The 72,089-nt window shown below is 40.8% G+C and overlaps 3 protein-coding genes and 1 pseudogene across 3 annotated transcripts; 2 read left to right on the top strand and 2 right to left on the bottom strand.

Moving 5' to 3' along the window:
- The first annotated feature begins 29,723 nt into the window (after positions 1-29,723).
- On the top strand, positions 29,724-31,855 carry LOC121970571 (nuclear pore complex protein NUP35-like). The gene is made up of 3 exons (XM_042521364.1): positions 29,724-30,374; positions 30,991-31,102; positions 31,375-31,855. Exons 1-3 carry the CDS (start codon positions 29,803-29,805, stop codon positions 31,681-31,683), a joined length of 993 nt encoding a protein of 330 aa, XP_042377298.1. The 5' UTR covers positions 29,724-29,802; the 3' UTR covers positions 31,684-31,855.
- A 760-nt stretch (positions 31,856-32,615) lies between these two features.
- On the top strand, positions 32,616-33,135 carry LOC121970570 (vegetative cell wall protein gp1-like). The gene is made up of 2 exons (XM_042521363.1): positions 32,616-32,747; positions 32,836-33,135. The coding sequence occupies exons 1-2, from the start codon at positions 32,627-32,629 to the stop codon at positions 33,114-33,116; spliced, it is 402 nt and encodes a 133-aa protein (XP_042377297.1). The 5' UTR covers positions 32,616-32,626; the 3' UTR covers positions 33,117-33,135.
- Positions 33,015-57,316, bottom strand: LOC121972614 (annotated as a pseudogene).
- A 306-nt stretch (positions 57,317-57,622) lies between these two features.
- On the bottom strand, positions 57,623-59,070 carry LOC121970569 (sphinganine C4-monooxygenase 1-like). The gene is made up of 2 exons (XM_042521362.1): positions 58,735-59,070; positions 57,623-58,339 (listed from the first exon to the last, which is right to left on the bottom strand). The coding sequence occupies exons 1-2, from the start codon at positions 58,966-58,968 to the stop codon at positions 57,776-57,778; spliced, it is 798 nt and encodes a 265-aa protein (XP_042377296.1). The 5' UTR covers positions 58,969-59,070; the 3' UTR covers positions 57,623-57,775.
- Between the last annotated feature and the right edge of the window lie 13,019 nt (positions 59,071-72,089).

Below are 72,089 nucleotides of genomic sequence, written 5' to 3'. Positions count from 1 at the left end.
TCATGCAAGTTCAACATTTGATAAGGATTCATCACAAGTATCTAGTTTTTATTCATGGTTACTGTATGGAAGGGAAGTTTATGGCACTTGTCTAGGAGTACATGGCCAATGGAAACTTAAAAGATCACATCATAGGTTCGAACTATGTACATTGTTCTCCAGTATTCTTAGTCCATCTCACTGACATCCATCTAACGAGTGTTCCTATATTCACTCTCAATAGGTAAAACTGTTAGCGACGTTACATCGAATTGGAAAAAACGCCTACAAATTGCCATTGAATCCGCGCGAGGTTTGATACGTGCATTTACATATTTTCTTACAGATTCATATTTTTAGATGTTCGTAGTTCTCTTCATTCAAATGTAGGATTAGAGTACTTGCATCATGGCTGCACACCGCCGTTGGTGCATAGAGATGTGAAGTCTGCAAACATCCTCTTGAAAGAAAAAAACTTGATTATAAATGGGAATTTAGTTCTACATTGGGAGTTTCAAGGTATTTTAGTTGGTTTATATTGATTCTTATGTATTGATGATGTGAACAAATACATGGGGAGAGACTCGCTCTCTCACATGTAGGTGCACGTGCGCATGGGAGTGCAAATCAAGTCATCTCAACAAATAAGTATGACCACGACATCGAAAATGGTTGGCACCCAAGGATGTGTTGATCCGAAGTATTGTTCTACCTTAGAATATAGCAAGAAGAGTGATGTATTTAACTTCGAGGTGGTCATCCAGGAGCTCATCACTGGTCAACCTCCAGTTCTGAAAGGTGTGCCAGATGAAATGGTTTTTATAGTTGAACGAGTGGAAGAAAAGCTCAAGAGAGGGAACATTGAGGCTATAATAGATTCAAGGCTACAAAACATTTACGATATCAATTCCATTTAGCCAACTGTCGAGCTAGCACTTCAATGCACAACTTGTTAGAGTGTATACTAAAAGCCTAGATTTTTGTAAATATTTATTTTGAAATAAAAAATCACATTGGGCAAATGTCTACATTTATATGCTAAGTTGTAGTAATTCAAATAATTTATATTGTAGATAACATAGTGTGTGGTGTCACATACAGAAGATCATGTTATCAATTCTTATAAATTATAAACAGTAGCTCACGACTAAGATGGAAATGAACAAACCATTGGAATAGTTGTAGTGTAATTTTGTATTAGTTTATCTTAACTATAAAATTACACTAGTACACTCTGAGTGTATTGAGCAGAACCATTTAAGGTAAGTTCTTTTTATACTGACTGCATAAAAGAACAAGACCTTTGTTATTATGGAAATGTGTACTCTTAATCATGATATAATAACAAGCACATATACTCAATATTCATTTCTTTAATTTATCAAACGATGCGATTTAGTTCAATAAATCAATAGGCCCGATAAGTTGGGAAATGATATTATTTATATGGTGTGTTGTTGATTATAGAATGAAACTGTGTCCTAGTAATCTAGGTTGATAATGTCACCAAGAAGAGCTCATAAGGATTGTCATGTAAACTCTGCAGGTGGACTTAGTCTAACATGACGATAATGTTGAGTGGTACTACTCTTGGAGCTAGATATTAATTAAGTTAGTTGTCAGTAACTCATTTAATTAGTGGGCATTCGATATCTTAAACACAGGGAGATTAACACACTCATGATAAGAAGGAGTCCATATAGTAATATGGGATTGGTGCGGTAGTTCAATAATAACTCTTTAGTGGAATGAGATATTATTGATGAACTCGAGTTGCGTGTTCGGGGCGAACACGAGAAACTCAAGTTCATCAGGAGACCAAAACCAATTCCTTCTCCCGGTCCCTGTCGTAGCCTCTTATTTATAAAGTGTTATACCCACCCATACCCACCTTCTTACCCACCTTAAGGTGGCAGACCAAGCCTATCTTGGAGCCCAAGCTAGGGTCGGCTAAACCAAGTTGAGATGGTTTAAAGAGGTGGTCGGCCCTAGCTTGAACCCAAGCTTGGCGTGGCCGGCCACAATAAATTAAAAGGATTTTATTTTTTAATATCTTTCTTATGTGGAAGCCATGGTTTTAAAAGAGAATTTAAAATTTAAATCTTTCCTTTTATAGCTTTCTACAAAAGATTAAGAGAAAGGTTTGATATCTTTCTTTATTTGTAGTTAAAAGGAAGGTTTTAATTTTTGATAAAACTTTCCTTTTTTGTAACCATCCTCATGATTTTAAAAGAGAGTTTTAAAATTATAAATCTTTCCTTTTATAGCTTTCTACAAAAAATTACGAGAAAAATTTGATATCTTTCCTTATTTGTAATTAAAAGGAAGATTTTAATTTTAGAGAAAACTTTTCTTTTTGTAAATCATCTACATGTTTTAATAGAGAGATTTTAATTTATAAAAGTTTCCTTTTATAACCAAAGGGAATTTTTTTAAAAGAGAAATTTTTATTTTAAAAATTTCCGGAAACAAATTAGAAAGTTTTAATTTTTGTTTAAAACTTTCCTTGTGTGGAGGATGTTGAGGTGGTCGACCAAATAGAAACAAGAAAGGAAATTTTTATTAAATTTTCCTTTCATTGGCAAAGAGGATAAGGAAGGTTTTATTTAAATTTTCCTTATTTGCCAAGACCAAGGAATATAAAAGAGAGGGTAGAGATGCCTCACCTCATAACAATCTATCTTCTATTCCTCTCTCTTTTCTTCCTTGGTGTGGCCAGCCCTCTTCCTTCCCTTCTCTTCTTCTTGTGTCCGAACCTCATCTTCACTTGGAGTTCTTGTGGTGGCTGGATCTTGCTTGGAGAAGAAGGAGAGAAAGGAGGCTTTGTTTCTAGCATCCCTTGGAGCTTGGTGATGGTGGCCGAATCTCATCTTCTCTTGAAGTTTTTGTGGTGGCCGAAATTTGCTTGGAGAAGAAGAAAGCTTGGGTGGGTTCTCGTCTCGGTAGATCATCGCTCACATGATGTCCGAGATAAGAGAGGAATACGGTAGAAGATCGTGAGGTCTATAAGCTATAAAAGGTATAACTAGTTATTAGTTTCCGCATCATAACTAGTTCATCCTTTTATTTAGATCTTGAAATACCAAACACAAGAGGCTAATGAATCTATGTTATCGAATTTATGTTTTCAATTTTATGTTTCTTTTGTTTTTCAAATTTGTGATTCGAGTGTTCTTTTTGATTAAACCTAGGGTTACTATAAGGAAATTAAATATTAAATTTCGTTGAAATGCTTTGTCTAGGAAGTGGTGGATGCTCCCATACCCAAGAAGGTCTAGTGCCTCGCCATGTTTAACCTAGAAGCCAATCTTTGAAATTAATATTTAATTGAATTTGTAACATGGGTGGATTTGGATCAATAATGTTTGCGATCCAAGTCTAAACCACTAAGAACAAATAAGTTGAATTTAGAATCAATAATGTTAAGTTCCGTTTGTGATTCCAAATTTAATTTCTAACCATTGGAGAGCTTCTCTTCAAGGCAATTCTTGGCCATGGGATCCATACCAAGACGCTCAAGATTATGTTCTGGCCGGAGAAATGTTGGACCCCGTGGTAGTTTTGATGTGATCAACCAAGTTGGTTAGGTCCTTCTGTGTTTGATCCCTGTGTCTGAGTGTGTAGGAGCTTAGGAACACAGGAAGTCGAGCGGAAGACGCAGCTAGCGAGAAGGACGGCACAGGAAGGGAGCAGACGGGCTCGGTGCGCCCGAAGGACGAGAGAGCTGTGGAAGAGTACTCCGGTGGGCGTGAAGAGCGTGTGCGGCATTCGAGGGATGTTAAGCCGGGACGGAAGGCTGCTCGAGGAAGGCCGGAAATTGGGTTCGGGTGATCCCTATTTCGGTTGACCACAATCACCCAAAAGATCGGAGCATCGGAAGTCGCAACAAGCTGGAAACGAAGTCAAAGGAGCTGAGTTGCCAGCTTTGAGGCGCCTCCAACCTGACTGGAGACGCCTCCAGCTTGAAGGCGCCTTCAACCAGGTTGGAGGCGCCTTCAACCAGTCAAAGTGACCGTTCTACGCGCGGATAAAGTTTTATCCGCTGACTCCCATGGAGGCGCCTTGGACCCTCGTTGGAGGCGCCTTGGAGCCTCGGGATAGGATTTCCAGGACCTATATAAAGGCCCCTGGAGCTAGGAATTCTACAACAACTCAAGCATTCAATCTGTAGTGTTTCCTAGCAATAGTTCTGAGCTTTTGAAAATGTAAAAGGCTTCTCCGCCTTCAGCAAAGGAGAGTTTCTTTTAGTGCGCTTCTACTGCCCTGGATTAACAACCTCCTTGGTTGTAACCAGGTTAATTCTTCTGTGTCTTTCTTTTACTATTTTATTATTTTGTTAACTATTGCACTAACTGAGTTGAAAGTACGAGGAGGGTATAGTTTAATTTTTGTTTTCAGCAATTCACCCCCCTCTCGCCGGCACTCCGCTGCACCAACAAGTGGTATCAGAGCAAGACCGCTCAGAAGGACTAACCGCCGACTGACGCACAACGATCAAAACAATGGCTGGCGCGAACATCCATCCCCCGAAGTTCGACGGAGACTTCGCCACATGGAAGCGCAAAATGGAGGTATTTTTTAAAACGGATTTTGATATTCTTATTACAATGAAATATGGTTTTGCAGCGCCGGAAGACAAAGAAGAAAACACATGGAGCAAGAAGGAGCAAGCCGATTTCATCACCAACGGAAAGGCAAAGTTCCACCTGCTCAGTGTGTTGCCACCACAAGAAGTAAATCGGATCGGAAGCTACGACTCAGCGAAAGATCTCTGGGAAAAATTCCTGGAGCTACACGAAGGTACTTCCGAAGCGAAGCTAGCGAAGCTAGCGAAGCGTGACATCCTCCGGAACCAGTTAACGAACCTCCGGATGAACCAAGGCGAGAAGGTAGCGCAACTCCAAGCGAGAATCAAGGAGCTGATAACGCAACTAACGAACCTTGGAGAAGAGGTAACCAACCGGGATTCCATCCGATACGCGCTTAATGCCTTCCCGAGAACTCCAGAGTGGGCCTCCTTAGTAGATGCGTATTACATCTCTAAGGATCTCGAGGTAAGTACTTTAGAACAATTATTTTCCACTTTTGAACTTCACGAATCTTGAGTTTCAGAACCCAACGGAGCAGAGAAAACAAGTCAGAACATTGCCTTAAAGGCAAAGATGAACAGTTCTGACTCCGAAGCCTCAGTCGACGAATCCGAAGTGGCACTACTGGTAAGACGCTTCAATAAGTTTTTTAGTACTAACAAATTTAAATCGCAGAGGCATCATCGAAAGAAGAGGATGGTTCGCTGTTACAACTGCAACGAAGAGTGGCACATCAAAGATGACTACACAAAACTAAAGAGAAAGGAGAAAGAAAGGGAAAAGCCAAAATACAAGAAGCCAGAAACCTCCAAACACAAGAACCTAAAGGCAACATGGGATGATTCGTCATCCTCCGAATCGGAAGTCGAAGAATTCTCGGGACTAGCATTGATGGCCAACCATCAGCAAGAAGAAACGTCCAGCTCAGAAATGAGCATCGACGAAGGGGGAGGAATGTCGGAAGAAAGCAGCAGTGAAGGGGGAGCGTCACCTGATCAGGTAAGTAAGGTACGCAATCTAACCCCATCTCAGTCATTTCGATTTATTAAATCGCTTTCTAAAGATTTATTTGAATTAGAAAAAGAAAATAAAGAATTAAAAATAAAATTAGAAAAAGCATGTCCACTTGAAATGTACGATAGTATGAAATCAGAAAATAAAAATTTAAAATTAGAAATTGAAAAATTGAAAAATGATGCATGCTTAAAGAAATTTCCAAATTCAAAAATTAAAGTTTATGGAAAATTGAACTGGTACATTAGAAATCATCAGGGTCAACTTAGAAGAATATCCAAAAATTATGTACCCCCTAAGTATCTGAATAACCCTGTAGGTAGGAACCTCTATTAGGTTCCAAAATCTGTGCTTAATTAATTTTTCAAAAATTAAACATTGAAATTCTTTATGGAAGCTTTGACTAAGGAAGTGGTTGTTGCTCCAATAACCAAGAAGGCCTAGTGCCTCGCCACGACCTGGAAGCTAAAATATTGAAAGAAAATGTTTAATTAACTTTCTGAAAAAGCATTAAACAAAAATTAAATAATGCTTTGAAAGTTTATCAAATATTTGTTAAAATTCCTTAAATTTTTTTTTAAAAAAAATTTAACTTAATTTTTTTTGGTTAGAAATTTTCTTCTAGAAAATTCTAAAAAAAATCATTCACTTGACTTAAAAATTTTTTTTTTGGAACATTTGAACATTTACTTAGGATTTTTTATTTTTAACTTAGCAATTTTTATTCAAAAATTCATTTTTTAACTTAGAAAATTTTCAAAAACTTCAATCTTACTTGAAAATTCTTAACACCCCATTTTTGCGGTGATCAAAGGGGGAGAGAAAAGTACAAGTTTAGGGGGAGTTAGAAAAAATTTAAAATTTAAAATTCTTTTTCTATTTTTTGTTGCAATTTTACTAATTGCAAAAATTATACTTAACTTGTTAGTTTAGTAATTTTTTCTTTAAAATTACTGTTTATGTCTATTTTTAACCCTAACTTGAACTTGGGTTGATGCACATCAAAAAGGGGGAGATTGTTGGACTCCGTGGTAGTTTTGATGTGATCAACCAAGTTGGTTAGGTCCTGCTGTGTTTGATCCCTGTGTTTGAGTGTGCAGGAGCTTATGAACACAGGAAGTCGAGAGGAAGACGCAGCTAGCGAGAAGGACGGCACAGGAAGGGAGCCGACGGGCTCAGTGCGTCCGAAGGACGAGAGAGCTGTGGAAGAGTACTCCGGTGGGCGTGAAGAGCGTGCGCGGCGTTCGAGGGATGTTAAGCCGGGACGGAAGGTTGCTCGAGGAAGGCAGGAAATTGGGTTCGGGTGAGCCCTATTTCGGTTGGCCACAATCACCCAAAAGATCGGAGCATCGGAAGTCGCAACAAGCTGGAAACGAAGTCAAAGGAGCTGAGTTGCCAGCTTGGAGGCGCCTCCAACCTGACTGGAGGCGCCTCCAGCTTGAAGGCGCCTTCAACCAGGTTGAAGGCGCCTTCAACCAGGTTGGAGGCGCCTTCAACCAGTCAAAGTGACCGTTCTGCGCGCGGATAAAGTTTTATCCGCTGACTCCCATGGAGGCGCGTTGGACCCTCGTTGGAGGCGCCTTGGAGCCTCGGGATAGGATTTCCAGGACCTATATAAAGGCCCCTGGAGCTAGGAATTCTACAACAACTCAAGCATTCAATCTGTAGTGTTTCCTATCAATAGTTCTGGGCTTTTGAAAGTGTAAAAGGCTTCTCCGCCTTCAGCAAAGGAGAGTTTTTTTTAGTGCGCTTCTACTGCCCTGGATTAACAACCTCCTTGGTTGTAACCAGGTTAATTCTTCTGTGTCTTTCTTTTACTGTTTTATTATTTTGTTAACTATTGCACTAACTGAGTTGAAAGTACGAGGAGGGTATAGTTTAATTTTTGTTTTCAGCAATTCACCCCCCTCTTGTCGGCACTCCGCTGCACCAACAAGAAACATTTACAGAAAAAATATACTGGCCAATTAAATGTGGCACAGTACATTTTCCTTTTCCATAGAACACAATAGATTGTTAGGAATGGTTCAGGACTTGTACAAAATTTTTGTACAAGGAAACCGGTACGATATTCCCAGTAGCAACCAACACAGCTGACGTTCCCAGTGAGAGGCCAACCATGAGTGAGATCATAGCTGAGCTGAAGGAGAGCTTGAGATAGACCTGACCATGGTTCGAAACCGTCAGTTCAACGGTTCTAGGCAGTTCGACCCTTAACCTTAACCGCCGAAGACGGTTACTGTTCACGATTCGGAACTGTCGGTTCACAGTTCGGTTCACGGTTCACCATGATTCAATATTATGATATTAAAAATATTATAAATTTAAAATTAAAATTTATTGTAAAAAAAGGGTTTGCGCTTATTTAAATTGCCTACGTATCCCCTTAGGCCTTAGGGTATAGGGGAATCAAAGCTCACGTAGTTCTTTGCATTTTTATCCTTTACATGCCACTCACTTCCGTTTCCCATTCCTATTGTATTTGTTCCTTCAGTATCAAAATCTTCAACTTCGTCATCTGAAAGTGACATTTCTTAGATTTTTTGTCTCTGCTTTGATCCAATCGTCTAGTAATGCTTGGGCTTCCAATGAGTTGGGAGACAAAGTTGATCGTCATTCATCTAATATGTTACCATCAGCACTGGACGTCTGCTCACTGGACAAGTTAAAATTTCTTTGGCGATCACGGAGAAGACGGGAAAGTTTTGAGCCTTCTGTGATCACCACTTTAAGATATTGAAATTTTCACTATCTGCTTCATTAAATTCAAAAGAAGTTGTAAAATAATTCTCAAGTTCCTATGTGGAACTTGAGGATTCTCGTGGACGTTTTGTCCGTTCTTTTAATAAAAGTTGTGCTTTTGTAAGTTTTAAATTACTACTAGTAGTTTATTGTATTTTATAAATATTAATTTGTGTTCCGTATTTTACATAATATTAATTATAAATATCATATAAATAAATTCTAACATTATATATAATATTAACTGGGAAGAATATTTAATTGAAATTAAAGCATCATAATATAAAGTTAACATTTATTGTAAAACTTTTAATTTAAATCTAGGATCTAAAGCAAATGCAATTAAATAAATTTCAGGAATAAAATAAAAATATTTTTCCATTTAGTTTTCATACTTAAAATGTAAAGAGATAAAAATTCATTATTAATATGTTCATTTAAAACTAATACTATATTAGAAAAATTTTCTAAAACTAATTGAGCGGGATAATAAACACCGAAAAGTTGTTAGGTTGCATCATTAAATACTTTTAAAATTTCACAAATATCACTACAAATATTTTATTGTTGTGAAAACAAATATATATTAGTATTAGTATTTTGTGCAAAAAATAAACATAATAATTCTTTATATTGAAATGAATCTTGTAATAATTAGTATGTTGAATTCCAATGTGTTAGTATATCACGTGAAAATTTTTTAGGTTTCATTGCATTAGTTTTACAAAACCTATCCCATTGTTTTATTATATATGGATGAGACTATAAATAAGAAATTATAATTCTAACTGGTTTAATATAACTTTTGAACACATAAATATAAAATATGGCATACACAACAAATGTGAAAAAATAAACCGCCAATAATAGGTTGACAAACAAATTTTAGATCATCTATACAAGCGGTATTGGAACTAGCATTATTTAATGATATTGAAAATATTTTATGAGTTAAGCCATATTCTTCTAAAATTAAACATAATAATTGTACAATATTATGAGCATTATGTAATTCATCAAAAACTTTATAAGTTAACAATCTTTTTTCGAGATTCCAAGAGTTATCGATCCAATGGCAAGTCACACCCATATACGAATGTGTTTGCCAATGATCACTTCAAATATCGGAACATAAAGAGACTTTATTATCTAATTTACTAAATTCATTAATTAAATTCTTTTTTCCTTATTTTACTAATTTTTTAATTGTACGAGCTAGTAAGTGTAGTCCTAGGAACACGTTTAACACATGGATTAAGATATTCCTTACAAAAATCTTTAAATGTGTATTTAGATCCAAAACTAAAAGAAAGATGTTCTACGGAAATAAATTTAGCTAATGATTCTCTTAATTTATTATCCGAATATAAAAATAAATCAGAATCAGTACTACTGCTAGTTGAAGAAAATCTTGATAATTGTGTTTGAGAACGGTCGAGTCCATATTCTGCCGGGTGCTTTGTTTCTATATATCGTTTCAACGACCCATAGCCGCCGCCGACTTGAAATTTGTAGGAAGCATTGCAGTGCTTACATTTTGCACGCATTTCTCCCGAGGGAAGAGTGACATTCTTAAAATATTTACTGAAAATAGAAAACTTTAGAGGAGAAAGTTCCTGAACCTTAGAAGTAACTGCATCGGTACTTCCTTGTGTTTCGGGTGTAGGATTTGGAAGATACTCGATCTCATCATCGGTGGATTGAATTTTGGGGTCCTCCTCCCGCGGATTCATTATTTCCTTTCCCTTCCAAACTCGGGATGATGCACCTCCGCGGCCTTCTTCCATTGTAATTGAAAATTAGAAACGAAAGCGTGTAGAGAATACGAAATTAAGATTAAGAGTAGAGAAGATGTGTGTGAAAATGATGAAATGAACTCTCTATTTATAGAGTTTTGATAGTAACGGACACTAAATCATAGTCATTGATCAAAAAACGATCAAATGATCTTAACCGTTAAAAAAATACTCAAAAAAACCACCCACCCTCCCTCAACGGCTAGGAACCGGCGGTTCAAACCCTTTAAAAAAAAACAAAACAAATTAGTTGAACCGACGGTTAATCAGCGGTCCACCGATTTTGCACCAAAGGAACCAGAACCGGCCCGACAACTTGCCGGGCCGATTCCTGTACCAGGTTATGGGCCGGGTCCGGGCCAGACCCGGCCCGGAGTCGGGTCTAGCTTGAGACTGCAGATGTATCATGAAAGGACCATTAATTTTGAGAGATAATGATAGCCGCCTCCAGACCACAACTAATGAAATAGGCAAAAGTCCTGTTCTCGAAATAGAAGAATTTTCATCTCCGTCGGCAAGATAAGACTTCTCTAAGTCATCGTCCTTGGTTAAGATCAAGAACTTTTATGGATTAAGAATATGGTTTAGTTGGAGAGTTCTATATTTGTAAGTTATCAGTCTTTTCAGTAGGTTGTAATTTCCCAATGAACTTTGATTACTCGAACAAGGTTTGTTAGGAATGTCCAGAAGCACTTTAATACCATGTAGACTTCTCCAAACTACGTAGTTTGTTTACACATGTGTGTCCAGTAGTGTGAAGTTTGAAACAAATTTGCTAATGAAATTGTCTTGAAAACAGTATATATCACTTTGGATTATATATAATTATGTATCATATCGTTAGCAGCTTGTGATGAGTTGTTGAGGGATCCATATATATAGCCGATTAAGGCAGCTGGATTGTTGTTGTTGTATCATTAGCAGCTTGTGATCCGAGTCGTTATGCAAAAAGTTTGCAATTACTAATTGTGACAGGAATATTGCAAGACTTGAATTAAATAGTAATTTATTAAAATATGTTTAATGCATCATTGCAGGGATAGCTCAGTTGGGAGAGCATCAGACTGAAGATCTGAAGGTCAGAATATAATTTCTTCATTTTTTTTCCCTAGTAGTACCAGAGTTTCGTTCTATTTCTTACATGCTACTCCGCCCTCCGTCAATAGCTTTAGATTCTTATAACAAATTGATGTTGGTGGACCGGTGCATTAAGAATAGAGAGGTGGCTCTTACCTGCTGCTTTTCATTTGTTCTTTCCTTTTGATATATTGCCTGCTGCTTTTCATTGCTCTAATTATATAAAACAATGTACGCACGACATTGTGATTTTAATTTACTTCTTTCTTAATTTTAAGGTACTAGTAATGTGTGTTTTTACTGCCTTTACACTTGCAGCTTCAGTTGCAATTATGCCAAATCCCATTTCTGTTTTCCATGATTTAATTTAGATAGTTGCTTACTTTATTTCTGGATTGAAATTGAGGAAATGCAGGTCAAAATTAGGGAGACAAAAAAAAAAAAAAAAATGGATTGCCTTCGAGTAAGGCATCCGCATTAATTAGGTTTGCAGAATCAAACAAAAAGCTCAAATACTTGGAAAGAATCCCCTAAACGACCATGAACAAATTAAGCCTTTAGAACAATTGAAAATAATAAATAGAGAAAACTTACTTCGATTCCAGGCATCGTCCTTAGTTTGTTGCCACTTTCCATTAAGATTGTTTCCTCAATCCTCATACAGTCAAATTCCTACAAAATGGAATGAAAAGTTGCGCACTTTGTACGTAATTTCCTCTACGGCTAATTAACCTTGAAATGGCATACCGTGATACTCACAATACAGCTCTTGCATGTGAAAGTTGTTGTTGTTCAGCAAGTAGAACCGTTGACATTGAATTTAATGGTGACTTTGTCTTGACTTATCTTGTGACAAATTATCAAAATTACAATTATCAAATTGCTACTATCTATAGCTGTTAACTCCAATTGACCAATACACTAAGTAGATGTTTCCAATGCTTTCCTTCATGAATACCTTAAAGAAACTGTTTATATGAAGCAACCTCCTGGATTCATCCACCTGCAACTTTTAACACATGTGTGTCAACTTCAGAAGTCTATATATGATTTTCGACAAGCACCTCGTGCATGGTTTCATCGTCTATCTATCTGGCTTCATACTCAGGGATTTTCTAGCTCAAAAATAAACTCTTCCCTATTCTATAAATGTAATGCGAAATTTTCAATATTTGTTCTGATTTATGTGGATGATATATTAATAACTGGTAGTGATCAAAATGACATTACTACTTTACTACATCTTCTCCGTCAAGAGTTTCCTATTCGAAATCTTGACAATGCTCGTTTTTTCCTTGGCATAGAGTTTCTCTCACATTCTGAAGGTTGTCTTCTCTCTCAGAGCAAATATATTACTGGACTCCTACAATGAGCTAAAATGGATGGTGCACGTCCTATCTCCACATCAAGTATCGAGGGTGATTTCACCGCACCTTCATCCTCCTCTTCAATGTCTAACCCTCAGATCTACCGTAGCATTGTTGGTGCCCTAAAATATGACAATTACACGACCCAATATTGCTTTCGCTGTAAATCGTGTCTGTCAATTTATGCATGCTCCTACTAAACATTATTGGGAAGGTGTTAAGAGAATTCTTCGATATCTCAAAGACACTATTCTACATGGTCTTCTTTTATATCATCAGTCTTCACGAGAGTTGATTGCCTATAGTGATGCAAATTGGGCTAGATCTCCCGAAGATAGACGTTCTACTAGTGGATATGCTATATTTCTTGGATGAAATCTTATTTCATGACTTTCAAATAAGCAACCTATAGTCTCTCGCTCAAATACTGAAGTTGGATATAAAGCTATTGCTAACGCAACGTCAGAAATTATTTGGCTACAATCTCTTCTTTCGAATTTACACTTTTTCTCAACTGTTACGCCTAAAATCTGGTGTGATAATATTGAAGCAACTTATCTTGTGGCAAATCCTATTTTCATGCTCGTACCAAGCATGTAGAGATTGATTTTTATTTTGTTCACGAGCGTATAGAAACTCTACAACTTTCGGTTTCTTACATCTCTACCGAAGATCAAATTGTTGATATATTTACCAAGTCAATATCTAGATAACGTTTCATCAAGTTAACAGTACTCAAACTCAATATTCAGGCACTCCTGTTGATTTTGTCAGGGGTAATGACAATAATGGAAATAATCACTAATTAATTTCAATCAATTGAGATTTATTATATTTGACATCACAATCAAGATTGACAATCAAATAGGAAAAATAATATTTTCAAGTCTATTAAATTACTATGTTTATAATTATTATGATTGCATACCTTATTTAATCTTTTCATTATTGTTTTGGACAACTTATATAAATAAACCTATTGGCTTTAGTAATAAGACGATAAAAAAAATATTTTATGTTATTTCTTTCCTTTATCTATCGTTTTTCACCAGTAATCAGTTGATACAATTACTACGATTATGGGACAATATCAACTCAAGAAAAATTGGATTGGCGATCCTTGTGCTCCCAAAGAATATGCTTGGGATGGTTTGAGCTGTAGCTACAATTCCAACTCAACGAATATTGAGAAAGTGTAAGTTTTCAGCATAAAGATTAATAGAGTTAAAAGTTGCAGAAAACATGTTAAAAAGTGTTGTTGATAGGAGAGCACTAATAGTAGTAAAATTGTACCAAAATAACAAGCATGTAGTAAATAGGTAAATAAAAGAGAGGTCGAGAAAATGTATCTCCGATTGAAGTGCGAGGGACAAAACCACAGAACCAAACCAGAGACTGACAAAAACCAACCAAACCGCCTACAAGCATGAGGCCCACGAGTTGGGGATTTGCATGACCACGTGTGTCGCGCCCGGTTTATGGATTTCCAGTTTGAACCCCCCGAAAATCACCTAATTTAGGCTCGGCCTGCACATGCATATAGGTCCCCTTAACATTGCTAAGAAAGGACGGAAGGGCTCCATATATAAGGCCTTCCAACCTTCTTAGCTTAGTAATGTGGGACTAAATGCATACACTTATGCATTACCAAAAAATAAAAGGAATAGTTTTGAATTAAAACCACAAAACTCAACAAAAAGTTCTTAAACATTCATCTAGCGAACTAACATATCTTGCAATAACCTGTCGTCTAATGCACTGATTGGTGTCATTTCCGATCATTTTGGCATGTTCACACAAATCAAATATTTGTGAGTGCTATCTTTATTCAAGTGGTTGGGTTAAGTTATCCACTGTTTCAGAGATAACTCCACTTATTTACAATCTAGCAATGCTTACAAAAGTAATTTGTGTTTAAGGGACTTGTCATACAACAACCTCACCGGAAAAATTCCTGAAATTTTAGGAACTTTGTCATCGCTCTGGGTATTGTGAGTATCAACAACCAATACGTACACATGTTTTCATGTTTGGCTAAAGAAGAACTGACAGCCAAACTTCGGTGTCAATCTTTAGGAATTTGACAGGCAACAACCTTAGTGGACCAGTTCCTAATTCTTTGCTTCAAAAGTCACAGAATGAATCCCTGATACTGATGTATGTATTCTCTAATGTGCTTTAATTTTGATGCTTTAAAGTGTTGGAGCAATCCCAATGGTTCGCGGGACCGTGTGTTTTGGTGTTTGGGCAAAGGGTTTAAGTTAGGATTACCTTCGTTATTTGATATGTGTACTTGAGTTGTACAGGACTGCAGGTGACACATGTGACTCAGGTTGACGGCTTCAGGTCCGATGAAGGATGGAGCATCCGAGGGACCGTGGACAAGGCAGCGAGGACAAGGGCCGAGGGAAGCGACTTCGAGGCATATGCAAAGGATGGCATTGGGGACAAGCCGCGGGCTTGGATGCATCCGAGGGACGAGAGCCAAAGGAAGTAGGCTTGAAGGCAAGAGGTCAAAGCTGCAAAAAAAGCGTCAAATGAGTCATGAGGGTGAGGGTACGAGTGCATGAGAGATTGTACTCGGAGTAAAATCCTAGTTTCAGGATTTTACTGTAGTGGTACTGTAGCAATTACTGTAGCAGTCGACTGGTGATGGATCAATCGACTGATGCACTGTAGCATAGCCGTTGAGAGAGCCGTTGGGCTGGCACCAGTCGACTGGTGGAAGGATCAGTCGACTGGTAACGGGCAAATCAGGTTCTGATTTGTTCCAAGCTCTATAAGAAGGCGCTTGGTATGGCCGGCCAAGGTGACGAAATTAGACTTGGTTAAAGCCTAATTAGTAGTCACCAAAGTGCTCAAGGTTCTCTTGTGTCCAAGTGTTCTTGGTTGGAGTTGTGGTGAGGTTTCTCCACCCACAAGGAGGTTGAGCTAGCCGGAGTTTGCCGGGGACTAATCCAGCGACGGATTGAGGGATCGTCCACCTTACGGACACACCATGGAGTAGGAGCAAGTTATCTCCGAACCACGTAAACGAACGTGTTAGCGGTTTGCATTTCCATTCTTGTATTTAGTGTTTAGCTTTCCATTTGTGTTTGTTTGTATTCCGCTGCGCTAACATCATAGGAAGCAAGGATTTGGGGGTGTCGTCTATCCAACCCCCCTTCAAGCCGGCCACCGATCCTCCAACAAGTGGTATCAGAGCGAGGTCGCTCTCCGTCAGACTAATCGCCGAGGAAGCAAAGATGACCGGCTTGATAGATCCGCCAAAGTTCGAAGGAGAAAGCTTATGGGACATCACCTTTTGGATGGTGAAGATGAAGAACTTCTTCGAGATGGATTGGGACACAATGATGGTGGTGGAAGAGCCATTTCAAGTCCCTAAAGACAAGAACGGGAAGAAGCTCCGACCACGACATTGGACGGAGGAGCAAACCACACGATCGGAGGTAAATTCAAAGGTAATATCAATATTGATTGAAATTTTGCCTTCTAACGTGATAAGTCGTGTAGGTAAATATGAGAATGCCCATGAATTATGGAGCAAAGTGAAGAAATTTCCATGGGAGGAATTTTCACCTACACAAGAAGAAGAAGAAAAATCCGAAGAAAGTGTTGAAGTGGTCCAAGAGGAGAAGAAAGACCAATCGGATGTGGAGCCCAAGGAGTTGAGCTTAGTAGCTCAAGAAGAGGAGGTAGAGCAAACGGAAGTTGAGTCACGCTCAACATCCGAGGAGGAGAAGGAAGATGAAGCATCCTCAACATCCTCAAGGGTTGAAGAAGAATCCAAGACGGATGAAGAAGAAGTCTTGGAGGTCAACCTAGTGAGCACCTCCATCGAAGCTAAGTTAAAGGACCACATTGTATGCTTCAGGTGCAATAAGAAGGGACACTACAAGTGTAGGTGTCCATTGGATAAGAAGAAGGTATCTCCTAAACTCAATCAAGTTATATTGAATACTAACATGGATTGTAGGAATAAAGAAGCCCAAAAGAAGGAGAAGAAATGGCACATAGTGTGCTTCACGTGTGGTGAGCGGGGTCATTACCAGACCAAATGCCCAAAGAAGAAAGAAATCAAGAAGTTGGCGCATTTAAAGAAATGGGAGAAGAAGAGAAGCAAGAGTCAAGGGGGAGCTTCAAGGGTAAGGGAGGTATACCCTAACTTGAAGGTTAATTCAAATTTAACCTCCTCCATGCATGCTAGGAAAAATAATGTTAATCATTATATGCCCATGCAAAATTTTGGATTTAAATATCATGATAGGAATAGGGTAAATATCGATCATAACCCTAGGAGACCTATGCATGATAAACCTAGGAAAGTTAAATTCTCATTACCTAAGGAGAAGAAGGTAATAGAGAACCAAGGCATTAATCCCAAGAAGGGGAGACATATGCCTAGAAAGGGTAGGTCTAGGAATGTCCAAGGTGGACATGTTGACTCTAGGTTTAGGAATCTAGAAAGGGAGAATCAAGCTTTGAAGGCAAAGCTTGATGGTTTAGAGAAATTCCTTAAGAGATTCACTATTGGATCTAAGGGATTAAGTATGGTGTTGGGTAGCCAAAAACCCAACAATGATAGATCGGGTTTGGGATACCGATCTAATCCCTCCAAGGCCAAAAGGAGACCATGTGCTAGGGTGGCACATGATAAGGGCAAGGGAGAGTCATCTAAAGCCAATGAGAAGAAATATGCTAAGGTTGCATATGATTATAGCAAGGATGATGTGTCCAAGGTGCACCACTGTGGTTTAGCCATAATGGAGAAAGCATCTAAGAAGATGGCTAAGGTTAAGAGCTCTAGGGGGAGCTCAAAGAGTCAATTTGGGACCCATGGCCAATGGATCTCAGGTGAGTTTTACTTGGGAGTCTAGAGTAGTCATGGAATGTGCCAAATGATTTGGAGACGGATTTGAGTCTCAAACCTAGGGATTTGGCACACATGGTTTGTGTTTCATGCAAGAAATATGACATTTGGGTTCATATAGCATGATAAATAGTTTTGGATGTATAGATGTCATATAAACCAATGCTAGGGATGCATTGTGGGTTGGTATGGGCAAATACATCAAGAAGAAACCAAAACTAGGACTTTAGGTCAAGGTTCAATTGAACTATTTAACTAGTTTTGAATTTTATTTCAATCTTGGGATTGGTGATAAATATATTTTTATATATATTTTTCCCAAGTAGACAAGGTTAAAATAGACCTCTCCACAAAATTTGAGATTTTTTGGAGGTCTGTAGAATTTCTGGTGCATTTCTGAAGTTGATAAGAAAAGGTTGATTTTTTCAGAAATAGGGTGCCAGTCGACTGGTGCAGATACTAGTCGACTGGTAACAGTATTTTTGAGCACAGAATGTCTCTGTAAGCTCATTTTTATGAGGGCAGTCGACTGGTGCCAAGACCAGTCGACTGGTAACAGTAGATTTCGACTACAGAATGTTTCTGTAAGGTTCTGTCGAAGGGGGCAGTCGACTGGCACTTAGGGCAGTCGACTGATACCAGCCTAAACGTGTTTTTCAACGTTGTTCTTGACCGTGTCAACTCGTTTAAATGTATGAGATCCATGGGAGATAAATACATGAGTTTAGGGTCAATTTGGATGACATGTTTTCAACAATTGGGATATTGTTGGAGCTCTTTTTGATGTATGGCAAAGGGGGAGAATTTTAGGTTTAAGTGGAAAACCTATACACCTTTGCAAGAAATCCTAGCTCGAGGGGGAGCATAGGTGAAGGGGGAGCGATTGTTTAGGCAAAGGGGGAGAAGTTTACCTTTGCGGGAAATCCTAGCTCAAGGGAGAGCTTAGGTGAAGGGGGAGCCTAGGGATTTAGGTTCCATTATTTATGCATGAGTTGATTTGCATATTTATTTGCATATGTATTACATTTATGTTTCCCTAACTTAAACAGGTTGCCAAACATCAAAAAGGGGGAGATTGTTGGAGCAATCTAGGTGCCCTAAGTTTTGATGTTTGGGCAAAGGTTTAAGTTAAGTTTATTGTTGTATTTGATATGCATTGTGAGTGTGCAGGATACATGTACAACAAGGAAAGTCCAAGGGTGAGTCTTGGCGGTGTAAGTCCAATCATGTAGTCTTGGCAACGTAAGTCCAAGTGTGATCTTGGCAAAGGAGGAAAGTCCAAGGATGAGTCTTGGCGGTGTAAGTCCAAGTGTGTAGTCTGGGCAATGTAAGTCCATTCGGCAGTTGCCAAGTGTGTAGCCTTGGCAATGTAAGTCCATTCGGCGGAGTAAGTCCAAGTGTGTAGCCTTGGCATCGTAAGTCCATTGTTTTTAGCATGATTATTTGCTATATGTTTTCCCTAACTTAAATGTATTGCCAAACACCAAAAAGGGGGAGATTGTTGGAGCAATCCCAATGGTCCGCGGGACCATGTGTTTTGGTGTTTGGGCAAAGGGTTTAAGTTAGGATTACCCTCGTTATTTGATATGTGTACTTGAGTTGTGCAGGACTGCAGGTGACACATGTGACTCAGGTTGACGGCTTCGGGTCCGGTGAAGGATGGAGCATCCGAGGGACCGTGGACAAGGCAGCGAGGACAAGGGCCGAGGGAAGCGACTTCGAGGCATATGCAAAGGATGGCATTGGGGACAAGCCGCGGGCTTGGATGCATCCGAGGGACGAGAGTCAAAGGAAGTAGGCTTGAAGGCAAGAGGTCAAAGCTGCAAAGAAAGCGTCAAATGAGTCATAAGGGTGAGGGTACGAGTACATGAGAGATTGTACTCGGAGTAAAATCCTAGCTTTAGGATTTTACTGTAGCGGTACCGTAGCAGTTACTGTAGCGTACTGTAGCAGTTACTGTAGCACACTGTAGCAGTCGACTGGTGATAGATCAGTCGACTGATGCACTGTAGCATAGCCGTTGAGAGAGCCGTTGGGCTAGCACCAGTCGACTGGTAACGGGCAAATCAGGTTCTGATTTGTTCCAAGCTCTATAAGAAGGAGCTTAGTATGGCCGGCCAAGGTGACGAAATTAGACTTGGTTAAAGCCTAATTAGTAGTCACCAAAGTGCTCAAGGTTCTCTTGTGTCCAAGTGTTCTTGGTTGGAGTTGTGGTGAGGTTTCTCCACCCACAAGGAGGTTGAGCTAGCCGGAGTTTGCCGGGGACTAATCCACCGACGGATTGAGGGATCGTCCACCTTACGGACACGCCGTGGAGTAGGAGCAAGTTATCTCCAAACCACGTAAACGAACGTGTTAGCGGTTTGCATTTCCATTCTTGTATTTAGTGTTTAGCTTTCCATTTGTGTTTGTTTGTATTCCGCTACGCTAACATCATAGGAAGCAAGGATTTGGGGGTGCCGTCTATCCAACCCCCCTTTGCCTAACATCCAAAAAGGAACTTCTCTTTCTAATTTCTAATTTAGTGACTACTTTGATCATTCTCAATTTCTAATTATTTGAACTTCTCTTTTTTTGGTTCTATAAACCACTAGTCTTGAAGGCAATCCAAATCTAACTTGTACTAACGGAACTTCATGTAAACTGACTACGGATATTGGAAAGGCAAAGAAAATTCCAATTCTTGTTATTGTGATTACTATTTGTGTAGTTCTGGTTGCAGTGTTCTTGTTCGTATCCTTTTTTGTCTGTCGAAGAAAGGAAAAATCAACAGGTAATACTTCTTTAATTTGCAGAAATCATTGACTTGTATTTGCTAAATTTCAGCCTGCAAAATCTAAAATTCATCTCGTTGCCATGTTTAAATTGAAATGAACTTCAAGGTGGTCCTTTAAAACCGAAGACGCGACCATTCACATACGATTGAAGAAAATAGCCAATAACTTTGAAACTCTTATTGGCAAGGGTGGGTTTGACCATGTGTACCGTGGTTCCTTTAAAGATGGTATTCCAGCTGCAGTCAAGACATGATCCCAATCATCAAAACAGGGAACTAAACAATTTTTGGCTGAAGTCAGTACCTGATTCAATCTTATTTAACATAAAACTAAACAAATGACACTTCCTTGCTTTTTGACTTCAACTTTACTGGAAATCCCTAGAGATTGTAATTTAGTATTCTGGTCTTTCATGCAGGTTCAACATTTGATAAGGATTCATCACAATTATCTAGTTTTTATTCATGGTTTCTGTATGGAAGGGAAGTTTATGGCACTTGTCTATGAGTACATGGCCAATGGAAACTTAAAAGATCACATCATAGGTTCGAACTATGTACACTGGTCTCTAGTATCTCTTAGTCCATCTCACTGAACATCCATTTAACGAGTTTTAATTCCTATAATCACCTCAACAGGTAAAACTGTTAGCGACGTTACATCAAATTGGAAAAAACGCCTACAAATTGCCATTGAATCCGCACGAGGTTTGATACGCCTACATATTTTCTTACAGATTCATATTTTTAGATGTTCCTAGTTCTCTTCGTTCGAATGTAGGATTAGAGTACTTGCATCATGGCTGCACACCACCGCTTGTGCAGAGATGTGAAGTCTGCAAACATCCTCTTGAATGAAAGACTAGAAGCCAAGATTGCAGATTTCTGACTGTCCAAGGCCATCCAAAACCATACTAGTAATGTTGCAACTGTAAATTCCCAACTATACGGGGCATCCAAAATGGTGTTACTAAGGGTTGGATATACGTGAATGGAGAAGAAGTGGAAAAGGAAAGGAACTTTAGTATGAATGGAACTTTAGTCTCATATTGAGAGTTTCAAGGTATTAACTAGTTTATATTGATTCACATACATTAATATATGATGCATGTGAATAAATACATGGAGGGAGACTCTCTCTCAGATATGGGTCAGGTTGTCCTCCAAGAGCTCATTGAGGCCATAACAGATTCAAGGCTACAAAACATTTACGATATCAATTCCATTTGGCAAACTGCCACAGCTGACTGACATTCCCAGTGAGAGGCCAACCATGAGTGAGATCATAGCTGAGCTGAAGGAGAGCTTGAGATGGCAGATGTATCATGAAAGGACCATTAATTTTGAGAGATAATGATAACCAACAGACCACAACTAATAATCCTGAGAAGGCATAAGAATTTTCATCTCCTTCGGCAAGATAAGACTTCTCCAAGTCATTGTCCTTGATTAAGATCAAGAACTTTTATGGATTAAGAATATGGTTTAGTTGGATAGTTCTATATATGTAAGTTATCAGTCTTTTCAGTAGGTTGTAATTTCCCAATGAACTTTGATTACTTGAACAAGGTTTGTTAGCAATGTCCAGAAGCACTTTGTTGTTCATACTGGAGGTATACCATGTAGACTTCTAGCTCCAAACTACGTAGTTTGTTTACACGTGTGTAAGTAGTGTGAAGTTTGAAACCTATTTGCTAATGAAATTGTCTTGAAAACAGTTTATATCACTTTGGATTATATATAATTATATGTATCATATCGTTAGCATCTTGTGATGAGTTGTTGAGGGATCCATATAGCCAATTAAGGCAGCTGGATTGTTGTTGTTGTTGTATCATTAGCAGCTTGTGATCCGAGTCGTTATGCAAAAAGTTTGCAATTACTAATTGTGACAGAGTCGATGCATGGCACTATTACAATTTGGGAGAGATCTTAAATTGTTAGTATTATCTTTTCTTTTATAATACAACCTACGTAAATTAAAAGGAGGTGAACACGGAATATCAGGAATATTGCAACACTTGACTTAAATATTAAATGGTTAAATTAAATTTTGCTTAAAGTATCATAGCAGGGATAGTTCAGTTGGGAGAACGTTAGACTGAAGATCTGAAGGTCATGTATTCGATCCACGTTCACTGCATATTTTTCTACATTTTTTTCCTAGTGGTACAGGAGTTTCCTTCTATTTCTTACATGCTACTCCGCCCTCCGTCAATAGCTTTGGGAATAAACAATCAAACCTATAACAAGGGTTGTTCCTACAAATCAAATTGATGTTGTTGCACCGGTGCATTAAGAATAGAGAGTTGCTCTAATTATATAAAAGAATGTACACATTGTGATTTTAATTTACTTCTTTCTTAATTTTAAGGTACAAGTAATGTGTGTCTTTACTGCCTTACACTTGCAGCTTCAGTTGCAATTACGCCAAATCCCATTTCTGTTTTCCATGATTTAATTTAGATAGTTGCTTACTTTATTTCTGGATTGAAATTGAGGAAATGCAGGTCAAAATTAGGGAGACAAAAAAAAAAATGGATTGCCTTCGAGTAAGGCATCCGCATTAATTAGGTTTGCAGAATCAAACAAAAGCTCAAATACTTGGAAAGAATCCCCTAAACGACCATGAACAAATTAAGCCTTTAGAACAATTGAAAATAATAAATAGAGAAAACTTACTTCGATTCCAGGGATCGTCCTTAGTTTGTTGCCACTTTCCATTAAGGTTGTTTCCTCAATCCTCATCCAGTCAAATTCCTACAAAATGGAATGAAAAGTTGGGCACTTTGTAATTTCTTCTACAGCTAATTAACCATGAAATGGCATACGGTGATACTCACATTACAGCAGCTTTTGCATGTGAAAGTTGTAGTTGTTCAGCAAGTAGAACCGTTGACATTGAAGTTAGTGCTGACTTTGTCTTGACTTCATGTTGCATCTCGGTTATTTTAGAAACTTGTACAATTAATTTAGCGATGAATCCGCAGGGTCAAATTAGGGCGGTTAAGTTAGTGAATCTTTTTTTTTTTTTTAAGAGCGGCTGGAATAGAATTTAGCCACTCTAAATACGAGCACACGAGATAATTAAAGATGATGCTAAACCAATCTGAACAGTGAACTAAACGTTGATTAGGCTTAAATGGCTCGAATTAGTATTTTCAAACCATTATCTTTCACATTAATATTGACATTGTAAAACCAGCTACAGGAAGTAAGAACACTAGCTAGCTCTATTTAGTTAATATAGTTATCAATATAATAATAACTATTATTAAATATTTTATCCGCATGTATATATACGCATGGATAATTTATATCTGTCATTGGATCTTCGTTCGCATGATGTCAGAGCTCCATCCTCGGCCCACAGCTGATGGCCCTCGCGATATTGTTCTTGGGCATGGCCATGTCAGCAGTCGTCGTCGTCCGTCTCTGGGAGCACTTCTTTGCGATATCCCTCATGGAGATCGCGAGAGAGAGCTTGGGATTCATCCTCACCGTCCTGTTGAACTTGCTGCACAGAGACATGTGCGACGCCAGAGCTTCTGCTTTGGTGATCATCAATGGCGGCGGCGACGACGACGACGTAGGATGAGCCTCTCGCTTCATCTGCAGCTCCAAGTTGATGGCCTCCGAGCAGAGGCCGCAGACCCAGTTGCCGTGGAACGCGTCCCGGATGCGGCGGATGTAGGTCGGAGTGCACTCCTCCGACATCCCGCAGCACTCGCACCGCACGCTCTCCACTCCCTGCGTAACTACTTGAATATCCCTTGTCACCTTCTGATCGCTGCCGGTCTTCTCACCGGCGGCCCTTTCGCCGTCGTCGGAGGCGATGACGAGGTTGGTGGCACGCATCTCGAACATCGTCACGTCGGCGGAGACAGTTTGTAGCAGCAGCTGGTTAGTCTGCATGCGTATGATCATGATCAGAACTAATTAATATTACAATTCGTGAAAGAATGAAGTGATCAGTTAATTAACTCCAAGAATAAATAGTTATTTTAATTTGACCTTTTTTTTTTTTGTATCATGTGATTACACTTGCTAATGACATTTATTAAAAAAATTTAATCAAAAAATAAAAAAACATATTAGATTTTTTGTAATGATACTTTTCTCAAATATCATTATTTATAATTCAATTATCTTTTTCTTCAAATTTATTAAACCTAATTTTTTTTCTCTATATTTTCCCCTCCTATCTTAAATCCTCCTCTTTATAAGAAAATCTCTCTTTGTTGTTTGACTGAACGAGGTAAATCCTAACCCACCCTTCCTTCCTTTTTCTCGTCACAGCATCTACAATAATTAAAAATATTTCTTCTATTATTCAAATATTTTAATTTTTTAATTAAATATGTCATCAATCAAATATTTATCGATATCACCTTACATCTAATTTTACATTTAAATGAAATTAATATATATTTTTAATATATTAATTTTTCATTTTTTTGTAATTTTTTAGTCCCAACAAGTCAAAAAAATAGTTAATTAAATTTTTTAAAAAAATCATAACCTACCTTTTAGTGCAGTAAGGATCCTCTAGTCCTTAAATTATGGACCAAAGGATGTTCCATTGCATAAGGATCCTTGATTTAGATAGACTCTACCTTTAAATGAGTGGGATCCATCCAAATCAAGGATCTAAAAAATAAATCATCCTCTAGTCTGTAATTTGTGGACCAAAGGATCCGTCCTCCTTTTAGTGGACCCCAAAAAAAGAAATCATCCGATAATTTCTAATCATCCCAAGAATATCTCTTTTAATGAAAGGTATTTAAGAATAAAATATTTAAAGAAATATCCCTTCTAAATATCTCAAAAGAGAGGCCGAAATAATGGATGTTTCTCAGCCGAAGGTACTGTCATTGCAAGATGGATGACAATTATATATTAACCATTTTATTTGTATTTTAATTTTTTTATTTCTACTTTAAATGAATTTAGTACAAAAGGCGATTCAAATTTAGTACATGAATGAACTAGTATGGCATGTGTAAATTTTAAATTTAGATTTTAAATACATATTAATGATATATAGTTGATAATGTCTTTAGTATAAAAGATATTAACCAATGTCACTATAAATTACTTGAAGCATTTTAAATTGAACTTATAAATTACTATTGTGATAATTTGTATTGCTTATAATTACTAATACAAATGGGTTTCAGTGACATTTAAATTTATCATTATAATAATAAAACATACAAAAATACCATTGAAATATGAATCTTTCTTGACATTTTAATATTCCTAAATTAAGGTACCTCTAAGTTGATATTGATATCAGTGATATTACAAAATGCGAAAACTTAATTAACATCACTAAAAGTATATTATATTCTTGTATCTTCTTAAAGAGTTTTATTCTAGTAGCCTAACCCATACGAGAAAACCGACTCTTCATAATTAAGTACAAGATTCAATAGCTCTTGATCGAGAGGATTTTCGTAGCCTCGTAGGGTTTTATCCCTTATAATCTATATATGATAGCTAAAGGAGATTGTTTCTTTTTCTCTTCATCTTTCTTTTCACTATATATATGATTATCTGCAAGCACTGAGATCATTATATATATTAATTCAAGTAAGGAAGATGCATAGAATTCGTTACCTTGCTGAGCATGAGACTTGATTCCTTCTCGTCAGTGTACGAAGCCATGGAGTGTACAAGCTTCCCTGTTTATCTGATCTCCTCCCTTCCTCTCTCCCTCAATTTATAGATCACCATTCATGCATGCATGGATGCATGCTAAAAGGCAATGCAGATGGAGTGGATCAATAAATGCTCGCGAGAGTGAAGAACCTCCCCAGTTGTTGGGGTCTCATGCACGTTCTGTAATTAGAGCTGTCAATTTAGATTGAGTCCATTTCGTCAAATAATTTAAACGAGTTAGGTTAAAATTTTATCAATCCAAACTTACCACGGACCGCCTAGGCACGCGACCCGCGAGAGTTGGCCCGCGGCCCGCACAAGTTGCCACGCGGGTTGCCCCGCGACCCATGTGGGTCGGCCCACGATGGGTTTGGATTGACCTGTGGATTGAGAAACACATGTAAGCTAAGTGTTTTGCCAATTTATTATCTTTCTTATCATTTTGAAATAAAAATAATATTTTTCATCCCACATAACTACTCGTTTGCGTTCATTTATATTTAAAATATGGATACATTTGGTTGATAAAATATTTTTGAAGTAAAACATTGAAAATATAAAACATTTTAAATTTTTTTTAAAAAAAAATTGATAAGCCTGCGGGTTGATCCATCAAACTCTCAATTCGCCTTAGATTGGGTTAAATTGAAAATTTTTCAATCCGCTAAATTGACGGTTCGGCCCGCTCCGATCCGTCAAATGGTTGGATCGTCACGGACCGATCCGTCCCGCTATGAGTTGGTCCATTTGATAGCTCTATCCGTAATGGCAAAAAGTGGCAGTGTGCAGATTAAACTCCCCTTTCCGCCTTTCGTGATCAAAAGAAAAGATAGGAGAGCTTGCAGTAGTTAGCCCACTAAATTAATTGCAGCAACTGGAGGCACAGACACAGTTGAAAGGCGTCTGAAGTAGTCCAGAGTAAGTGTACTAAGAGATTATATATATATCAGAAACCCTGATTCAGTAATCATACATCACCCTCTATGCAGATATTTTCCTTAATGTGGCTGCCGCCCATGGTTTGGCCACCAGTCTCTTGTCTGGGATTACGAACAAAAACTATATGGACGGATCCTATTCATTAATTGTTTCAGTTACGGTGATCAATATTGAATATATATGTAAATCGAAAAAATATTGAATATATATGTAAATGGAAAAAAAAAGTAAAAAAGGAAAAAAAAATTATTATGAATAAGACTTTAGTCTTATATTAAAAATTTTCAGGTATATTAATTAGTTTATATTAATTTACATATATTGACGATGTAAATATTGAAAAATAATTTATGGTCGGAGATATACGAGGTATTAACTAAATTTAAATATTCGAATTAAATTCAACTTACAGTTGAGATGACCTAAGCTAATAATCTCAGGCTGTCAATAGGGGTTGATTTCTGCCAAATGATGAAGGCAGTCTACACAGTGTTAACAGAGCGGGCTGAGCGGTCGGGCGAGCAGGTCGACCGAGCAGAAAGTTTGTGCAAGAAGATTAGTCCGGGGGGGGGGGGGTAGAGTAACTGATCAAGATATAGAGCCGAGCGGTTGAGCAGACTGGTCGAGCGAGAGGTCGGCCGGGTCGAACGGACAATAACCTATCGGGCGAGCTGACAGGCTGAGGAGCAAAGAGACTAGTCGGGGCAACAGGTGTCGATCGGGCGAAGATTCCGAGCGGGCATATAGACCGAGTAAATGGGCGACAAGGCTTTGACACCGAGCGGAACCAATTGAACAGAGTGAGCAACGAATCGAGGCCTGCGAGAGTCACAGTGTCCTTGAAACAGATTCGCCCCACCTCCGGCTGTGCCGAGACTTACTAGGGTCGTCTGTTTTCCAGGATACAATGGCTAACCATGATTCCCACAAAGCATTGGTGGTCACAGCGAATTGAGTGACACCCGATTGCTATCACGGGCACTCTGCCGAGCAGGAGTTGCACGACAAAGGAGGAGGGGAATAAAAGTGGAGAGATGCTGCTTGTGTTGCCGTGTGTGTTCTGCCTATGATCTACTTGTCGAGCAGCTCGTGTTGCCCCGATCGGTCCGGCATTCGACGCGCGCAGGTCATCCCCGCACACGAGTCAACATGGTTCAGTGCAATCCACGCGTGAGAGAGAGTCTCTCCCCATGTATTTTTTCACATCCTCAATGCATGTAAATAAATATAAACCAACCAACATGCCATGAAACTCCTAATGTGGGGCTAAAGTCTCATTCACAATAGAACTTCTATCCTCTTCAACTTTTTCTCCATTCACACATATTCAACAGTGAACAAATACATAAAGAGGGACTCTCTCACACACGTGGGTACCTAGGGGTATAAATCCAGGGCCCGAATGCACTAAATCAAGTTGACTCGTGTGCGAGTAAGACCTGTGCGCGCTGAATGTTGGATTGGTTGGGGTAAAATTTACCGAAGTGGAATAACCATATTTGCTGCTCAAGAAGGTAACAGAAGTATTAAACATGGTTAATGGCGATTTTGTCACCTCCCGGATAGTAATGGTCGCTAGCTATCATTAATGCTTCGATTTTGAATGGTTATTATTCGATGTTCAATGCAGGTAGAGGATGGTGCTCCTATATAAAAGGAGAACATGGTCTTTGAGCAGAACACACACAAAAAAGCTAAAGCTCTACACCTACGTTCCCCCTCCTCTTCTGTCGTACATTTCTTGTTCGGCGGAGTATCCGTGATAACAGTCGGGTACCTCTTGATTAATTAGTTCATCGTTACCACTAATACTTGGTGTGCGTCATTGTTAATCGTTGTATCTTGGAAAACAGACGACCCAAGAAACCTCAAAGCACAATTGGAAGTAGGGTGGATATATTTCAAGGAAACTGTGTTCATCGCAGGCCTCAGTCCGCTTCGCTCGCTCAGACGCTTTTCCCGCTCGGCTGCTTCGTTAGCTTGGTCCACTTCGTCGTATCGAACGCTTTACCCGCTCGAGCCGCTTTGTCGCTCCGGCTGCTCTGCCTTTAAGCCGCCCTGCCTTCTACTGTTAAGCTGCTTTACTCGGTCAGCCACTCGGCCTGATCAGCCTACTTGACTGCACTATCCAATCGGTCGCACAACCCGCCCGACCACACTACCCAATTAGTCGCTCGTCTTGATCAGCTATTCTGCTCTACTGCTCTGCCCAGTTAGGTACTCTGTCCACTGAGCTACTCTGCCTCGCTCGACCTAATCTGCTGTTTTGCCCGCTCGATCGATCAGCACGCTCGGCCTATTTGCACGCTCTGCTCGCTCGCCCGATCTACCCACTCGGCCGCTCTACCCACTCGACCACTATACAGTCTACACAACACATGATAGAAACCAACCTCGACTAGCAGTCTGAGATTATTAACTCAGATCATCTTAACAAATAAATTAAATTTAACTTAGTATAATTTAAATTTAATTAATTTATTAAAATCTTTAACAGATTATCCAACAATCAGCTGCAGCCGCAGTTAGTTGCCAATCAATTTTCATTAGTTTCCTTTTGCTAATAAATTTAAGTACCAACCCTGAGAAGCTCGTGTTGATTGATCATTGATTGGAATATTATCAATTAAAACCTGTCAAGTGAGTCTTGTGATCATCTCTGTGATCAATATTGATTCTGCATATCTTATCCCATCGCTAACTTTTCACTTTGTTAGTTTACCCTTTTCCTGTTGCTTTTTTCACAACTATCTCAGGCGCACAGTGTAGCCGAAGGAGAAGATTTATGCTCATATGGGCCAAGAAAGCCTAGCCATTAGTGACGAGGCCCAAAAGCCTGTTTCGGCCCATCTGTTTCTTTGAACAGTAGTTCGTTTTTCAAAATCCACCTGTCATCGAAGGAATTTCCATTGCCACCGCTCTTTCCCCCCGTTGATTTAGGGTTTGAAGTTTCGCCAGAGGAAAGGGGGTCGGCGACCCATCAGCGACGATGAGCTCCCCCGTGCCGCGGAGCTCCACGAAGCCGACGCGGTTGTCTCCGTTCTTTCGAGACCTCGCCTCGCCCATCTCTCCCCACCGCCGATCCGCCGGCCAATTCTCCGCGCCCCGCCACGGCGCTGCCGTTGACTCCGACCTCCCTCCTCCGCCCTTCTTCACGCTCGACGATCGTGCGGATTTCTCGCCCGAGGCCGACCTCCCGCCGCCCTCTCTGGTGTCCCCCATCGGCGCCAGGAGCTGGGGCCAGAAGGGATCGCTCTCGCCTTCCCCTTCCTATTCATCCTCTTCCCGCTTCCTTCCGACCCGAGCCGCGGAGGCGAATGGCGCTGGTCCTTCCGACCGGCGTGGGAAGAGCCCTGAAGGCTCGAGTTGGGCGATTTCGCCTGCCGAAAATGGTGGGGAACGAGATCCGGACCGCAGCTCGCCTGTAGATGGGGTGGTTGAGCCGGGAGCGTTGATTGTGCTTCCGCCGCCGCCGAGTAGGGATTTACCGAGGCCTGAGCTGCAAGGACCTGTGGTGCTGAATGGTGGCCTGGAGACGGACACATGGGTTACTGTTTTTGGGTATGAAATCAATTTCTCTCTTTGCAAGCTCTGGATTTTACTTCTGTTGAAGCTATTTTCCTTGCTATTTCATCATATGGCTAATTATGTCTTGTGCCCTACTTATCTTCAATTGCTTTACCTATAATAACCTCAGATGATTATGGCATCCATTGTAAAATTTATAAAATGTAGTTACTCTTTACTTTTATCCAGTGAATTTCCATGATTTTGATGAATCATATGTTTGTTCATTCTCCTTTGCCTTGTACCTTGTTGAAGAAGATCCACATAAATAATTTATTGTGGAATAGCAGCTTGGTGTTATCTTTACTGGTTTTAAGAGGGATCCTGAATACCTGAATGGTGACCTTTTGAGTTACAACCAATTTTAAGCCTTCATATCCTAGAGTTTTTGGGAAAGCTTTTGAGACGGTGTCAATATATTCCTTTGTCACCCGGCTGGCTTATCCATAGATAGTTTGGTTTGTTCAGATGAAAGAACTGTTTTGATCATATACAAACATTATTAATGCCTTGCTATTTTCTTCTTCATGAGAACTACTTAAGAATACTTTGCATTGTGGCTTTCAATTGCACAGCTATATTTGAGTATTGCATCATTCCTTCTTTCTAGGTTTTCTCCTGCAGATACTAACTTGGTTCTTCGGGAGTTTGAAAAATGTGGCCCCATATTAAAACATGTACCTGGGCCCAGGAATTCCAACTGGATACACATTCTCTATCAGGTAATCTATTTTTCTCATTCACGTCTTTCAACTTAAAATTGTTGGTGTTCTTTTTTGGTTCTTATTTCCTAACATTGAGAATAACACACCATTCAGAATTATAGTTTTGACAATCTGTTGTATGGTTATATCTATGAAGGATCCATTCATTTTGTTTATTTTGCAGAAAGCAACTTACATGGGTTTTAAATCCATCCATGGGTTGTAATTTCTTATTTTATCCCATGCCAAATGATATATTTATATTCTTGTTTCGTCCTTGTGTCCTGCAGAAACCCTATCATGCACAAATAGCTCTCAAGAAAAATGGAACTCAGCTAAACAATCTGTTGGTAGTTGGAGTGAAACCTGTAGACCCAATGCATCGCCATCATCTAAAGGAATCGGCACACCAAATCAATCAAGGAGGCTTCATGGTTTCATTGCCCTCCAAGGTTGGCACTTTGAGTCGATCATCAAATCATGCAGATAAGTCTTCGAATTACAGTTCTGATCAGAGGCACCACCATTCAAATGGAATAATTGCAACTCCAGCAAATTCTCTTGTATCCAAGGTTATGGACTTGGTGTTCGGAATGTGAGTGGGAGTTGTAATAATGCTCTTGCATGAAAAGATAGTGAGTTATTGAGGCTTGGTTTTGTTATGGTAATGGAGTTTCTTGCAACAATTTATGTAGTTTTTCTTGCGAGTATCTTGTGTTGTATTAACATTGTACTCAGAATCACTGACCACCCATTTGAGTTTAGCTTTTATCTTTGCAATAGCTCTTTTAAAAATGTCTCTGCGGTGAAAAAAAAAACAGAAAAAGGAAATAAAATGACAAAATTTTTGTAGTCGGACTTTGTTTCCATTTACTTCATTGGAAAAGCTGGAGCGAAGGAAAAGGCAATTAAGTTCTTGTTAGGATTCTGTTACGCGTTGACCGTAAGCAGGTTAGTCTCGCCATCTCGATGCCTGATTGGCCATTTTGAAAATATAGAGAAACAAAGAGGTCGTACCTGTCGCTTTCTTCTTTAATTTCGCTCTTAGTTTTCCCATGCAGCACGAGAAGACGAGAACCATGCCAATTTTCAATTCAATTCTGAGCCAATTGCATTAATATTGTATTAATTACCAGTCGGCTACAACTATTTCAAATAGGTGTTCAAATTAAATTTTTGGCCGGAGCTGTCTCCATTAAAGTCATCGCTTGACACACTCTCCAAATCTACACATTTTGATGAGCATCTACCTACTCACATGCACACGCAAAAACAAAACTAGTTAATCTTCATATTTAAAACAAGCTCCAATACTGCCTCCGCCTTCCTACGTGTTGACATCTTCCTCCATCTTCGCATGCAATCTTTAAGTCTTTTCAATGCCCTTCAACTAATCCTCTGCACACCTTCTCGTCCTGCATTAACAATAATGACTCACTGCATCTCCATTCACTATTCCGTTCATGTATATATATTTACACACAGACAGTCACTCACTTCGTCTGCGGCCACAATTCCCTTCTCTCTCGTGGAAGAGTCGTCATGGAGCTCCTTCTCATGGTTTTCGCACTGTTGGTATTGGCTTCTCCAGCTATCGTTGCTCCGGCCATGAGCAGAGCAGTTGAAGGTGGCGTCGTCGACGAGAAGAGCTACTACTCCCCACGTAATTCATCATGACTTCGTCGATCGGTTTCTGTTTTGTTTGGGGATCGTAATTTTATGTTGTTGCATTCATTCGTTCCTGCGTGCAGCTTCGCGGAGGACTCCGTGCGAGGCTCCGCCGTCTCACGGCAGCGGTGGACATGGCGCAGCGCCATCACGCAGGCCACCGTCGGTGCCTCCGCAGGGGGGTGGAGGATGCTATTGCTCACCGCCAGTGACCACCGCTCCTCCTCCTCCACTAGTTGGGCCGGTAATACCAAGTCCGCTCGTGCCTCTCGCGCCACCGACTCCGACGTTGCCTGTGATCCCGGCGCCGCCACAGCCTCTGGCCCCCGTCGACCCTAACATCTTTCCCTTCACTTGCGAGTAAGATCACAATTTACAATTTGTCTGCAAAACATATATAATATTAACAATATTGGATTAGATTCTATTGGTTGGATTCATGTCAGGTTTGATTTTGATAACCATGCATGCAGCTACTGGGGCACGCACCCAGCGGTCATATGGGGCTTGGTGGGCTACTGGGGCACAATCGGCGCCCTCTTCGGCCTCCCGGCTGCTGCCGCTTATGGCACCGACCTTAGCCTCCCAGCGGCCTTGTCCAACCCTCGCGCTGACGGCATCGGAGCGCTCTACCGCGAAGGAACTGCGTCGATGCTGAACTCTTTAGCCAGCCGCAGCTTCCCCTTCAGCCCGGAGCAAGTGAAGGCGTCATTCAACGCGGCTGTCGTCTCCGACGAGGCTGCGGCGGCGCAGGCACGCGTCTTCAAGAAGGCCAACGAAGGACATCACAAGCACTATTAGCTGTTAATTACGTGTGTTAATCCCTGAATTAATGATTAGGATCGGACTACATCTGGCTTAATTAGTAGTTGTAATCCTCGTTTAGTTTGTCGATTTTCTTAAATTAGTGCATGCATGCTGTTTGTAGCTAGTATTAACCAGTTCATGTGGATAATTAAGAACAACTTTTCTGAAAAAAAATCTTAATTTACTATGTTATAAGAACATCTTTTGTGTCAACAGAATAAATTATATAGAACAAACATTAACATCAAATGTAAATAATAATACTTACACCTTCAAACAACTCTAGAAAGACGTATCTTGTTGTGAGGCGAATGGCAGGGCAGTTCTCCCTTGGCAAGAACAGCAAAGGCCCTTTCTAATTTACTAGTTCACTTGGCCTTCCTGCCAAAGGAAAACTACACTGTGATTCTTAAACCTCACATGAAACTAATCCTTCTTTTTCTTCCCCTTCTTCATGTTGTTGCTCATGGAGGTTCACTGCCATTACTGCAAGTCTCGCACCTTCCTGTTATATCAGCAGGCGAGGTGAGAAGGAGTACCCATGGATTTGGATATGCCACAGGATATAGAACAATTCTTTGGACCTCCTTTTCAACCTCCCTTTCTCTTTTATTTTCTGTCATGGATCTCATTCTCTTAACCCCACTTTCTTCCATAAGAAACCACCTTCATTTCTAGCTTCAACACACCTGTCAATGTCTTTATGACATGAAACCATCAATCTCGGTGTCGAGTCAAGAATGCATTGTGATCAGAGTTGTCGTAAAATGTTGTCAATCTTGTCTGAAAGTGGAGAAGATAACGTACTGGATAGGTGGCTCTGCTATTGACCTTGCGAAGACTCATAGTTGGCAAAAAATGACTTCGAGCAGTTCTGCGTGACAAAAAGAACGTCAGCATTCGAGCCAGGGGAGAATCTCTGGCGCAAATACTCCGACGCTCAAGTCAGTGATCGATTGAGTAGAAAACAATGAACGGTTGATGCATAATGTAGCATATGCATAGCGTTTGTGTACCTACATCTGTAAATAGAGACCCCTTTTATAGTGTTACTGTTTCCTCTATGCATGAATCTTGATGCATTGCTAAAAAATGACAATTATAATAATGCTCTGACATCTTTTCCAAAATGAATCCACAATCTTTGTATTTTGTAGGGTAGAAACTTCTAGTGCACATCTGGTATAAAGAATATTCTCTTGATTCTCTAACAGTTGTCGTACAAAACGACAAAGTGGAATGTTACGTCGTTGGGTTGAGGGGCCCGTAGTATACTTAGTCGACAAACTGACCGAGTCCCTTTTATAGTCTGATCGGATGTCGCATGCAGAAGCGGCCAAGTCGGATTTAAGGAATGTTATCCGGGACTCGGATTCCCTCGGCCTCTCTGTTTGACCAAAGAGTTCAATTGGACCAAGTGTCTAGCTTGCTCGATCGGACAATCAAATCACCTGATCGAAATAGTTGACTTTGTTATCCTGAGTGACATACTCATGAGGTTCAATATTGAGGATGCATGGAATCATGTTGGGACCGAAAAGTAGCTAGAGGGGGGGGGGGTGAATAGCTCGTCGCGTGCTTCGTGGTTGGCGTTGCTTGTCTCTTCAAAGATGTGCAGCGGAAATGCACAAGAAACAAAATACAACGCTAACAAATGGATTTTACTTGGTATCCACTTCACAAGAGGTGACTAATCCAAGGATCCACACACTCACGCACCCTCCACTATGAAACACACTCCTCTACGGTAACTACCGAAGGCGGAGAAGCCTTTACAAACTCTCAATATAAGAAGAAAGGAAAGGATATAAAATACAAGCAAAAGCTTACAATAAACTCTAACCCTAACTTCTCTTCTTGCTTTTGATCCGCCTCTTGACTTGGAAGAACCTCCAAGAATCTTCAAGAACTGGAGATCTGAACTTGAGAGAGAGCTGTGGAGTCGCTGGTGAAGATCGGCGATGAATCGTGTAAGCACTGCTGAAGGAAACACTCGCCTGCAACTAAATACGACACCAACGGTCGGATTCCGATCGATTGGATTGCTCCCAATCGATCGGGGAGGCTTTGGATCGATCAACCGATCGATCCAGAGTGCCTCTGTGCTCTCTGGAATAGCCTGGATCGATCGGCTGATCGATCCAGGGCTTATCGCGCACAAACAACAGCTCCCAATCGATCCACTGATCGATTGGGACCTCTGGATCGATCCACGGATCGATCCAAAGGGGTTCGGTTCTTGGGGACTCACTCGATCGATCAGCTAATCGATTGGGCATGATCCAATCGATCGGCTGATCGATCCAGATCTGCTGGATCAATCGGCTAATCAATCCAGATCTTGATTTTTTGCCAAAAAGCAAGTCCAAAGCCCCCTAAACCAATATCCAGTCAACCATGACTTGTTGGTGCATAAAACCTAGCATCCGGTCACCCTTGACCAGCTAGGACTCTCTCACCAAGTGTCTGGTTAATCCCTTTGACCCACTTGGACTTTTCTCCTCTTGCCAAGTATCTGGTCAATCCCTTTGACCTACTTGGACTTTCACCAGATGTCTGGTCAACCTTGACCCATCTGGATTTCCCCGTGTCTGGCTTCACTCACTAGGATTTCTCTTCTGCCTACCTTCACTCACTAGGATTTCTCTTCTGCCTGGCTTCACTCACCAGGACTTTCACCTAGCTTCACTCACTAGGATTTCCTTTTGTCTGGCTTCACTCACCAGGACTTTCACCTACCTTCACTCACTAGGATTTTCAGTTAAGTATCCAGTCAACCTTGACCTACTTGACTCTCCTTCACAATCTCCCCACATGAACAATTGTACCTGCAATGTTCATGTGTTGTCTACAAGTATTGTCAAACATCGAAACCAAATCATCAAGACTCGAGCTTGACTCACTTCAAGCCCAGTCAAACAGGTCAACCTTGACCTAGGAATATTGCACCAACAGATCAGACCAGGGATCAGATTACCACTCGACCGAGATGATCGACCACGTTGGGCCTAAGTATTGGCCCCTCTTGGACTTTGACCGTCATGTCAACCTCCCTTCTAGACTTTGACCCGACTTTGAAGGACCCACATCATCTGTCGTATCACAAGTCTCCCCTTCAAGTCTAGTCGAAGAAGGTTGTAGGCACGACTAACTAGACACTTGTGTTGCTTGTGTCGTATCCTCTGATCGGACATTTGCTCCTTGTTTTGCCGTTCGGCCAAACTGATGTTATGCTTAGCTGCTGGTGTTTCTGGGGTCTTGTTTCTTGACCAGACGTTCACTCTGTGTATCGTCACTCGGCTTGAGATGATGTCACACTAGCGTCTCGGGAATAGGACATATCACTTATCATTAATGCTGAACATGATGAACATAACTTTTTTTCATAAGCGTGACTATTGAAATTCGATATGACTTCTGGCGGTTGAAATTCAATGGTCCAGATTAATCCTTTCTTGTCCATCCCCTTGATCGGATGGCCCTCAGATGCCGCCAATAGGGTTTTTAAGGTTATAGCCTTTGACTCAACTTCATCGTTTTCGCGTTTTGCTCTTGATCTTCTTCTTCCTCTCCTTTCGTTATTGCCGGCGATTGCTCAAGTCTTTCATTATTATCTTAAGTTCTTTTTCTTCCCTTCCTCCGTTCACCTTTCTTCTCATTTCATGGCCTCCGCTCCTCTTTTTGCTATCTATGGGCTCTGGTACACTTCTATAACCTCTGATTTCAATGGAAGAGAAATGGACTAGCTGCGTCTCACTTACCATCTGCTCTCCGACCATCACATCATCATCCCCTCTGGCCACGACCATCCCAATCTCCCTTCGGCCGACTATCTCACTTTTTTCAAGGACTAGTTCCTTGTCGACCTTCATTTTCCCTTGCATCCTTTTTTTCACCGATATTTGTAATTACTTTCATATCCCTTTACAAAGTTGACCCTAATTCCATCATATTACTATGCGAGATCATAGTACTGTTCCGTTTTAACCAAGTCTCAACCCCCGAATCTTTCATTACTTCTACAATCCAAAGAAATCAAAGCCAGACATCTTCATCTTTCAAGCCCGAGTGGGAGCTATATTTTTTGATAAAATGTCTTCGTCCAACAAAAGCTGAAAGTCCTACTACTTCTACATCTAACCGGTTCCTCCAGTAGCTTTCTCGACCGGCTGGCAAATGGAGTTGCTCAATCCTCCTGAGCTGAGAGTGTACCGATGAAAATTGGTTTACCTCACAGCCTTCGCTCAGCTATCTGGTCTGAAATTTCATATCCATAAGCTGCTGCTGGAGGGTGTGTTGTATATGTTTGGGTTGAGCCCCATCCGAATCCGGCTACCCGACAGCTTTGATGAGAAATTTAGTCTCCTTTTGTTGTTGAGCCTAACTGATTTCTTTTTATGTTTTGCAGGTATAACAATGTGGAAGTCTTGTCTCCAAAACTCCACCAACTTGCAAGACGAAGAGATGGGCACCCGAGGTGAGGTCGAAATAGCTAGTCACAAGCTTATGTCGATCAACCCGACCAAGGAGCCAACCAACAAAGAAAATGCTAGTCGAGTCTAGGGAAGTGACACGGCTGCAAATACAAAAGAAATACCCCTCTTAGGCCCTCTATGTTGTTGGTGGTGGTTCCTTCTGAGTTCGCTACTTCGGACAAACCATTACACTAATGCAAAGGCGCATGAGGCATTGATCGGCCACACCCACTCAATCCACCACACCCATGTAGCAAATCTCCACTGAAGCTCCGGCTGCACTTCCAACATCTGAGCGGGGAGAAAGCTCCACCTCCATTCCTGAAATTGCAGCCGATCGGCCCACTCCTGCATCATACGAGCGGACGCCCACACTCTCTAAGCTACTAACCGAGGCAATTCCTGCTGCACCAGTCTGCTTCTTACTGCTGCCTCCAATCAAGCCGGTACCTCCTCAGTCCAAGATATCCTCCACTCCCAAGTCCAAGTCCAAGAGCAAGTCCATCATAGAGGGGCCGAGCAGACAGCCTAAGCCAAAAAAAGATATCGCCATGCTACGGCTACCTTCACAAGAGTGGCCCTCCAACAACTCTTCGGACTCACTTGCCCCCAAGCACACCATAAAAATACAAGGCCAACTAGCTTAGACTTGGGATGATTCCCAAGCCCGCATGGCCAAGAGCTCACCGGAGGAGCTTGCTGATCGGTTTTCCCAATACATCACCGAGGTAAGATCCTTATAATATTATACAATTATCTGTCTCCTATGCTTCTCTTTACTTTTCCCTTGCTTCACCAGTTCTAAGTGGTCGGTCTATCTATGTGCCAAAAAATGGCAAGGCTGAGTCATGAATACCAGAACTTGAAGAACTCGGCCGAGGGAGTAGGCACTTCTCAAGGACCGGTCGATCAGCTTGAAGCACAAATAGCTCAACTGAAGGGAGAGTTGGAGAGCCAATCAGAGCTACTGTTAAGAGCCGAGCGGGCTCTTACAATAGAAAAAGATAAGGGCACGAATAGGCAATCGATATCGAAAGGCTCCAGAAATAGTTACACACTTCCAATGCTAGCCTTCGATCGGAGAATGTCGGAAAATCAAAGTCATAGAAGACCTGGACCTGAAAAACAAAGAAGCCCAAATTCTTGCCAAGAAACTCAAAGAAATAGAGGCTACCCTTATCTCTGAGCAAGTCAACCGAACGACCGAACTTACTGTCAAAGACCTTCATCTCAAAGAGAAACAGCAAGTCGTAGATGCAAAGGGCGTAGAGCTGGAGGCCTTAAAAGCTGAGTTAGAAGCTTCGAAGGCTAACTTGGCAAGATACAAGCCATGGGAGCTCGAACGGCTAGAAGCTTTTAGAGTAGAATATCTGCGCTCAAAGGATTTCAATGTAATGCTTGCTAATCAGACTTCTAAAATGTTCGGCTACGAAGCATAAAGGGACATCAAGCAGCTAAGGGAGGGAGGCTATCTGACGTCAGACATCCCAAGGTACTTCATACGCCGCCAAAAGATCTTAGAGAACATTCTTGGTGACACTTTCCCCAACTTTGCTTGATACCTTTTTAAGAAATTTTTACTTTGGCTTTGTAAAAAACTTGAGAACTTATGATATTTTGTTGTGTATATTTTGCCAATGCCTTTGAAGTTTATTCCTTAGTCTTATGCTATGTCCTTTTCCTTAGCGTAGTGCTACTTCACCTGCTCAAATCCATGTAAGTAAGATTTGAACTACAGTTGGCCTGTGCAAGTAACACTTCGATTGCATAGGAAACTTCAAATAGAAGACCATTAAAGTGCAGGCTCGGGTGAAATCACGCTTATAATTCAGTTCTAAGACTCGAGAGCCTGGAACTAAACTTAGGCGCATGAACAAGCACACTTATAACTCGATCGATTGGTGCGAAGTCTGGGACTTGAGCATGAGAGCAAGTTCACTTATAACTCAATCGATCAGCGTGATAGTCTGTCACTTATGTGTGAGAGTAAGTTCACTTGTAACTCGGTCGAACGACATAAGTTTGGAACTTGATCGTGAGAGCAAGTTCACTTATAACTCAGTCAATCGACACGAGTCTGGGATTTTATCATGAGAGCAAGTTCACTTATAACTCGGTTGGTTGGTACGAGAGTTTAGGACATAGACATGAGAGCAAACTTACTTATAACTCTATCGATCAATACGAGAGTCTGGAATTTAGTCATGAGAGCAGACTCATTTATAACTTAGTCAATCAGCACGAGAGTTTGAGACTTAATCATGAGAGTAAACTCACTTATAACTCGGTCGAACGACACAAGAGTTTGAAGCTTAGTCGTGAGAGCAAGCTCACTTATAACTCGGCCGATCGGCACGAGAGTCTGGGACTTAGTCGTGAGAGCAAGCTCATTTATAACTCGGTCAGTCGGCTCGAGAGTCTTGGATATAGGCGTGAGAGCAAGCTCACTTATAACTTAGTCAATCAGCACGATAGTCTGAGACTTAGTCGTGAGAGCAAACTCACTTATAACTTGATTGAATGACACAAGAGTCTGAGACTTAGTTGTGAGAGAAAGCCCACTTATAATTCGGCACGAGAGTCTATTACTTAGCCGTGAAAGCAATCTCACTTATAACTCGACCGAACGATACGAGAGTCTGGGACTTAGGCGTGAGAGCAAGTTCACTTATAACTCGACCGAACGACACAAGAGTCTGAACTTGGTCATGAGAGCAAACTCACTTATAACTTGACCGAACAACACGAGAGTCTGGGTAATAGGATTTTCTGCGCGGAATTTGCCGGCATTTTTATTTAACACAAATATTTAACAAGATACATATTTATGCAATATAAGCATACACCTAAGTGCTATAGGGTTATAGATGATTCGCACTTCATGGCCAATCCAGATTTTTTCCTTCAACGTCTTAAAGATAATAGGAACCCAAGGTGAGCTTTTGCACAATCCTGTACAATCCGCCCAATTGTGGCTCCAACTTGCTTACATCGTCGACCAGCTTGACTCGCCATCAACCGAGTGGCTGCTTTATCTCTAATTTCATCTACCAAATCGAGCTTCATGAGGCGCCGACCAAAATTATCTTCATCCTATAATTACATCCGATCAGACTTCATGCCAACTTCCACTGGTACGACTGCTTCTTCGCCATAAACTAGGTGAAAAGGGGCTACACCCGTGGCCTCTCATGGTGTAGTGCCGTAAGCTCATAAAACACTAGGTAATTCATCAACCCAACCTCTTCCAACATAATTGAACCTAGTTTTGAATCCTTTGATGATTTTCCTATAAGTGACTTTCGCTTGATCGTTGCTTTGAGGATAAGCCATGGAGATAAATGCTTGCAGAATGTCGTAACTTGAGCAGCATTCTTGAATTTTTCGTCCTTGAAACTGTCTTCCATTGTCCAAGACGAGCTTGTAAAGAATACCGAATCGGCATACAATATTCTACCATAGGAACTTGATGACCATCCACTCGGTTATCTTGGCTAACGCCTCAACTTCCATCCATTTGAAAAAATAATCCATCGCTACTAGGAGAAATTTTTTTTTATCGGATGCCATCAGAAAGGGCCCTACGATATCCATATCCCACTGGTAAAATACACATGAGACAACTAAGGTCTTCAATAGTTATGTTGGGTGGAATGAAATGTTTTGGTATTTTTGGCATGATAAATAACTTGTTATTAGCCAAGCCGAGTCTGTCTACAAAGTGGGCTAAAAATACTCAGCAAGTAGAATCTTCTGAGCAAGTGACCAATCACCCAGGTGAATTTCACATGAATCATGATGTACCTCTTGAAAAATATATTGTACATCGTCTGGTCTGATCACTTGAGTAAAGGACGAGAAAAGGCTCTCTTGTATAAGTGGTCTCCCAATAATGTGAAACGACTGGCCTGCTTCTTGATTATCCGTACTTGCTCTCGATTGGCTGATAAAATTCCTTACTGGAGAAACGAGATTAACGACACTCCAGTTGCTCTGCAATTCTGACTGGGCCTACCTTTCAATGTGAGCTATCAGCAATGCGTGCTCCACAGGCTTATCCAGAGTCCAAGGCACTAAAGAACTAGCCAACTTTGCTAACTCGTATGCCTTCTGGTTCTTCGCTCTGAAGATTTTCTGTAATGTCACCTCTTGAAATTCTGCCTTCAATTTCTCAAATGCTTCCACATATAACCTTAGTCGTTCATTGTTAATCTCAAAATTGCCTGACAACTACTGAGCCACCAACTGAGTCCGAGTATATCAGGACTCAGGAAGCCCCCACATGCTTTGCTGCCTGTAAACCGACTATTAATGCTTCATATTCCGCTTAATTATTGGTAGCTCGATACTCTAACTAAATAGACAATTACATTTGATGTTCACGAGATGATATTAGAAGAATCTTGACTCCACTACCTTGCCGAGTGGACGACTTGTCTATATAAATTTTTGAAGTCTCTTCTGGCTCGAGGCTTTATATCTCAGTCACAAAATCGGTTAAGGCTAAAGCTTTGATGGTTGTTCGAGGATAATATTATATATTATACTCGCTGAGTTCAATGGTTCACTTGATCCATCTTCCGGAAGCTTTCAAATTGATAGCATCCGCCCCAAAGTACTGTTAGTTAATATCATGATTGGGTGCGACAAAAAGTAAGGGTGCAACCTCCGAGCGGCTAAAATTAGTCGGTATGCTAACTTCTAGAGTGTGATATAGTGACACTCAGCATCTTTTAATAAGTGACTTAAAAAATACACAGGTTATTGCTCTTTGTCATCCTGCCTCACCAACATTGATCCAACCGCCTTTCAGTGGCAGACAGGTACATCCAGAGTGGCTCACCAACAAAGAGCTTTGCAAGTACAAGTAAAGCAGACAAATAATCTTTGAGCTCCTCTAGTGTCTTATCACACTCAGCATCCCAATGAAATTTGGTAGATCAATAAAGTATTTTGAAGAATGGTAAACTGTAATTGGACGATCTTGAGATGAATCAAGATAAAGCCATAATTTATTCGGGCAGACATTGTGCTTCCTTCAAATTACACGAAGAGGTCATGTCTCGGAGAGCTTGTACCTTACTTGGGTTGACTTCAATTCCCTGCTCTATCACGATATAGCCGAGGAAGCGTTCGCAGTTAGCCCCGAATAAGCACTTGTCAGGATTAAGCATGAGTTCGTACTTTCTCAAGATTCATAACATCTCATCTATGTCTACACATAGATCAGTCGCTCAGAGAGACTTAATTAGGATATCATCCACGTACACCTCATGTTTCTGCCGATCTACCTTCAGAACACTTTATTCATAAATCGTTGATGTTGCCCCTACATTCTTTAGTCTGAATGGCATAACGTTATACCAATAAGTTCCTTCAGCAGTGATGAAGCTAACCTTTTCTTGGTCTTCTTTGGTCAGAGGGACCTGGTGGTATCCCTGATATGCATCCAACATGCATATCAACTCGCATCAAGCAGTTGAGTCCCCCACTTGGTCAATGTGTGGCAGGGAGTAATAGTCTTTTGGGCATGCCTCATTTAGATCCTTGAAATTCATACAAACTCGCCATTTGTTCTCTAGCTTAGATACCAACACCACATTTGCTAACCAGCTCAGGAATTGTATTTCACGGATGTGCCCAACTTTTAGTAGCTTGTCCACCTCCGCTTGAATGATTTGGTTTTGCTCTGCCCCAAAATCTTGCATCCTCTGTTTGACCGACCGAGCGTCCAAGTAGACGTGGAGCACATGCTCCATTACTATTGGCGATATACACGTAAGTTCTTAAGGCGTACAAGCGAAGACACCAATATTACATGTTAAACACGCAATCAGCTCGATTTTTTGTTCCTAGCTTAGATCGGCTACTACTTGAGTGGTGACCTCCAATCAGCTGAAGTGAATTTACACTTCTTTTTCTTCATAAACCAGCGTCAGGAGAGCTTCTTGGATGACGTTAACTTCCACTCGCTAAGTCTTTCGAGTGGCGCGAGCTTCAATCTTTATTACATCCACATACCACTTATGTGCTACCAACTGATCTCCTCTTACCTCGCAGACCGAGTCATGTACCAAGAATTTGATCTTTTGGCAGAATGTAGAGACGATGGCTCGGAACTTGTTCAGTGTCGGTCAACTGAGAATTACGTTGTAAGCTGAAGGCGCACCCACTATAATAAAAGTTGATCGGTGAGTCCTCATCAAGGGCTCTTCTCCCAAAAAGATAGCCAATCAGAATTGTACGATCGACTGTACCTAGTTGCCGGTGAATCTGTATAGAGTGTTGTCATTGACTGGAGCTCGCTTTTATCTATTTGTAACTGCTCAAACGCCTTCTTGAAAATGATGTTGACAAAACTCCTTATGTCAACGAAAATGCGATGTATGTTATAGTTGACTATAACAACCTTGATGATTAAAGCGTCATTATAGGGTATATCTACCCCCTCTAAGTCTTTAGGACCGAAATTGATCTTTGGCCTCTGCGCTTGCTCTCGGCTGCGTCCGACTACATGAATCTCCAGTCGACGGACATGTAACTTCCAGGCCCGATTAGAATCACCATTGGTTGAGCCATCAACTATCATACTAATGTCACCCTGGGCGGCATTGCCATGATTTTCTTCTTCTCGGGTAAGTTGGCATAGTGGCGCAGCGGGTGCTTGGCCTAGAGATCGGTCATTTCTTTGTTGGGGTCATTGTTGATTCCGATTAGCCCTTTCAAGGCTTCATCTTGGGGGTCTGTTCGGTCGACGATGGCGTTGATCGTTAAGGGAAGGCGAACACTGGTGAAACTCCTGATTGGCGGCTCAGCGCATCTCTTGGTTATATTGATAACAGTCTTTTGTATTATGGGTCCCTAATCAGGGGTAGGTGTAAACATTGGAGAACATCGGCGAAGCTCGGGGAATCACATCCGCTCATCCTTTACATGCTAGACTACATTCGGCCTTTGCTTGTAATGATGCAACGGATGACTCGATCGAGACCCTTTAGGCGAGAAAGTATGAGGAACTTAGTGTCGGGGACAAAAATAGGAGCTGAGGCTGCCACTTCTTTTTTCTTAGCGGATTGAGCTTGTTCCACATTAATGTACTTAGTTGCTCATCCTACTAGGTGGTCAAAGTCTCTTGGGGGTTTCTTAATGAGAGATCGGAATAAATCACGATCTGTGAGCCCTTGGGAGAAGGCACTCACTAAGATCTACAGAGTGGCTGAGGGAATATCCGGTCACTTAGTTGAACTTTTTAATGTATGCCATCAATATCTCCTTGAGCCCCTGTTTGAGGGAAAATAAGCTCAAAGTGGTCTTGTGATAGCAGCGGTTGTTGAAGAAGTGATGGCAGAATGACTTGCGAAAATCCTTGAAGCAGCAAATGGACTCGACTAGGAGTCGGTTGAACCATCTTTGTGACGAGCCAAAGATAGTGGTGAGGAACACTCGACACTTATCTTCGTCTATGTATTGATGGAGGATAGTTGCATTCTCAAATTTGAGCAAGTGGTCCTCCAAGTTGATTACTCCTCTATATTCTCTGATAGTTAAGGGTCAGAAGTGGTTCAACAATTTGTCCTCCAAAATTTCTTGGGCAAACGACATACTAACCCACTCAGGGGATCCAGTAGCTATTAGAGCTTTTCCCTTTCGAAGGTCCCGAACGGGTGCGTCTCCAGAGGATGATACTTGGGCCTTTCCACTCGTCCCATATCATTGAATGGCTTGCAAAATAGTGCCTTGTGATACACAACAGGGGAGGGCGGCACGGGCGGCAAGCTGGTCTGTTGCGCAAGTGCCTGCACAAATCCACCTAAAGGAGGAATTGGTTGGCACCCAGTCGACCCTTCCACTCGGGTCCCTTGCTCAATATGAGGGTTTGTCATTGATACAACCGGGTCATTCAGCAAAGGACCCTCAGTTGCTGCTTGTTGTTGCATGAGCCTCTGTGCTTGGGCGGTTATTAGCAGCTCCAAATCTTCTAATAACAAAGTTATTATAGTGAGTTGTCCAGTCTCATCCATCTTCACATTTCAGATTCAGGTAAAGATTCCCACAGACAGTATCAAATTTGATCTTGTCTGAAAGTAGAGAAGATAACGTACTGGGTAGGTGACTCTCCTGTTGACCTTGAGAAAACTCTGAGTTGACAAAAAAATAACTCCAAGTGGTCCTGCGTGTCAAAAAAAGTCAACAACCAGACTAGGGAAGGATCTTCGGCGTAAGCACTCCAACAGGATCTCTGATGTAGGCACTCCAACGCTCAAGTCACTGATCAAATAAAAAACAATGAACAGTGGATGCGTAATGTAGCGTATGCGTAACGTTCGCGTACCTGTGTCTATAGATGGAGACCTCTTTTATAGTGTTTCTATTTCGTTTATGCACGAAGCTTGATGCATTGCTAGAAAAGGACATACCATAATAATACTCTTGACATCTTTCCTAAAATGAACTCACCATCTCTATATTTTGTAAGGTAGAAACTTCTAGTGCATAGCTGACATAGGGAATATTCCCTTGATTCTCTGATAGTTGTATAACAAAACGACAAAGAGGAACGTTACGTCGTTGGATTGAGGAGCCCTTACATACTTAGTTGGCAAACCGACTGAGTCCCTTCTGTAGTCCGATCGGATGTCATTTACAAAAGCGGTCGGGTCGGATTTAAGGAATGTTATCCGGGAATCGGTCTTCACTTGGCCTCTCTACTTAGCCAAAGAATTCGATCGGACCAAGTGTCCAGCTTGCTTGATCGGCCAGATCATCCGACCGAAATAGTTGACCTTGTTATCCCGAGTGACTCTGAGGGCTCAGCTCGGAATTTCGTCAGTATTGAGAGACTCATGACCCAACCGGACCTAGGGTCCGATCAGATTACTACTCGGCCAAAATGATCGACGGCACTGGCCCGAGTATTGACCCTCCTTGACTTTGACCACCATGTCAACCTCCCTTCTAGACTTTGATCCGACATTGGGGGGCCCACCTCATCTACCGTATCAGTTGTTATTGATGGCTAACTCTGCACCCATGCGCTCGGTCGGAGTGCTAATAGCTGATGAAAAGGCATTCCACTTGTAATGGCACAGAGCATCCCTTGGCACCTTCCATCATTAACTGTTTGGTGTCGATCTCCAGATGCTTTGTGTTTGCTAATCTCATCCAGTTTTTCATCAATAAAAATCTTGCATCCTGTGTGTGTATATACTCAACTATTTGAAACAGGTGAGCATTAGTGATACTCGTGCGATGGAAGTGAACAGTGAAGGAATCTTCCAAGTATATGACCTGCATTCTAAGTGAAAGCTCCTGGCCATGGAGAACATGCCTTGGCATCTTCCAATCTATGCATTTTTCAATTCATATATTGTGGTCAAGAGCATAAACACTCGGAAAAGACATGATCGGATGATGATATATACTCAGATAGAATGTCATTACAGTTACTCATTCGATAACAACTATATGAATTTCATCTTGCAATCAAATAAAATGTATTGAATCCAGTACCACTCTACAGAAGGAAGTTATCTTAGAAGAATATTTACCAGGGAATATTGCCCAATTATTGCTAAGTTAGAGCCTATGCCTCCTAATAGAACAAAAGTTACATATTTAACAAAAAACAAAGTTATTAAATCTATGTACATGTCATGCATGGTATTTGAGGTTTTCAAAACCCATATACTCATTGTTCTTGATTTTTTCGATCATGTTGATAATACCAAAACCGCCAGCAATAAAAGAGAGGCATCACGAGTGGCGACAAGCTGGTCATTCAATATATGCTTTGTTTGAAGGATGAATAGAATCATTTCATAATAAAATCAGAGGTTTCACTCACCTAAAGTGATGGCACTAATAAAGATCATCGAAGCGAGAATGAAGATGATAAGAGAAGCCCTCCCAATTAGAAGGATCAATCTGCTTACTACGTGTTGCCCCGCAAAGCCAGCAACTGTGGCCACAAGGACAAAGTAGGTAGCTGCATAATCAAAAGCAATTTATTTTTCAATGAAGGTTTGAAAGATTAAATGATCCCTTTGTAATTGTAGCACAATACTGAGTAGAATACCATAGGGGACTGGAAAACGTTTTAAAGGTAGTACTCAACGACAGACATGGATGACGAGAAAGTCATGGCAAAAAGTTGCTGTTGCACTTGAAACCTGCAAAGTTTTCATAGTTAAGCATGGCAAAAGTTGCTATTGCACTTGACACAGAAAATATTCAGAAGGCAACAAATTTTTGTGACAACTTAAAGATTATCAAATTACAAGGCAAGTCATATATTATTGGAAAGATACCGATGTCTAGTTTCTAACAAAAAAAATGGCACTAAAAAATAATCAATAAATCTTGTTGGCCAGAATCTGGCCAGCTAGAAATCTTTATCTTCCAATTATAATGCATGCATGTACATGCATGTAATTAATACATCCATATGATATTACTAAAATGTCCATATATATACATGCATGTATATATTTTGGCTGATCAAATTCTGACTGTTTAGCACTATCCAAAAATAATATTCCTATAGTAAGTTATGACCATTTTGATTGAAGTTTGTTAGGCTAGCATGGGAAAGACTTATTGCTTAGGAAAAGACTTATTGCTCGGGAAATAATTGTTTGGGAAAAACTTATTGCTCGGAAAAAAAATGAACCCACTCAAGAATCGGAAAGAATCAACATGTGTTTTGGTATTCTTGGTGATCTTCTTGGAACATGAAAAGGTTGATGAGCCTTTAATACCCCTGTATGCTTTTTCATTATTAAACTCACTTTTATTCTCAAGACTTAGGAAATATAAATCTAATTTAATGAGTCCTTAGGAAATATAATCCGCATTTAATGCCATTAAAGGAACCTTATAAGGGCATCTCCAATAGTTAGAGTTTTACAAAAGCTTTTTTTATGATCTCAATATGCCACATCATGCCACATCAACATTCTAAAAACCTATTGAAACATCTCCAATAGTTAGAGTTTTAAATGATTTTTGTGTACTCCATTTTATAATATGTAATTGCATGACTACATGCAATTTACATTAATTTCAACACAAAAAAGTAGCTTTGAAATTTCACTACTGCTCTTTAACAACAAACTTCAAACCTTACATCCACAATGGTTAGAACTTTTTTATTTAGCTTTTTCATTTTACAAACCTCTTTAAAAACTTTGCATTGGAGATGCTCTAAGTGAGTATTGAGTGCGCCTTATGTTACCTCCTATTTCTTCTATGCTTTTCAATGTCAAGTTGGTATCAGAGTTTTGGTTCCCAAGGGTTGGTCGTAGAAGACAAAGGTCAAATGGTGATGATCTTATAGCTCATCAAAGAGACCTTCATGATGTCGAGTTGGATGACTTTAGGAGACAAGTCTACGACTAAGCAGCATCTCACACATGGAGAACCTTTGGAACATGATGTTGAGGGTCATGGTTCAGAGGCTGGTTATGCACATCAAAAAATGGGTTTTAATCCATTTCATGGTAATGGAAATGATGATTCCAGTGATAATGGGCACTTTGTTGTAGACTGTTGAAATTGCAAGATTATTACTCTTGTTGAGGAAGAAGACGATAAGGAACCTTATAAGGCAGCACCAATCTACAATGAATACAATGAAGAAGGAAATATTATTTATGAAGACCATGGAGAATCTTTGGTGATACGGCATCAATTCGGATCCTCTGTCCCCATTTCTCTCTGTCCTCGTGTCCCACTGTCGATCGGACGGGCCAGATTACATCTCAAGGATGCCTTGCACATCACGAGGATACTGCACACATCTTAAAGATGTCATGATACATTGAGATGTAATCTGGTCCGTCCGATCGGCAGTGGGACACGGGGACAGAGAAATGGGGACAGAGGATCTGAACTAGATACGGCATAGTCTCAATGCTACTTACGTTAAAGAAGTGTTGGGTTATTCGGGCCGCGAAAACCGCTTTTTCGCGTCGCGGAAACCCCGAGTCACCCAAAGCCATGGATCTCGTGCAAAGATTCGTAAACAAAATTATCGAAAAACCTTTTTCTTGTACGAGTTTGTAAAAACTTTAGATCTACACTAAAGTTAAGATCATTACCCTTGTAGCGAAGCCCTTCGTGTTCCCGCTTGTCCAAGATGTCGCCGGATCTCTAGTTGTCAAAGTAGACAACCTCTATATGTATCCACACGGACACAAGTAGAAGGAGATGACCAAAACACAAGGTGTGCTAGCGCCAATGGAGTGTTCGGCCAAGGAATGGGAGAAGGAGAAGAGAGAGCACCCAAGGGAGAAGAAGAGTGAATGAAATCTATGAGAGGAAATTCAAACAACCCCTTAGCCATCAAGTGGCCGGCCACTCTAGGAGGTGTAACCCTCACATTAATTCCAATTAATGTGGAGACCATTAAGAGTTGTAACCCCCATGAGGTGGCACTCTAGGATGATGTGGATCAACACTATTGGTCCACATCTTGCCACCTCACTAAATGACATGGCAACAAGTGTAACCTCCTCATTTAATGTGGACCGGCCACATTAAATGCTATGGAGGCTTGTAACCTCCATGAGTTGGCACACATTGATGATGTGGAGCAATCCTATTGGTCCACATCTTGCCAACTCACTAGTGATGTGGCAAAAAGTCAAGTCAAACATGACTTTTTCTCTTCCTCTCAAATCAAGTCAAACTTGATCAAATCTCTCTCATGGTTGATCTAATCCAACCATATGATTCAAGCCAACTTAATATAATGAATCTAATTCATTAAATTAAGTTGATTTAATGAGTCATAATCTAAATTAGACTCATTGAATACATGAATCAACTTGAGTCCAACTCAATTAGCCCAATTTGGATTACTCTTAATCCAATATGATTCATCAAATGAATCTAATCCTCTTAGTTCATCATATGAACCAAATCTCCATCTAATTGTCCTTAGTGTGTGACCCTATAGGTTCTTGTAACGTTGGCAATGCCCTAAACCCATTTAGGAGCATAAGTAATGAGCGGTATCTAGCAACACATCATTACTACCCAAGTTACAAGAATGTCGAGATCCGACATCACCTTGTGACTACCAATTGTGACTCCTCACAAAATATGTCATTGTCCTTCTATCCTAGACATCTAGATTGATCAATATGAGGCATAGACTGTGTCATCCTCTAATCAATCTAAATCTTGAACTCCAAGTAGACTCACTCGATCAAATGAGCTCAACATCTAATGTTGACTCATTTGGGCATGGCCATGCACTTAGTGATCTCACTCTATCAAGAATATTGATGTCGCTCCCGTCATATGGGAGGGATAGATCCCATCTACATCACTCACATCCCTCTGCATAATTTGTTACATACCCAGTAATCACCTTTATAGTCCACCCTGTTACGGGTGACGTTTGACGAAACCAAAGTACATAACTCCTTATGTAGGGATCCATAGTGACTTCAGGTCAAAGGACTAATAGTCATACTAATAGCCACATGAGAAAGTATATGACACTCATATAACGATCCATGATACTTTCTCATGGCGAGTCATTCAGTATACATTCTCTAATGCATACCCATGTGTCAGCTTGATATCTCTATATCCATGACTTGTGAGATCAAGTCATCGAGCTGACCTACATACTAGTCTAATTGTATTAACATTGTCCCTGAATGTTAATACTCGACTAGGAATGATTTAGAGTAGTGTTCCCTATATCATCTCACTATCGATTCAACCAATCGATTGATATAGGTAAGAACCTTCTACTCTAGGACGTTACTATACTTATTTTATCTGGCACTAATACAAATAAGCATAATAACCAAAAACCAAATGCCTTAATATATATACATGAATATGATATACATGAGTCCATACAATCATCAAATGATTGGCTCTAGGGCTCTAACTAACAAGAAGATCATGTTGTCCCTTTCCAAGTGTAGTGTCTTCTCCATGAATTTCAAGTTGTGGTGCCAAAGAAAGAGGGTGTGTGGGTGTTTCCACAACTTTTAATGTTGTCAACCTTTCTACTTATATTAAATCTAATTTTGATTTGAGGGTGAATCTTTTTCAATCGAGGGAGAATGACACATAAATATTCAGAAGTCATCAGATTTTTATGTCAACTTCAAAAACTAATCAGCCGTTATTGGGAATAAATTATACGACAAGTCATATATCATTGGAAAGCTGCAGATGTCTAGTTTCCAAAAAAAAAAACGGTGCTAAAAAATAATATTCCTACAGTATGTTATGACCATTTTGATTGAAGTCTGTTATGCTGAAAATATTGCTCGGGAATGACTATTGCACAGGAAAGAAAGACTTATTGCTCGAGAAATAATTGCTCGGGAAAGAATTATTGCTTGGGAAAAAATGAACCCACTCAAGAAACGGAAACAATCAATCTGCATTTTGGTATTCTTCGTGATCTTCTTAGAACATGAAAAGATTGATGAGCCTTTAATACCCCCGCATGCCTTTTCATTATTAAACTCACTTTTTATTTGCTTAGGAAATATGAACTTAATTTAATGAGGCCTTAGGAAATATAAACTGCATTTAATGCATTTTGAGTCATCTTGGAGGGTTGCTCCATGTCTTGCCTATAAAGACTATCTTTATATTGTTGGAAGAGATTTGATTTTTTAGATTAAAATATATTTGAGCTTTTAAGCATGTTAGAAGATTTATCTTCTTGTTATCACTCTAAACTCTTGGTGGATTTCCTAGAGTGGTGAGTATTGAGTGCGCCTTGTGAAACCTGTAAAGTTTTCATAGTTAAGCTTCCAAAGATCATACATTAAGGAGTTGCTAATTGTTTGTCACTGATCCTGTCTAAAAGCGGTGGAGATGGAACACTGGCAGATGGTTTTGACGTTGACCTGGAGATGGCTCTGCTAGGGAAAAGTGGTGACGCTGGGCACTCCTTTCGGCTCTTTTCTGCACACACCCGAAAAAACAAACAGGAGGTTAGGGCGAAAACCAAGAAAGAGGTCCCTAGAGTAGGCTCTCCGATACTCAATTCAGTTGATGACCGAGCGAAAAGTGGAGAAGATGAACAGTAAAATACGAGTGTGTACTATAAAATTGGCTTAGAATGTATTGCGAACCTCACTAGTGGAGAGAACCCCCTTTATATCACCTTTCATAACCTCTGTAATAATAAGACGACAAGGAATATTCGGTGTCAGAAGATGTTGGATAATAGAAGGTGTACAGTCTGGAATTTGTACAGTTATCTTCCGAGGAATCTTCTATTAAATGTATATAAACAAACTCATGTAACCTTCGCAATAATGATAGAAGCTGTATAGCCACCTTCGTAAGAAGGTTCCGTTGCAAGCATGTTTCGGATATTAGAATATTCCCTGACAAATAACTGTTATTCTAACAATTTGTTGAAATTCCCTGATAATATTGTATATAGCCTGGCTGGATATTTGGACGAACGAGGTATCCCGACCGTCCCTATATCTGACCGGATTTGTAATGAGAATTACCTTGTGCATTTGCCTTGAGCATTCATAAATGAAACGAGAACAGAGCCTCGTAAACCCGATCAAACTTATAAATAGGAGCATTGTACCTTTGAAAGGGGAGTTGAATCCCATAAGTCTGACCGGCCATAAGTCCAGTCGGCAATATGCTCATAGGCTCATGCTGAATATTTGATAAGTAATGAGGAGCCAAGTCTTGCAGGTCTATTCAGCTCTAGGGTCGACCGGTCATATGATGGGAGATTGACTATTGGATAACAAAGCACTCAGCCTCCTAAGTACGACCGGCCTTGTGACGGTCCGATTTATATTAAAGGTTGTACTGCACTGTAGGACTGAATCTATAAGCTGAGTGATATTGCAGAAGTGAGGATCCAGGTCTCGTACATTTGACCAGCGCATTAAGACCAGCCTGCAATAGGTTGAGTGTTGCTTTATCATGCTGAGTATTGTTTGGTAATGACTAAGAGCTGAGAAATGGGGGATCATCTTATAAGACCGAACGACCCTTATGGTGGCCGGCTATATGTCGAGATGTACTGTGGTGTCAATTAAACGACTGCATGTTGAGTGCCTTGTCTATTAAATTCCGACCTAAACTTAGTCTGTTTGGTTATATGTTGAGAGACTTCCTTTGAAGGGTGAGCTATTCGGTGTACCCAACAAAAACATTAAGGTCGGCCGGGTTTATCTTGTATATCTTAAGCAATGAGCAGAATGACAAGTCTCTTAAATCCAACAGACACATTTGTGCCATCGGACCATATACTAAGACTTATGTTTGACAAATGGGAAGTTGGGTCCCTTAAATCCGATCGGCCCTGAGGACGACCGGCTTTAAACATTATAAGGCTAACTGTAGATTGAGCGGCTATTCATAAGTGGAACACTAGATCCTTCCATAAGTGGAGCACTAGATCCTTCAAGTCCGTTTGGATCTTTCATGTCCGTCTGGATCTTGGGCAGATTGTCTTCATACCGAAAGCCTTAGCGTTGAGTGATGAGCTAAGCCCTAATGAGGGTGACGCTCTGGCTGCCACCTCACCTTAACTTTGATGTCATCTCACCTTGACTTTGACTTCCACGTCACTTCTAGGTCCATTCATAACATCCCGTATCAGTTACGATCAACATGTTTTCCCCTTCCAAACATCCATATCCCATTTATGTTGATGACAAGTTCACTCCAGAAATGAGATTGAAGCTAATAATTTGTCAGCGCTGATTAATATGGTTAAAGAAGCCTGCGAATTGAATTAAATTCTACTGTAGTAAAGATGAACAAGACTGCAGGGCATGAAAAGTTAATGAAATGTTTGTTGAATAAGGATTGCTGCGAGTGCTGTAAAGCTAATACTATTTATCAATCTCTCCCTTTGATTGGCTTGCTTACACTTTACAGCCTAACTATATATAAGTGTAATGGCCTTTTTCTATTGGCTAAACATGTTCTTTTGTTTGTTATTTCAACAAACTAATTAAGTTCAAAAGAGGTCATGATCTAAGATAATTTCAACAAACTAGTTGGAGCATACCTCATAAAGCTAATCGCTAATGTAATCATGAAGGCAACAAGAATCACCTGACGAGGGATGCCAAGTTCCAAGAATAATGGACCCAAAATAAAGCCACCTCCTAGACCGAGTAGCCCACCTACTATACCACCAACTATTTCAGACGAGCAGTATACCAACAATTGGCTAACTTTCAAGTTCAAACCTCGAACTCCCCTGGAAGTAATAACCTTGTCCCCTCTGTATATACCAATTGCTTCATACAAAGTAACTGAAATTGAGATTGGAATCTGCAAGAAAATAAAGAAATAATTTCTCAAATATCACAAACTCCAAATAACTAAAAGGGAAGGAAAAGGAACTTCATCATACCTGTAGGAAGTTTAATATCCAGCACCATGTCGAACATGTAAACATGTAGCTGTAGAGTTCTGGAATAAAAAAAACTGAATCAACTGCCTTCAATCACTTAGATTTATAGTCACAAAATAGTAGAACATGCAGTCGGTCTCTCACCTCTGTGATTTGCAATACAAGAAAAGATATCCATACAAACACTAGCAGGCCGAGCTCCTTCCAGTAAATATTTTGAAGGAATGGAACCTGCATCTGGAGAAATGAACTCCAGCAAGCTATAGTTGGCAGGATGAATTTCAATTTTCAAGAATGTGCTGGCATACTACCTCAACTTCTTCTGTCATTCTTGCACCTTTTTGTTCATTGTTAGAAGGAGCAGTAGGAAGAGGTTCATACTCGATGTCTTTGTCCTCTTCAATTAAGATGATAGCAATATTGAGAAAAATACCAAACAAAATTTAAAGAACAATGTCATTTATGCATCCTTACCACTGGGTACCAAGTGTTTAGCAGCCTCCTGAAATGGTAAACAAGCAGATCACAGTTAATAAGTGTACAATATTGATTGAGAATTAAAAGGCTTTTACCACTTTTAAGTATTGTCTCGCTTTTCCATGTGTCAACACCTTTCATGAAAGCCTTGGTTGAGGTCCCTAAATTGTTCCAGCTAAAGAACATCAGAAAATATTCTTTCATCTATAACCGAAGAGTATGATCATCCACATTGAATGTTAATTTACCAAGAAATAGGACAATTAGGAGGACAGTGGCCAGCCAATCAGGGAAGATAACATTAAAAATGGCGCCAATAATGATTCCTAGCACAAGCATGGGTTGAAGGAGTAAAGCTAGGCCATAGTCAATGACGGGCATATCTAAAGATGAATGCCTCAACTTAAGGTTGTAGTAAACAGTAGACCAGCTGCACCCATAATCATGCCTGCCCATGAACATTAAGATTTCAAAGAGTTCATCTAGTTACACGACCATACAAAAATTTAACCTCAATGACATAGAAAACACATGCCAAAAGAACACATTGATTAGCAATGGAACAAAAGGAATGCATGGAAAAATAAGAAGACATTGATTTGAGGGCAAAATTCCTTACACTTTGATATTGCAGTAGCGGACTTGGGATCAAAACCTATGATCAGAGCGAGCATGGGCACAAAAATTCCACCCCCACCAACGCCCCCGACACTACCAAACGCTGCTCCAAAGAACCCAATCATGGAACCCACCACAATTTCCCGCTCAAATTTCATAGGCTACCGTAAGAACAAACTTTCATCAATCACAAAAGTTGATCTATCTTGTGCGGAGAAACACACCAGAGAGATGATAGAAAAGGTTTGCCGGCCAAACAGGATTGTAAGAATTTGTATCATTCTGCCAGAGAAAATGAAACATCTTTGAAACATAGTTCGATTCAGCATTCTCTTCCTGAGCAATCTTTAAATCCCTTAACACCTCAATACCAAGGCTGCGATCCGACGACACCATCGCTAACGAAACCAGGAGGGCAGAGGCGAAAGAATCCGAGCATCGCCACAGACCCCGACCATTTCCATTCCATCTCCATGATTCCTCACTTCTCCCCCGCTCGCCGCGATCCTGCACGCCAAAGGATACCAACATTGTCCACACGCGCAGCGAAAGATCCTAGCTTTCCCGAATAAAAACTCCCCGAGAGAGGAACGGAAGAAGAAAGAAACTCCAAGGGCGAGAAAGGGGATGACAAGATAAGTAGAGGCCGAACGAAACCCTCGAGGAAAGGGAACATGGCGTCGAGAGTGGAGATTTCCATGCTATCTGCGTCCAGATATCGTGAATGTGATGACCTCACGATCTGTTCTGCGCCGCGAAGGCGACGAACGAAGAATCGGCAGGACGCGATTGCTTCCGGTGAATACTTAAGGGCTCAAGGGAAAAAAATTCAAGGATAGATATATAAATATATAGCCCAGCATTTCATTTTTTTTTTTTTTATCCCATCATTTCATATATTGATCCTTGAATTTTTCTTAAATTTTTTTAGCATATTTTCAATGCGGTCCTATATTTTAGAGAATTATTGGTTCGGTCATCACCGTTAGCCAAAATGATTCAATGTTTTATTTATCGGTTTGTCTTTTTGAACTTTGGTTTCATATTTCTAGGGTTGTTAAATTTATATAATCCCACTGTTAAAAAAAAAATACTTATAGCTTTCATTTATGATGAGAGGCATTCAGGAGTCAGGACTAAGAAAACAAAATACAGTAAACTTAGCATTCCCATCCTTAATTAGGACGAAAATTTCATTTAGAGAAGGGAAAAAAAACCTAAAAATTTCAAGACCCAATATGTACGTGAACATGATCGCTACTCCGTCTTCTTGTTTTCCTCCACGCTGACTTCATATCCAGCCCCGTCCTCCCTCTTCACGACCGCATACGGTAAATACGTGCCCATAATCTTGTCCCACGCCACGAAGAACGGCTGCGCGAAATTATGCGTGCTCCCCGCACCGTGACGCCGGTGGTGCACCTCGTGGTACGCCGCGTTGTTCCCGAAGGCCAGGTGGAAGGGGTTCCACGGCAGCAGCAGCCCGCAGTGGTCGTCGATCCCCTTCACCGTGGCGAAGCAGAAGAAGGCTGCCGCCGTCGCTGGCGACATCCCGGACACGAAGTAGGCCAGCCCGCCGGCGACGGTCTCCGTCAGCACGCCGTCGACCGGGTGGTTGTACTGCGCCGCGAAGGCGTAGGGGGCGGCGATGCGGTGGTGCCACGAGTGGAACTTCCGGTAGAGGAGCTTGTTGTGGTGCATGTACCGGTGGACCAAGTACTGCCACGAGTCGAACACGACCATAGCGACGAAGAATCTGGCTGCGGCGGCGGCGGCGGCGGCGGTTGCCGGTTTATGGCGGTTCGGGTCGTCGCCAGGCAACTACAGAGCAGAGCAGTGGTTAATTAATTGTAACGATATCCATTTTAATCAACATCACAAATTCCACATTTTAGATTCATAAAAACAAAAAAAAAAGAAAAAAAAAAAAAGATATATAAATAGAACAAGAACTTGTCAGTGTTTTGTCAACATTGAAGTAATGGCCGAAGCAGAGCTGATTCCACCATTCATTACGCAGTCAGCACGTCTTTCCTTCAGGGACAGGTGAAGCAATTTAAGAACCGATCGACTCATTAATGACATTTAATATCAAATCTCCAGGACGAAAAACATACAGCAAAACTTGATCATTCTATGCTTCGATCTCTGTATCTTCTTTCCAGACAAATAGATCGCTCAAGAAAAAAGAAGATAAACGATGAAGTGATCATGACCTTGGTGAGAAGGAGGGTGAGGGTGGCCTGAATGACTTGCTGCAGGAGGACGCCCTTAACCACCTGGGCTTTAGACACCAAGTTCTTGCTCTTCTCCTCGTTGCGGGAGTGCAGCCTGTAGCTGTCCATGCCGCTGAAGCAGCTCAGGGCCTCATAAGCCCCGGAGTAGAGCCAGTAAACTACGATGGGCATCGCCATTAGCATCGCCTCGTCGCCTTGCAAGAACAACTCCATGAGTTTATTGCGGCGATTAAGATGCGTTCGTACAGGGAGAAATTGAAGCTTCAAGAACTGATTGGGGCCAATGAGAAGAAGCAGATGATGTTTGTGCCTTGTGGTGTGGGGGCAGTTGCTTGGCTTCTCATGCATTTATAGAACAGAATTGTACTGCTGTGGACAGGACAGGACAGAACAGGGAGGATAAAACTTAAAAATATTTAGTCAAGTATCAATTTATTTTATTTAAATATAATTTTAGTGATTTTGTCGGATTTTATCATTTATAAATTTAAATAAAATATTATTTTTTTTATTCTTTGTTTTTGAAATGTGATTCTGTGAAATATTCAACAATTATTTTTCTCCTCTTAGAGCAAATTTACATGATGAAGGTCTCTCTACACAATCATAAATAGATATATATATATATTTTTTTTTGGTCAAGTTGAGACTATGAAAAGAACGCTTTCAATAATTGCAAGGACTTAGATGTAATATCCTGTGATCCTCTAAAGTATATTCAGTCATTATAGAATCTTGAAAGAGTCCCGGGACTATAGTGCCAACATCTAGGTTGCTATTTAGATATCTACAATTCAATCTCTAATTATGATATATTTGTAAGAATTTTTCCTTCAAATAGGGAGCGTAATCAAATGATACTAGGATTCTAGACTAGTCGTCGTGTGCGCTTCCCTATTTACCCTAGTGGTCAATGAGAAACTTTCGTGGGGTCAAGTTGATCACCCTAAGGATAGTCAATGAGTCTAACTGCGATTATTAATTTTTTTTAATTAGTCTAGGATGGGGTGATACCACATTAAGTCATAAGATTGAAATTCGACGCATCATCTGAGCATGTCTTTCCTCATACATTGGTCATTGTACTAATGGCTAGTAACCACCTATGATTTATCTCTTCCGTGTTAGCGTAGGGACGGGTTAGTAGGGCATTAGGGCAAGTGAATCATCTTTTGTCACGTTTAATTAGTTTAGGATGTCCTCTCAGGAACAGTCTAGTGGCCAACGCGTGAAATATTACTAACTTGAGATTTGAAATTCGAATTTTGGCATAATTGAGGTAAAATGTCTCCCTCATACGCGAGTTATTATTCCCAAGACTAGTAGTTACTGTAGGCCTACATCCATACACTTGTCAATTTAGATTCATGTTGAACTCTCTCTCATGATATGAGGCGATCGTGAAGGGGATGTTAATATGACGGTACAACGTTTTTAAATTTGCTTATAGATAAAGGTTTATCCCAATCGTCATTTATAGCTCATCCCTAAATTATATAAAAGGAGAAAAATCATGAAGCCAGCTTATAACCGACTGTTAAGTTGACTAGGGGCGAGAGAAATTTTTCTCTCCAAGGACATGCATCGGCTAAAAATTAATCTCTTGCCCTTAATTTATTGATAAGTTTTCACAGATATAATCAAATTGGTACTTAGAAAATAAAATTATTTCATTGGATAAAGATTAATTCCCGTAAAATTCATTATCTTTAGGATTAAATATCTTCATACCTAAAAGATCACTCAATATTATAATTTATTTTTCTTCATTTTACCATGGGATCGATGATGAATGACACTGATCACCTTTGCTTCATTGAATTAGTTTATAGATGCCTGATGAAGCACGGTACGATGATAAAAGACAATAATCATATTCATGGAATGCATCAACGAGGGTTCAAAATTTTAAGTTGGACATTTTTCACGAAGTTTGAATCATCCATAATGTTAGGTGTCATGTCAGGACCGGAACTAGATTTATTTGATAGCCGATTTATGAGATCCGATTATTCACCTCCAGATGGATCAAGCCTCATATACTTGAATTTTAAAAAAAATGAATTAGTTTATATATTCAACTAGAAGTTTATGAAATCCTTTTATTATGACACAAATTTGGCCGTAGGGATATAAACGAGTCGAATCGAGCCGAATAATATTAGGCTCGAGCTCGGTTTATTTAAGTTATATTCAGATTCGAGCTCGGCTTGTTTTGAAATTATCAAGCTCGCGAACAGTTCGAGCTCGGCTCGTTATTAGTTCGATTATCATAGTTAACGAGCCTAATTCGTTAAGCGATCTCGGGCTCGTTTTCGGGTTCATTTTAGAGTTCATTTTTTTGACTCGTTTTAAAACTCGTTTTAAGGTTCATTTTAGAATTTGTTTTTTGGCTCGTTTTAAAATTCATTCTTTGGCTCGATTTAAGGTTCGTTTTTTGACTCGTGAGCCTACAAACAAACATGTTCGTGAGCTCACGAACTGAATATCCTTAAGCTCGAACTCGGCTCGATAAAACTGTCGAGCTCGAAATCAAGTTCGAGCTCGAGCTCAACTCGATAAGATAAATGAACAAACTCAAATAAATTTTTTATCGAACTGAACTTTAAATAATTTATAAATTATTTGATTCATTTACATCCCTATCTCGCCGCATGATCCATCCTAACATTATCACCTCCATTAAAAGCCATTGACCAAAAGATATCGCTAAAAAAAGTCAATCCAGGGCGAGCATTACACGGTTTTGGGTAGCTTAAAGGAAATCTACAAGTCAGGATAAAAGTTGACCAATTGCAGTTATGATGGCTGGTTTTGCAGATGAAGCAGGTGAGACCAATAAATGTCTACGGCATCAACGCCACTTCTCGTGCCGCGTCTGACTTCCACTCGTTCATTAATATTTGGAAATAAGTTTGGCACAATTAATATCTACCAAGATATTTATTATAATTGACGTTGTCAATACGAACGTAATATGCATCTAAGATATGGAGATGGATAACATTAGACGACTCTAAGACATATAACATGTATCCATTCAGGAGTAAAATAAGAAGCCAACTGATATTTATGGGGGCGTGCCTAACGTGTCGATCCACTTTCATTACGTAATGTTCCAGACTCCATCAGAGGAGCAGTGTCGAGCGAACAGGGAACCGGGATTCTCATCGGATGACATGCCTATTCAGAATGCACGGAAAGGGAAAGCACCAAGAAATGATGATTCACCCCGAGCGGATCAATCAACAGTTCTCTCAGGGGATCCTGGACGACCCTCTACCCCAACATTACACCCCACTGATGATAGGAGAATACAACGGAACCATCGATCCAGATGACCACCTAGCCAAGTTCGATAACGCGACGGAGTGAAGTGTCGGGTCTTCCTCACCACCCTTTCTGGATCAGCACAGCGCTAGTTTAGACGATTGCCAGTCGGATTAATCCATAGCTTCAAAGACTTCCGAGTGGTATTCTTGCACTACTTCGCCAATAATCGCCGCTACCAGAAGAAGAGTGTTAACCTGTTCGGGTTGAAGCAAGGGCTTAAGGAGGCACTGAAGGCCTACATTAAGTGGTTCAACCAGGTGATCATGGACATTCCATCGGTCTCCTCGAAGATATTGGTAAATGTCTTCGACCAAGGGCTTACCGAAGGGGAATTCTTCCGCTCCCTCATCCGAAGGCCTCCAAAAAACTTCGACCACCTACTCAGGCGGGCCACTAAATACATAAATGTGGAGGAAGCTCCAGCGACGCGAAGGAAGGAAGCACCTGTCGAGCATACTGCTCCCTCGAAACGACGGCCGACGATCAATCATTAACCACCAAAGGGCCCCCAATCAGGAGTAGCACAGTCGCACCCGGAGCCAAGAACACATGCCATGCATCATGGACGTCATTGTTTTGCTCCTTCCATCAGTCAGCAATGCATAACACATGTGACTGCTATGACCTGACGCCGATTTCCAGCCGATCGGCTCCTTCAGGATATCGTCGTCACTCACCGACTCCCGAACCACTACATCGACGTCGGTCGGATGGGTGAAGAGAAGAAGATAGACTGGCGGACGAACAACGCCATCGTCAACCTCAAAGAAGAATAACACAAGTCCCATCCAAGCTTCTATTAAGCGGACTAGGCCTTTGGCTCGGGAGGAGGAGAACCGAAACAACGCCGCTCCGGGTGAAATCGGAATGATCGTCGGTAGACCGACCGGTGGTGATTCCAACTAAGAGAGGAAATCACATGCTTAGTGACTAGAAATACATGTTGTTAGATGCAGCAAGGAAAACGCCAAGAGACCTGAGATCAGTTTCGGCCCCCGAGACCTAGAGAAAGTGCAGACATCTCACGATGATACCTTGATCATCCGGGCGGTAGTAACTAATTATACCATTCACTGAACTTTTGTGGATACAGGTAACTTGATGAATATAATCTTTAAGAAAGCGTTCGATCAACTACAAATCAACTAGAGCGAACTGCAACCCATGATGACCCCGCTCTACGGGTTCACAAGCAATGAAGTATTGTCGATCAGCCAAGTTCAGCTGGCCATATCGCTTGAAGAAGAACCTCTCAAGAGGACCAGTACAACAAATTTCATTATGGTGGATCTGTCGTACGCCTACAATTTCATATTGGGGCGACCGACCCTGAATGAATTCCGAGCGGTGGTATCCACCTTCTGCCAAAAGATCAAATTTCGGCAAACAACGAGGTGGGCGAAGTCAAAGGTGACCAATTGGCAGCACGGCGATGCTATGTCGAGATGGTCAAATTCCATCATGGAAGAAGCTCCCACACTGGTCTATGAGGAAAAGGAGGAGATCAGATCCATCCCAGCTGATTAGAAGCCATTACATTTGTCGTGGCCGACCTGATAGATGAGAAAAAAATAGAGCTGGTCGCCTACCTTAGGCGAAACCATGATATATTCGCCTGGTCGACACACAAGCTCTCAAGCATCTCACCAAGCATAGCTCAGCACGAGCTTCATGTCCGACCAAGCGCACTGACCGTGAAACAGAGGAAGAGAGACTTTAGCTCGGAGCATAATCAGATTATCCAAACGGAGATAGAAAAGTTGCTGGAGGCTGGTTACATTCGCGAAGTACAATTTCTGATCTGGCTTTCCAACGTTGTACTGGTCTCCAAGTCGGGCAACAAGTGACAAGTTTACATTGGCTTCCACGATCTGAACAAGGCTTGCTCAAAGGACTTCTATCCTCTGTCTCGGATAGACCAAATGGTGGACTCTACAGTGGGTTGTGAGTTGATCTGTATACTCGACGCATACCAAGGCTGCCACCAATTGTCGCTTGGCCGAGAAGATCAAGAGAATGTCAGCTTTATTATGGCTGACGAGACTTACTGCTACAATGTCATGCCATTCAGATTGAAGAACGTCGGTGCCACCTATCAAAGATTGATGAATAAGGTATTCCGATGACAGATCAGCCGTAACATGGAGGTATATGTCAATGACATCTTGATAAAATTTCTCTGAGCCATTGACCTTTACGCAGATATCGAAGAAATCTGTCGATCTTTGAGGGCATATGGAATCAAGCTGAATTCAAACAAGTGTTTGTTCAGAACAAGGAGTGGCCGCTTCCTAGGATATATCGTCACCAAACTAGGGATTGAGGCAAATTCAGTCAAGGTGAAGGCACTATAGGACATGCCCCCACCCCACAACTTGAAGGAGACCTAATGGCTGACCGGACTGATCACCGCATTATCAAGATTCATCTTCAAATCGTCCAACCGGAGTCACCCTTCAAAATATTACGCCGAGCAACGAAATTCCAATGGGACTCGGAGTGCGACAAGGCGCTGGAGGTGTTTGAGTACCTTACCTTCTTACCTGTATTTACGAAACCCAACGCCGACGAGCCGCTCTGGATTTATTTGTCATCCAGAAAGCATGCGAGTGGTTCGACGTTGGAGTGACAAAACGACCCTGAGCAACAGCCTGTATATTTTCTAAGTCATATATTAAAAGATACATAATCTAGTTACACTAGTCTTGAAAAATTGACATACGCGCTAGTACTCGCCGCTCGGAGACTCCAACCGTATTTTCTATCACATCCGATCGTGGTGATAACCAACAGTACACTGGGAAGAGTCATTCTTAACCCAGAAGCATAAGGACGACTAATCAAATGTACCACCAAGCTGAGAGTTTGACATATAATATCAACTGCGAATGGTGATCAAAGCACAGGCCTTGGCTGATTTTGTTACCGAGGTCCAGAACGTCAAGCCGGACGCAACTTGGAAGATCTATGTAGATGACTCATTCACCCGACAAGGAAACGGGATCAACATCCTTTTGATTTCTCCTTGAGAGGACAAGATGCAGTTGTCCGTACGGCTGGATTATTAGGCTACAAATAATGAAGCTCAATATGAGGTCTTGACAGCCAACTTACAGGCAGCTCAGCATGTAGGAGCCACAAGGATCCTCATTCACTCGAATTCTCAACTGGCATCTTAGCAGCTACTAGACACGTTCGAGATAAGTAACGCCCGACTCAAACTATACGCCAAAGCTTTCGAGAAGTTGAATGCAAACTTCCAATAAGTGGTTATACAGAAGATCCCTTGATCGGACAATTCAAGCCGCTGACGAGCTAACTAAGTTAGCCAGTTCGTTATCATTAATCGTCATGGATAAGACGATCGAGCAAGTCTCACTGGTGGCACACATTGACAGGATGGACGGGATAGAATTCCCATGCGATTGGAGGACGCCACTGATAGAGTTCCTCCAATTGGGTGTCACATCAACCGATCAGGTGGAAGCTCGTCTATTGAAAAAGAGGGTCAGACGGTTCACCATAATCGGGGATCAACTATATAAAGAGCTTTTTCAAGGCAGTTGATCAAGTGCTTCGGATTGGAGGACGTTGAATACATCTTGCAAGAGATTTACCAGGGATCCTGCGGAAGTTACCCGGGTGGAAGATCACTAGCCCGAAAAATCTTGTTGGCGGGATACTTTTGGCCCACCCTATAAGATGGCGTCGCTCGGACAGTAGCCACTTGCTTATTATGTCAAAAATATCATAATATCCCGTACCAACCCATTGGGGAGATGAAAGCGTTCACGATGTCATGTCCGTTTGACTAGTGGAGCATAGACATTGTTGGACTATGTCCAATGACAATCGGTTAGCGAAGATTTCTACTCATTACAGTAGATTATTTATCAAAGTGGGTGAAGATCGAGCCGTTAGCCAAGATAACCAAGCATATGGTTATCAAATTTATATGGCAAAATATCTTATATCAGTTCGGCATCTCACGCAGGCTTATCTTGGGCAACAGAAGACAGTTTGCAGGATGGAAGCTCAAGGAGTGGTGTGAAAGATATGACATCACACAGGCTTTCACCTCAATAGCCTACCATTAGAGCAACGATCAAGCAGAAGTCACCAATAGGGAAATCCTGAGAGGGTTATGGGATCGGCTCGACCATGCCGGAGGCAATTGGGTTGATGAACTCCCCAGCGTACTGTGGGCTCATCGCACCACACCCAGAGAGGCGATCGACGTCACCCTAATCCATCTGGTGTATGGAGGTGAAGCAATAGTTCGAGTGGAAGTCGGAGTAGAGTCCGACCGTCTGTAGCTCTACAACGATGGAAACGTCGAACGAAAATCAATGGAGCTCGACTTGGTAGATGAAACAAGGAATAAGGCCGCCATCCGGCTCATTGCGTGCAAGTAGTGCATGAAGCAAAATTATAACCAGAGGGTAATCTCGAGATCGTTCCAAGTCGACAACTTGGTATGGAAAAGAGTGAAACTAGTCGGCGATGTCACCAAGCTAGAAGCCCTATGGGGAGGACCCTACAGAGTCATTTAGAAGCTCCGCTCGGGGACTACTACATGCAGGACGAAGACGGGAGGAGGCTCGAGTGGCCCTAGAGCGCAAACCATCTCCAACCTTATAGGGTTGGGTGAGAGGTGCATGGTTAAATCTAGATACACTCGCATGAATGTATGACCTGTGTGTGCAGGGAGACAATGAATAAAAATCCCAAATGTTCCAAACTCTTGTGCCGTTCGACCAAGGTAAAAGTCAAGCAGCGACTATAAACCCCTATTAACGAATCAACAGTTGAGCAACGACTATAAACCCTTGTCTACATAATCAACAGTTGAGCGGCGACTATAAACCCTTGTCTACACAATCAACAGTCGAGCGACGACTATAAACCCTTGTCTATGCAATCAACAGTTTAGTGACGACTATAAACTCTTGTCTATGCAATCAACAGTCGAGTGGTCACTATAAACCCTTGTCACGTAATCAACAGTTGAGCGGCGGCTATAAACCTTTGTCTACGCAATCAACAGCCGAGCGACGGCTATAAACACAGGAATCTACGACAACAACCGAGCGACGACTATAAATGTAGGAGTCGACGATGACAGCTGAGTGACGGCTATAAACCCGAGATTAAAAGTAGGGATAAGCCATGTGACAACTATAAACACTAGTCATACCGCCAATTGGCAGAAAAGAATCTCGCTCACAAAAGCAAATAGGTCGTTTGGCATACACTGAAATAGGCGGTCGAATGGCTCGTTAACTAGTTACATTGACGAGCAGAAGTACAAGAATGCACACTTAGAAAATTTTCACAAAACACTATAAGGTGGCCAAGACGCTAGACATCCCCATAGGGCCGAACAACGCTGCATGTAGGAACACTTGCAAAATTTAACAAAAGGAGGAAGCGTTGAACGACCGTTCATTCATTGACACTTAGAAAAAATTTTATAAAACATCTGAAGAGAGTACAAAAAGCGACCTATGAAACAAAGAGAAGGGTTACTCGAGATAGTCAAGTACGTCATACGGCAAAGACTAGGTCAGTTTTTCTCTGTTTATGATCTTGTTGGTCATCGCGTGAGAGATACAGTCGTCATCCTTTAGCTGTTGGAGGGTTCCATCGATGCCAAAATTGAAGAGGCAAAGTGCTCAATCAGTGAGTCGATCGTTGAAGGGGTCCGAACGGAGATAATCATGACTGAAAACTTCAAACAGTCAGACTCTGTATCTTGGTAAATTTTGAAGGCCACTTGGGACGCCTCCAACTCAGTTTTCATTGAAGCCAAGTCGTCATCCTTGGCGCCAAGCTGAAGCTTAGCAACCTCTTGCTCTTTTGATCAACTCTCCCGCTCGGTGACCAAAGCGACCTTAGTCTCCTTCAGATTTTGCATTAAGACCCTAGCCACTTAATTTTTATCTCTAAGTTTTCTATGGCGCAAAGCTTTCGGGTATCGGCGGAGTTAATTTTAGACTTAAAGCTGTTAGCTTGCTTGTTGAGCCGCTTAATTCGCGAGGCCTGCTCAACCCTCTGATTCCATTCAACTTGAAGTTGTTCGGAGCTTCTCTCCAGATCGGCCTTCAGTTGAGCCACCTCGCCAGTCAGCTGTTCCAAATGGACCCAGGAAGCCTCTAATGAGTCGCTCAGAGTGCACAGTTGTTGGACTTCATATTCCAAAAAAGCTAGTCTTTGGTACATGGCCAGACTCTCAACCTAGAACTGTAGTAGCAATAAGTCAATAAGGGCCGAGTGGAAAATAAGCAAGTAAATATAAAAGCAATATACGTACTCCTGTGGCCCTCTGAGTATGACTATCTGCTAGCTCCCTCGAGGAAATAGTTGTCACACGGGCTCAAGCATCGGCCCAGACTTGTGCCAGCGGTCCTTAAATCCTGATCTTGTGTTTTGGAGAACGGGGCTCGGCGTCGTTCGAGTGGTGCCACTCATCAATGGGCAAGTGGATGATGGCCATTATGTGTCTCTGGCCGCTCAAATCAGAAGGCTCGGAAGTCACTTGGCTTGTGGACTTGAGCACCGGGGATGGCCAAATAGTAGATACTCGTGCAACCGATAAGGAGGAGTGAGGAGGCATATACACGACAGGCAGCGTGCGTATGCCCTATACAGCAACTAGGATAGAGAAGATGTCCAGTCAAATAACACGAAAGTAGGAATCAAGACAACCGCTTGCTCGGGAATTGCGAGTGATGAAGTCTCACTGGTAAGCTCTCTAAATAGATGTCACAAATAAACTCCCAAATTAATGTTTAGATCGAAAACCCACAACTACACAAAGCAATGTTTTAGTATAAGGTCCGAGTCGAATTTTCCGAGGATCACGCTAGACGTGTTTGTCTTGGATTAAGAACACTCTTTTTTGGGTTTTCTAAATATGAAATGGAGGTTTGGTGTTAAAATGCAACAGAGAGCAGAATTAAACTTGTTGACAAAAACCATTACCTACTGCAGACTTTACTTAAACGTACTAAAATTCAAACACTTAACACATACTTGCACTAAATGGAATTCAACCTAATTACTACAATCAAACCTTGTTTATTCTACACGTGCACAAAGCAAACTAGAACTCTAATTCTTGACTACCAGCACTAAATGTAAAACCAACTCTACTTAGCTAATTTAATTCATCTACAGAAACAAAATTCAGAATTCCAGCTTCATTCACTGCAGATTTAAAACAGAGCACTTGCTTTACACTGAACAGAACCAATCAATATAGAAATTAGCTACTCCATTATACGAACTAAATTATCAGCTAACAAGTGGTTTTAATAGAAATTTCAGTCACAACTAAAGAACTGGTTTGCAACAGCACTGCTACAAACAACAGAACCAAAACAGAACAGCCAAGTTTAGAAATGAAAAGAGCAGATTCGTGCATAAGAATTAAACTAAAAACGAATCTAAGCTATCTTCAAACAATTTCAGAAACAAAATTTGCAGGAACAAGAAATCTAAACTAAGAAACAACTGCAAGAAAAACTAAACATCCCTACACCCAAATCTCGGACCAAATTCGTCTTCTCCTTGCCGTCACACAAGGATCTGCAGAGAACACTCCAACAGAAGTCAGATGGTGTCCTTGAACTCAAGACAACTCAGATTAACTTGTATCAGCTCACAAAAATACAGCGAGATCAGTTTCTGAAGTGTCTCTCTGCTGCACGCTGTTGGGTTCGTTGGCACTGGAGTCACGAATTGGACGAAGGCTTGAAACGGATGGAAAACTGTCAGAAAAGGCTCAGAATCACCGGAGGACCACCGCCGATAATCCTGTGATGGAATGGAAACTCATACCAGAATAACGCCGCTGATCTGGGCTGAAAATCGCAGCCCACAGCTACAGTACCATGCTCGCCAAATCCACTCGCTGATGAGAACTGATGGTCGGAATCTGATCGTCGGAGGTTGAGGAACTCCACGCTGGTGAAGACAAGCTGGTTCGAAGCTCTGGAAGAAGGGAGGGAGCAAGCTTCGCGCCGTCGAAAGAGAAACGACACGATGAATAGTAGCAAGCTCACTGTTCACCGTGCCAAAATGTCCTTTAAATACCTAGGGTTTTGGCTCATTGAACCCTAAGTTCATATCCAGCTCATGTAGGACTTGAATCCAAGTTAGTTGAGGTCAAGTAGGGTTTTTGAGTTCATTTGGTTGAATGAATCAACCCTCACTTCAATCATGAGTCCACGTGTACCCTGCAAGACCAAATTCAAATAATGAGAAATAAACATGTATTAAAAGGAAAAACAAAATAAAGCTCATAAAAGACCTTGTTCGAAGAAAATGATTAGAATTGGAAATTAAAATGTGTAAATATAAAAAGATCACCACAAATTAATCCACAAATAATGTATCAATTTGTAGCTCATCAAATCCCCCACACTTAATCTTGCACGCCTCGTGCAAATGAGCCCACCAAAATAACAACTAAGATAGTACCTCTTTCTCCTAACTATTCTTTGATCAACTCCAAGAGAAAGTAAAAAGAAGTTACATGTAAGTATCAAGTGGCATAGACTCACACATTCATGACCTCTATTTTTACCCTTAGTTCAATACTTAGTAAACTTCATCCATCATGAATAAAATGAAATTGATAACATTTCTAATCCTCACAAGGTAATTTGAAGTGACTCTCTTCCTAATCTCAAATCTTGTAATAGTGGAGATCACTCAAGCCTCTCATAGCAAATTCACTACGATAAGCTTGCTTCTCATCTAAATTTCTACCTCTGTCACAGATATTATGAGGCAAAATCATGAAAATTTACCACCCTTGGAAAAGAGATCGAAATCAGATGTAAATGAAAGAATTAATGCTAATGGAGCAAAGAAGAAAATAAGTTTCAAATTGAGGTTGAAGACATGACACTAGTATGATATGTGATATTCAATTTCCGGCCAAGCATGAATTTCTCTTCATTTCTTCTTGTCACTAATTCTTTTGCTGATTTAGTTTTGCAAGTACTCCAATTTGACTCTTCCTTTTACTCCACTTCATTTCCCGTGCAGCTTATGCAGTCCGAGTTTCATCCATTTCTGATAATCTCAGCTTCTGCACAGTGATGTTATGAATCTGTTCTTAATTTCCTGATTTTGCTTCAGCAACTTCACTCTAAGTATGCCTAGCTAATAAGCCTTGTAAGTTAACTCATTGAATCATGAATCAAGTTAGCTCCAATTTCATTCATTTCAGACTCGAAAAGCATGAGAACTTGGCTCAATTCAGCAGATTCCTCTTAGCACAGAACTGATCTGCCTTCACAACAGACTACAGTTTTAATTGCAGATGTTCACTTTTTTTTTTCTTTACATTCTCTTCTGCATTTGATAAGCAATAAATCTTAACCTCTTTACCTGCATTGGCACAAAATTTCAGTTCTAAATTGAGATTTCTCCTGCTGTAGTGATAGTCCAAAAACACAAGCTACATATTTACTTGTCATCCTGTTAAATATCAAATTTCTTATCCAAAGTCTTGTAAACCTTGGGGAAGAAAGTTATCCATTTATCACCACTAGTATGAAATTTTCTGTCCTATACTCAACCCTGTCATTCCAACTCCATTTCCTTTCGATTTTCCCTTGCTCTTCTTTGAATTAAGCTTCACTTCCCAATTTGAGAGCTGTCATTGTCTTCTTTTACTCCTCTCATTCACCACAATTCAGCTTATAGAAGCTGAATTCCTTGCCATTTCTAGCTGTCAGTGATTGATTTGCATTCTTGTAGAAGCTGTTTATGCTAACGTCCATTTGTTACTCCTCATTTTCGCACTTCATTCTGAGCTTCTCTTCTCCTTGAGACCATTGCTGAATTCTTGACACTTCAACAACTCTCAACTTCTTCTTCACAGATTTTCACAACTTCCTTCACAATTCTCTGAATTTTCAGCTTATACTTACTATCCTCAACTGATGTTGCTGCTCGCACTCCAAGCTTCCTCAATGCACTGATCT

The sequence above is a fragment of the Zingiber officinale genome, chromosome 4A (assembly GCF_018446385.1).
Source record: "Zingiber officinale cultivar Zhangliang chromosome 4A, Zo_v1.1, whole genome shotgun sequence".
Taxonomy (NCBI): domain Eukaryota; kingdom Viridiplantae; phylum Streptophyta; class Magnoliopsida; order Zingiberales; family Zingiberaceae; genus Zingiber; species Zingiber officinale.
This window is presented reverse-complemented; position numbering and strand designations above follow the sequence as displayed.

Excerpts from the sequence above, each read along its gene's own strand:
- LOC121970571 (XM_042521364.1), top strand. The coding sequence starts at position 29,803 with ATGAGCTCCCCCGTGCCGCGGAGCTCCACGAAGCCGACGCGGTTGTCT. Across the intron at positions 30,375-30,990 it reads ACATGGGTTACTGTTTTTGG|GTTTTCTCCTGCAGATACTA; the intron begins GTATGAAATCAA and ends CCTTCTTTCTAG. Across the intron at positions 31,103-31,374 it reads GGATACACATTCTCTATCAG|AAACCCTATCATGCACAAAT; the intron begins GTAATCTATTTT and ends TGTGTCCTGCAG.
- LOC121970570 (XM_042521363.1), top strand. The coding sequence starts at position 32,627 with ATGGAGCTCCTTCTCATGGTTTTCGCACTGTTGGTATTGGCTTCTCCA. Across the intron at positions 32,748-32,835 it reads GAAGAGCTACTACTCCCCAC|CTTCGCGGAGGACTCCGTGC; the intron begins GTAATTCATCAT and ends TCCTGCGTGCAG.
- LOC121970569 (XM_042521362.1), bottom strand. The coding sequence starts at position 58,968 with ATGGAGTTGTTCTTGCAAGGCGACGAGGCGATGCTAATGGCGATGCCC. Across the intron at positions 58,340-58,734 it reads TCACCCTCCTTCTCACCAAG|TTGCCTGGCGACGACCCGAA; the intron begins GTCATGATCACT and ends TCTGCTCTGTAG.